Raw genomic sequence first — 72,089 nt, forward strand, 5'->3', positions numbered from 1 at the left:
CCATGCAGATATGCCAGGAATCCCGAAAGACATTGCCACACATAAGTTGAACCTCGACCCACTCTACCCCCAGTGCGGCAAGTAAGAAGGAAATTCAACACCGCAATCAATGAGGCCGTCAGTGATGAGGTGGACAAGCTACTCGCCAATGGTTCCATCCAGGAGTCAAAATACCCCCAATGGGTTGCCAATGTGGTCATGGTAAAAAAGAAAAACGGGAAGTGGCGGATGTGCGTGGATTTCATAGACCTGAATAAGGCATGCCTAAAAGACTCCTTTTCGTTGCCTCACATTGATCAACTCATCGATGCAACATCGGGGCACAAATTGTTAAGCTTCTTGGACGCCTACTCAGGTTACAACCAAATCCTCATGGAGGAGGAGGACCAGGAAAAGACTACTTTCATCACCCATCAGGGAACACACTATTACAAAGTCATGCCATTCGGGTTGAAAAACACAGGGGCAACATATCAAAGGTGTGGTCACCAAGATGTTCAAGGATCAACTCGGCAAAACAATGGAAGTTTACATCGACAACATGTTGGTCAAATAAAAAAAAAAAAGACCACATCGACCACCTGAAAGAGGCCTTCAGTATATTAAGGCAGTACGACATGAAATTGAACCCCAAAAAATGTGCCTTCGGTGTAACCTCGGGCAAATTTCTCGGCTTCCTGGTGTCACAAAGAGGCATGAAGTCAACCCCGATCAAATCAAAGCCATTGAAGGGATACCTGAAGAATTAACCAGTAAGAAACAGGTGCAAAAACTGACCGGTCGCATAGCCGCACTGTCGAGGTTCATCTCACGATCATTCGACAGGTGCCACAAATTCTTCAACGTGTTGAAGAAAGACAACGGGCTATAGTGGAATTCAGAATGCATCGATGCCTTAAGAGAACTAAAGGCATACTTTTCTTCTCCCCCACTACTCGTCAAAGCAAAACCTGGCCAACGCCTCCTAATAATATACTTGGCCGTATCAGAGGTCGCGGTAAGTGCAGTGTTGGTCTGTAAAAACAAAGCCGTGCAATCTCCAATTTACTACATTAGCAAAACCATGGTTGACGCCGAAATGAGGTACCCCCACCTCGAAAAATTGGCCTTGGCATTGGTTATAGCTTCACAAAAGCTTAGACCCTATTTTCAATGCCATGCCATATTGGTAGTGACGACCTTCCCCTTGCGGAGCATCCTAGATAAACCCGAATTGTCGGGAAGACTAGCCAAGCAGGTCATAGAATTGAGCAAGCATGATATAACATATCAGCTGCGAACAACGATAAAATCGCAGGTACTCGCTGACTTTGTCATCGATTTCAGTGCCAAAATAATGTCTGAGGTCGAGCAGGAAGCTTCTCGTACCCCTCTCGGTCTACACGACCTATGGGTCCTATACATCGATGGCGCATCCAACGCGTCAGGATCTGGACTGGGACTCGTACTCAAGGTCCTAACATGCAAAGTTATCCGTCAATCCATACGGTGCCCCGGTATGACTAACAATGAGGCCGTAATTGTAGGACTAAAGCTAGCTCTCAAATTCGGAGCACGATAAGTCGTCCTTAGATGCGACTCACAACTTGTCGTCAACCACGTCACAGGGACTTTCCAAATCAAAGAGAAGAGGCTACAAAAGTACTAGGCAGAAATTCATAAACTGCTGCCAGAATTCGATGAATGTCAACTCGACCAGATACCTCAAGCACAAAACATCGAGGCAGATAGCCTCGTCAAATTAGCAGCGACCACCAATAACATTACTAAGGAAAACATGGTCACCCTCCTCCACTCTTCAATAGACCAACTTAAGGTACACTCTGTAAGTTTGACTTGGGACTGGCGCAACCACATTATAATGTACTTGCAAGAGGGAGTACTCACATCGTACAAAAAGGAAGTCAAAAAGCTTTGAATGCAGGCAGCCAGGTACAATATCATCAACCACGACCTGTACAAAAGAACATTTGGGGGTTCTTTGGTGAAATGTCTAGGGCCGAACCAAACAAGGCGCGTCCTCGAGGAGGTACACGAGGGCCACTGCGGTGCCCATACTGGAAACCGAGCCCTCTTCAGATGCCTCATTAGGGTAGGTTACTATTGGCCCACAATGAAGAAGGAAGTCGCCGACTACGTCAAGAAGTGTGAGCAATGTCAAAAATACGCCCCTATGATACACCAAGCAGGCGAGATCCTCCACTTAGTTACATCGCTATGGCCTTTTATCAAATGGGGAATGAATATTGTCGGACCCCTCCCAGCAGGGCGAGGTAACATACGATTCCTTTTAGTTTAAACTGACTATTTTTCCAAGTGGGTGGAAGCAGGTGCATTCGCCCAAATACGCGAGCAGGAAGTTATCACATTCATATGGAGAAACATCATATGCCGCTTCGGCATCCCCAAAGAAATCAACTGCGACAACGGACCACAATTCACCGGAAAAAAGACTACTGAATTCTTCGAAAACTGGCATATCAAGCGAATACTCTCCACGCCATATCACCCTGCCGGAAATGGCCTGGCCGAATCCTCCAACAAAATAATACTGAATATCTTGATGAAAAAACTCGAGGACTCCAAGGGATTATGGCCGGAGTTACTACCAGAAGTACTGTGGGCATACCACACCACGCCAAAAACAAGCACCGGGGAGACACCATATTCGTTAGTCTACGGGACTGACGCCATTATACCAGTCGAGGTCGGAGAGCCTAGTTTGAGATACTCCAATGAAAGCGGACCAAGCAATGACGAGAACAGGAAACAAGCCCTTGACGAAGAAGAAGAGAAAAGAGACATGGCTTACATAAGAATGGTAGCCCAAAAACAACAAGCAGAATGGTACTACAACAAAAAAGCTAGAATACGACCACTCAAAATCGGAGACTGTGTACTCAAGGCCAAAACACATGCAAGCAAAGATTCAAGAGAAGGCAAGCTAGGAACCAATTGGGACGGGCCATACAAAATCACGGCACCAACAAACAAAGGATCATTCCAACTAGAAACAATGGAGGGAAAACTACTACAAAACAATTGGAACGTCGCCCACCTCAAATACTTCAACTTCTGAAAACAGACGCCCCTCAAGTCGTACTCTTTTTCCCTCTCCCGGGTTTTGTCCCAATTGGGTTTTCTCGGGGAGGTTTTTAATGAGGCGACGAAGGGGAAGTCTCGAAGTTCAAGTACATTTTATCGCCCAACCTGCTGACTACTTCTACAGGACGAACGATGAAAGGACTGGATACAAGAACTTCTCCAATATATGTATGAAAGGAACGGAAAAATGTAATATTCTCCAATGAATGAAATAAAGCAACATCTTCACGCTCCAAATCTTTTTTACATTTTACATTCGACATCGCTTGAATTATTTCACATTCGACATCTCTCGAATTATTTCACATTCGACATCGCTCGAATTATTTCACGTTCGACCTCGCTCGAAGTATATCACATTCGACCTCGCTCGAAATCTCCAATGTTCGACCACGTTGAACATTGCTATCATCAAAAAACTAGGGGCCTCCCCACATAGCAAAACAAAAAAAGAACACAAATCAAGAGATACATAGCAAAAAGGGAGCTGTTCCATTACAACTGTCATATTACAATACTTTTTACAAAGGGTCCAAAGGCTCCCTCACAAAAATAGCAAGACAAAACAAAATAAGTACAACGGCTTTATGCCGCATCACCCCCCATCGGCATACTCGTCGTCATACCAAGAATCAAAGGCGAGCCTGTCCACATCATCATCAACATCATCCCCGCCAGGCGTACCAGGGGCATAACCACAAGCTTCACGGGCCACACGTGCTTTAACACGGACACCCTCGAGTTCTGCTTCAGAAACTTTCCTGTTGGCCTTTAGGGACTTATACATATCAAGCTGAGACTCGGCATGAACCCACATCTCATACAACTCCCGTGGCACAACAGGGTTGGTAGGAGTATGTGATGTAGATAGTTGTGACTGTCGTCGCACTTCCTCAGCTTTTGAAGCAAAAACTTGCCCGTTCTATCCGGACAACTCCGCCTCCATATCCTGAATCCATTCTTCTAACCTCGCCACCTTGAGTGCCGATGTCTCCACCTCATTATCCCGCTCAGACCTACAAACACGGAGGGCATAATCTAAGGCTGTTGTTTCAGACATGAAGGCCATTCTACCTTTATCGGCACTGTCACACCTCCTTTTTCTAACCCCGCGAAGGGCGTAGGGAGTTTTTCCAATTAAAGGACAATCAAAACGGGATTTATTTATTTATTTCAGAGTCTCCACTTGGGAGATTTAGGGTGTCCCAAGTCACCAATTTTAATCCCGGATCGAGGAAAAGAATGACTCCATATTACAATCTGCGTACCAAAAATCCGGATAAGGAATTCTGTTAACCCGGGAGAAGGTGTTAGGCATTCCCGAGTTCCGTGGTTCTAGCACGGTCGCTCAACTGTCATATTCGGCTTATTTATCTGATTTTAAATACAATTATGAACCAATGTGCAAATTTAACTTTTTACCACTTTATTATTATTATTTTTAAAAAAAATTGTGAACATCGTTTAAAACATGTCTTTGGATTACGTCACATGAAATGCACCCGCAATCCGGAACACATTTTTATTCAATGTTTTAGGATTTAGATTTGGGTCGCATGAAATGCGCATCCGAGTTTAAGAAGGTAAAATTAATTAAATCGCGCCTAAAGAGTCTAGCGTATCATTATTTTGGGTAGGGCCGTGAAATTTGCTAAAACGGCTCCTCCCTAATTCTAAGCGATTAAATGTACATTTATTGAGGGCCCCGCAATCTATACATTTCATTAAGCGAGGCTCATCTCATTTATTTGGACAAATCTTAAAACGACTACATTTTTCTATAAAAATGAGTCTCTAAAATAAAGAAAGAAAATCCTAATTTATTACTAGCTTTTATTATTTTAAGAAGACATGACATGCTAATTGCTTGATTAATACAAATATTGATGAAAAAGGAATTTCACTCCTAATTTCGAAATTATAAATAAAATAAAAAATTCAACAACTAATATTCAAAATAAACAAATATAGCTAGATTAAAACTCAGCATTGTTATTTTTTTTTTTAAAAAAAATTATTGAGATTAATTATTCACAATCATTTGAAACTAGATTTAACCATAATTACTAAAGCTTATTAGAAAGTTTATTAGACTTAAACGTTCTCTTAATCTTGCTTAAGCTCAAGTCATGCCTTAATGCCTAATTTACGATGTTTAATTTAAATTCGTGTCTTAGCTAAATTTAGCTACTTGTTCATGATCAACCTATAATCTTGAAGCCTTCATAACTAGTGAATTAACCTATTTTGCCGAACTGATTTATTACAGACTAACTTATGATATTATTTTCTTATTCCAGTTATTATTTAGTAATTCATGAAATAGCTTAAATACAATCAACAAAAGGAACAAAGAAATAAAAACGAAATTAAAACTTCAAATTTTCATTCTTCATATGTATTCACGCTTCATATTTCGGATTACAATAAACAGCTTTTCAGTTGTGTACCTGATATTGGAAGCAAAAGAAAATGAATATGAGAATCAGCAACAGCAGTAAAATCAGTACAACACAGCAACAATAGCCCAGCAACAGACCGGTGGAGTAGTAATCCAAAAAAAACAAAAGCTTCCAGCTTTTATGAAACAACAATTAATTCTGATTTCAAACAACAAAAGAAAACAGAATATTTTTTTAGTTTTTTTTTATATTTGAAAGCTTAAATATTTTTCGGAATTTCTATCTCTTAAATGTTCAGCCTTTTTCTCTCTCTTATTTTCAGATTTGTTTCTCTCTCCCGTTTTTTTTCTTGTCTCTCTGTGTATTTTTTCTAGTCTCCCCTTTTCATTTGTCTTCAAGACTTCCCATATATATAATCCCATCCCATAAATCTTTTAATCAATTAAATCAATACTTTTTCTCTACCCAACCCATTATCTTTCCACTCATCCCCATTACATTAAATAAACATATCACACCACCCCATTATATTTTGTCCCCCATGCTTCATTTAAAATAATGCAAGATTCCCCTTTAAATTAAATCTTGTCCCCCCTTTATATTAAATAATCATATCACAACCCACCCCATTTCATTTTGTCCCCCATGCTTCAAATAAACAATTACAAAATGTACAATTCCTAAACTACCCCTTCCGACCTTACTGAAATTACCAAACTACCCCTGAACGTATTACAAATTTACCAAACTACCCATCAGCTATAACACATCAATTAATCAAACTTAACCAAAATATAGACAATATGATCAATTTCTAACAATGTTCAAACAACAATATGAACACGGATGAACATCATAACAACAATATCACATGAACATGATTTTAACAACATTTCAACAACAAATCACATGAACACAAATTGAACAACCAAGAACAACTAAAATTTGATTGAACAATATTTTAGCAACAAACAATCCTATTTTCGGATTCAACAACAACAACAAACAAAGTATGAAGATTTCTAAATTCAATCATATTGAACTTAAAATCAACTCTAACAACATTACAACAAACAATTCTTATATTAAACTTTAAACAAGATTATGAGAACAATTCAAGCAATAATCATAAATGGTAAACAAGAAATCAAACTATACAAAATTCGGATTCAAGATCATCCAAACAAAGTATGAACATGAATGAATCTATTTTAAGACAACAAACATGACGGATTAAACGATTAAAACAATATATTCCTTTAATACAACTAAATTCTTTAAACAAATAACAAGATCGACGAAGAAACAATTATGAACTTAAACTTGAACTTAACAATATTAACAATTTCTAACAATACATAAACACATGAAACAAATTGAAGAAATAGTTGATTAAATTTCAATTTGAATCTAACAAACATCAAACTAACAAATACTTACTTAAACAATAATACAAACATGAAATAAACATGAAAACAACTAATTAAACTTCTATTTTGAAATCTGAAAATTAATTTTAACAAAGCACATGAACATGAACAAACTAGAAAAATAATTTCAACGATGAACAACGAACAAAACAAGAATTGAATTCTTTAATGATTTTGGATCCGGAAAATATCAAACAAAAATATGGACAAAAATAAAACTCAAAAACAACTAACCGGAGATGAATCAACGACGAACTTTGATTGTATACAAATCTGTCCAAGCCTCGACTCAATGAAAACCCCTCGACATTTGACAAACAAAGAAGACGAAGCAACAACAAAACACTAGAAGCAAAGAAGAACGATGAAGTGAAGCAGCAGATGCCGGCAGCAGCAGCTCGGAGGAAGCTGCATCGCGACGGAGATCCTATAGCCGGACGCAGCTGCTGCTACAGTGACGATGGAGAAGCAGGTAATAGGGAACTACTGCGACGAGTAGCAGCAACAGTTTGTCGAGGGAGGGATAAGAAACAACGTAAAGCATAGGGGAGCAACAACAGCTGGTCGTCGAACAATGGCAAGCCAAATTAGTTGTTCGACGTTGATGGAATGCAATGGCAGCCATGGCTGCCTGAGTTGACGAGGCAGAAGCTGTGACGGGCAGTCGCGGGGAGCTTGGTGTTGAAGATGATGGGCGTGAGGCAGCAGCTCGGAGACAGAAGCATTCGACGTAGCGTTGGCAACCATGGATGTCAAGTAAGTTTTGAGCTTGACGAAGGAGATGAAGACGCAGCTGGGTCATCCATGGTCGGAGCAGGTAAAGCTTGAACAACTGGTCTATTAGGACGTGCTAATGGAGGGTAAAGGGCAGCCATGGGAGGGGTCTTTCTTGAGGAAGAAGAAGAAGAAAGATAGAAAGGGGGGCGGGTTGGTTAGCTCTTTAGGGTTTTCCCTTCTTTCTTTCTTTTTTTGTTTTGTTTTTGTTTTGTAAAATGTAAGACAAAAGGGGTTTGGGTCTTTTGGGTTATGGACTGGGTCGACCCAGTTCGAAATGGACTGGGTCGTAGGGAAGATTGGGCCATTTTTTGGGCCTATGGCTTGAAGTTGAAGAAGAGGCCTAATTCCGACTTTCTTTATATTTTCGCTCTCTTTTCTTCTTTTATTTTTTCTAAAACTAAATTATAAAAATACTTAAACTATTATTAAGAACTAAATTAAGTTATAAAAGCGCAAATTAACTCCCAATAACAATTAACGCACAATTAAGTATTAATTAAGCATAAAATTGTATATTTGGACATTAAATGCTAAAAATGCAAACGATGCCTATTTTTGTAATTTTTAATTTTTGTAAAACAATTTTAATTACTAACAATTGTAGAATTAAATCCTATATGCAAAATGCGACATATTTTTGTATTTTTTATTAATTTATCAAATAAACACGCACAGACAAATACAAATAATTATTCAAAATATCACAAAATATCACAAAATTGCACACCAAAGAAAAATCATTTTATTTTTGAATTTTTTTGGGAGTAATTCTCATATAGGGCAAAAATCACGTGCTTACAGCTGCCCCTCTTTGCCCGAAGACACGAAGGGTTTTCGTGCAAAGATAAAGCGAGCGATTTTTGCCCATCCGAGTACTCCGTTGAAGCATTTTTTGAAAAAGATTTGACCGAACCTTTGCTTCAAAGGTTTCCTACATATCCTGGGCTAAACAGGAATCAGGTCAATGTAGTTCGGGAAGTTTTTGGTAGCTGGGACTACCGTGAGACTGCGATGTTACTGCTGTTGCATGCTGTTATCACTGCTTACCGATCTCCTTGTTACACCGTGCTTAAAAGAAAACAAGAAGCTAGGCTAGACTAAAATTTGTTCTTGTTGCCTTGCTTTCTTGTCGGCTTGTGTTTCCTCTGGTGCTTTTCTTCCGATGCTTTTCTTCCTTTTGACACATGGACTTGAGTTTATGCTGGGACCTCTTGTTGCAACCTTCTGCTTCCCGGTGCTGGGGATTTTATTGTTTACTGCTGGGGATTCCTGTTGTAACCTTCCGCCTTCTGGTGGGGTTACTGATTCCAAACTCTGTAATACAAGACTAAAAAGTTGCTTCAATGCAAAATTATGAAATGTATGCCCGCATTATACTGGTGGACGACCTAGAACTGAAATGTATTCCCGCATTTTACTGGTGGGCGACCTAGAACAGAAAAGTATTCCCGCATTTTACTGGTGGGCGACCTAGAACAGAAAGTATTCCCCCATTTTACTGGTGGGCGACCTAGAACTGAAATGTATTCCCGCATTATACTGGTGGGCGACCTAGAACTTAAAAGTATTCCCGCATTCTACTGGTGGGCGACCTAGAACTGAAATGTATTCCCGCATTTTACTGGTGGGCGACCTAGAACTTAAAAGTATTCCCGCATTCTACTGGTGGGCGACCTAGAACTGAAATGTATTCCCGCATTTTACTGGTGGGCGACCTAGAACAGAAAGTATTCCCGCATTTTACTGGTGGGCGACCTAGAACAGAAAGTATTCCCCGCATTTTACTGGTGGGCGACCTAGAACTGAAATGTATTCCCGCATTATACTGGTGGGCGACCTAGAACTTAAAAGTATTCCCGCATTCTACTGGTGGGCGACCTAGAACTGAAATGTATTCCCGCATTTTACTGGTGGGCGACCTAGAACTTAAAAGTATTCCCGCATTCTACTGGTGGACGACCTAGAACTGAAATGTATTCCCGCATTTTACTGGTGGGCGACATAGAACAGAAAGTATTCCCGCATTTTACTGGTGGGCGACCTAGAACTGAAATGTATTCCCGCATTTTACTGGTGGGCGACCTAGAACAGAAAGTATTCCCGCATTTTAATGGTGGGCAACCTAGAACTGAAATGTATTCCCGCATTTTACTGGTGGGCGACCTAGAACATGAAATGTATTCCCGCATTTTACTGGTGGGCGACCTAGAACTTAAAAGTATTCCCGCATTTTACTGGTGGGCGACCTAGAACATAAATGTATTCCCGCATTTTACTGGTGGGCGACCTAGAACTGAAATGTATTCCCGCATTTTACTGGTGGGCGACCTAGAACTGAAAAGTATTCCCGCATTTTACTGGTGGGCGACCTAGAACATGAAATGTATTCCCGCATTTTACTGGTGGGCGACCTAGAACAGAAAGTATTCCCGCATTTTACTGGTGGGCGACCTAGAACTGAAATGTATTCCCGCATTCTACTGGTGGGCGACCTAGAACTGAAATGTATTCCCGCATTCTACTGGTGGGCGACCTAGAACTGAAATGTATTCCCGCATTCTACTGGTGGGCGACCTAGAACTGAAATGTATTCCCGCATTTTACTGGTGGGCGACCTAGAACTGAAAGTAAAAGGACAGAAATGTATGCCTCTATTATATGGGCGGGCTCCCAACTTCAATGCTAACTTAGGAGGAAATGCGTCTCCTATGGGTAAACTAAACTTAGGAGGAAATGCGTCTCCTATGGGTAAAAGTAAATTTAGGAGGAAATACGTCTCCTATGGGTAAACTAAACTTAGGAGGAAATGCGTCTCCTATGGGTAAACTAAACTTAGGAGGAAATGCGTCTCCTATGGGTAAAACTAAACTTAGGAGGAAATGCGTCTCCTGTGGGTAAAACTAAACTTAGGAGGAAATGCGTCTCCTGTGGGTAAAAGTAAACTTAGGAGGAAATGCGTCTCCTATGGGTAAAACTAAACTTAGGAGGAAATGCGTCTCCTATGGGTGAAACTAACTTAGGAAGTGCGTCTCCTATTGGCAGAACTAGACTTAGGAAGTGCGTCTCCTATTGGCAAAGGCGTGGAATGTATTCCCTTGTTATACAGGTGGGCGCCTAAAATATGCAATGGACAGACAAGAAAAGTATTCCTTTCGTTATTCAGGTGGGCGCCTGGCTTCAACAACAACTTTGAAAATAAAATCCTATTCGAGGGCGGATGAACCCAAAATATCCTATTCGAGGGCGGATGAACCCAAAATATCCTGTTCGAGGGCGGATGAACCCAAAATATCCTGTTCGAGGGCGGATGAACCCAAAATATCCTATTCGAGGGCGGATGAACCCAAAATATCCTATTCGAGGGCGGATGAACCCAAAATATCCTATTCGAGGGCGGATGAACCCAAAATATCCTATTCGAGGGCGGATGAACCCAAAATATCATATTCGAGGGCGGATGAACCCAAAATATCCTATTCGAGGGCGGATGAACCCAAAATATCCTATCCGAGGGCGGATGAACCCAAAATATCCTATTTGAGGGCGGATGAACCCAAAATATCCTATTCGAGGGCGGATGAACCCAAAATATCCTATTCGAGGGCGGATGAACCCACAATATCCTATTCGAGGGCGGATGAACCCAAAATATCCTATTCGAGGGCGGATGAACCCAAAATATCCTATTCGAGGGCGGATGAACCCAAAATATCCTGTTCGAGGGCGGATGAACCCAAAATATCCTGTTCGAGGGCGGATGAACCCAAAATATCCTATTCGAGGGCGGATGAACCCAAAATATCCTATTCGAGGGCGGATGAACCCAAAATATCCTATTCGAGGGCGGATGAACCCAAAATATCCTATTCGAGGGCGGATGAACCCAAAATATCCTATTCGAGGGCGGATGAACCCACAATATCCTATTCGAGGGCGGATGAACCCAAAATATCCTATTCGAGGGCGGATGAACCCAAAATATCCTATTCGAGGGCGGATGAACCCAAAATATCCTATTCGAGGGCGGATGAACCCAAAATATCCTATTCGAGGGCGGATGAACCCAAAATATCCTATTCGAGGGCGGATGAACCCACAATATCCTATTCGAGGGCGGATGAACCCAAAATATCCTATTCGAGGGCGGATGAACCCAAAATATCCTATTCGAGGGCGGATGAACCCAAAATATCCTTAAGACTTGAAAATGTCTTACCTCGAATACTTGCTGGGGATAACACTGTTGGGGAATTATTTACTTACCTGTTGGGGGGTAAAATGTTATCAGCTGGGGATAACGCTGTCGAGGCTAACACTGTTGGGGGATTCTGATTCTTTCAGAACTAGTGCTTCACTGAGCTCAAGTTTCATCCCTTTGCTGGGGAACAACTTCCTCCATAGAACTTATTATGTTGGGGGCAACACTGGTTCTAAGACCACTTCCCTTGAGACTGGCGTTATCTTTATTCTTTCCCGCATGGGTACCTGACTTCCAGAAAATTTTCTAAGCGGAAGGAAAATTTTCTGCCCCAGTTTGATAATATCCCTTGCGGCATGCATTTCTGGCATCAATGCCATTTCCTTTACCTGTTTCAAATCAAACAAAATTTGTTAGTTTAAAACATGGTGGTTGGTTGTGATACCCCTACTGGGATGGCTTTTCCCTTTCTCCTTCCTTGCTCTGCGTTCCACAGCTTGTTGGGGATGATATTATGTGCTGGGGATAATCCCTTCCTGCTGGGGATATCCGTCTTCTTTTGTGACATAGCTCGGAAGCTGGCATTTCCCCGACCTTTTAGTCCTAGTATGAATTTCCCAAATCATGCTCATTGCTCTCCTTGATTTGCCCACGGGCTTTGGCCTTGAGGTTTATAACTTTGGTTTTGGCAAGGATATCCCTTTTGACACTCGTCAATCCTTTTGTCAATTACCTTTTGCTGGGGATATTTTCTTGACACTGGCCTCGCATTTGTTCCTCGCTGACTATACCATTTGGATGCACTAGTCAGATCTCATTTTGTATAATTGGGAAGCTGATGACATATTTTGAAGTCAATTCACACTTGTTATGACCAGACAGACTCTATTGGGGAGTTTTTCTATGAAAGGAGAAAGATAAAAGAAACAAAATAAAAGACAAAGGAAATGATGACTCTTTTACAAAAGAAACTATAAATAAAAACCTATCAAACGCAGACAACGACTCTAATGGTCATGACATGCACATGTGGCCTATCCTCTGCCGTCAATCGTCTTTCAAGACCTTCAATTGGCAATTCTCCATCTGATTCCTAATCTTATTCGACTTGTAGTGCCCGAAGGGTTTTCACTATCAAGCCTCTCTCATTTTGGTTTTTCTCTCAGCTTTCATCGCCTTATGGTGTCCGTGAAGATTTTCACCGATAAGACTCTCTCATTTGTATCACTTTCCCGCTGGGGATTTGGAGTGTTGCCGGTATGACTCTCTCTGCTGGAGATTAGAGTCCTTTCTGTTGTGGAAAAGAGTGTTATGTTCGCCGGTAAGACTCTCATTTGTCTGACTTGGCATCTTTTGCAGACTGATCAGAAGGTCTTTCTTTGGACCGTAATGTGGGTTTTTTGGATAGGCTTAGAAAGAAAGGGTATTAAAGGCTCAAAACAAAATAAATTGGAGGTTTAAAATTACAACATTCGGAACCAATTTTGCTTACCACAAGCGCAACCCTTGCTCCAGTTTCTTGCTTGGGGATTATTTATTAAATTTTTTTTTATTTTTATTTATTACACCATGCATACCATGCACATTATGCACACTATGCACCCTATGACCGAGCTGTGAAGCGCCTACGTATCCTCTTTGAGGAATCAGGTCAAACGTAGTTCCCAATTCCTCTTTTTTCATTTGACTTTCTTTTGTGTTTTTTTTTTTACCATTTTTCTTTTCTTTTCTTTTTCGTTTTGTTGTTTTCTTTTCTTCTTTTTTTTTTTCATGTTTTCATGTCATGCTCGCATTTTCTAGTCGTTTTTTACTGATTCCGAACAAGGGGTATGAAAGAAAAATAAGTAAGGCTCAAAAGGGGTAACGAAGGATAAAGTGTTTAGGTAGCAGAACAAAATGCCTTCGTCATTCCAGTCTTCAAAACATGCCAAATGCAAACAACACAACAAACAATAGATTTATAGTCTCTTCCGACGGTGCTGGGCTTGACAATTATGTTAAACATATGTTTGTTCATTTGTCACTTCTAAAGCACCGTTGGGCGACACTCTCATTCTCTTTTATTATGAACGACCCTCATGCCAATTTAGGCGAATCTTTATTTAACGGTTTTCTTTGTGTTTGCCCCAGTTCCACATGACTCGGGCTCCAAATAATCTCAAACCGTTCTTATTTCCTTTAAATGCTTTGATCACCTTCTCAGGGTTTTATGATTAACTTTTAAGACTAGGCCCAAACTGGGTGCGCATGTCATGTCCCTAGAATCGGCATTGAACAAAAATGATAAAAGGACTAAACAAAAAGATGACTGGAAATAATAAAAGACCGGATTTTGTATTAGACTACCGGTGAAATGGTTTAAATAACAAAACAAACAAAACAATCCAGAACAAAATCCTAAAACAAACTGGACAAGACAACATCCGACTTATAACCCTAATAATCCGAACATCAGAAATGACAACAAAATGAGCCACCACAAGCTTCTCTCTTGCTGACCAAGGAACGAAACGTCCTCCCACTTTATCAAGACTGGCATCTTAGCCACTGAGCTTTGCATCGATACTGCCAAGACCATTATCAACTTCAATATCATCAACATCCGTCGGCAAGTTCGCAAAGGGGCTCGAGTGCACCATGTCACTGTTATTAATCACAACCCGCCCTTCTTGGATCATTTTCTCTACTTCCCTTCTCCAACTATGACAGCTCTCAATGTTGTGCCCTATGACATTGGAGTGGTAGGCGCATCGCGCTGCCGGATCAAAGCTCCTTGCAAGTGGATTTGGAGTACATGCGGGGAGTGGCTCAATCGAGCCAGCATGCTTTAGCCTTTCAAACAGACTTGCATAAGATAACCCGATAGGGGTGAGAGCCTTTCCTCGTTTCAGCAACCTCTTCATTCTTGCATGTTGACAGGGCCGGAAACCTGATCCAGATGGCTTTTGGTAGGCTTGTATGGGTGGGTAAGCATTTCGTGGAGTCGGGTACCTGGGAAGTGAGGTATGGCTTTTGAGGTCACGGGGAAAGAAGTGGTGTTGGGGAGCGGAGAAACATTGAAGAGTGATGGAGCTACTCGGATAGCTGGGAAAGCTGCCATAAATGGGTTGGGATGGAGAGTATGGAGAATCTTCCATTATGGTGTTGGGTGCTTGGGAAATGACCGAGTTCAAGAGGCTTGGCGGTGGAGGGGGTGGTGCTTTTCCCGTTATCCATGCCTGATACATGTCTGCCACATGCTGTCTCAGCATTTTCACTTCTTCTACCAACCTGTTGTTCTGTTCGACCAATTGTTGTCGGTCATCAGTACCGATCCACTCGGTTCTGCGGTTCTGAGCCATTGTCCTTTGATTTTGCTTTGCAGGGAGGAGTTACCACAACCAACCACTTTCTATATATGGACACATCAAAGGGAAGCCATCACGTTAGTGTTAGGGCATTGGACAGACAATCATGTATCAGAGATACAATGTACCTAAGCAGTTAGACAATTGTGCCCCCCTGAAAATCTTCCACACTCTCTTTTATTTATTTATTATTATATTTATATTTTTTTTATTTTGGTGGTGGTCGAATCTTATGGAGATTGCCTACGTATCATGACCCCGCATGAATCAGACCGAGCGTAGTTCGGACCCAATAAAAGATAAACAATGCTAAACATTTTTTTTTCAATTTTCATGTTAAAACAAACTGAGTTTCAAAGGTTTGAAGATGACCTACAAGCTGGAAAATCAAACAACCCACATATTCTAATTAAAAGATTTACAAACGGCCAGTTTCTTTCCCCGTTTGACAAATGCAACCAAACGGTTATTTTTTGCAAATGTGGCCCCTTCCAAATTTCACATGAATTTGAGGCCGGGGAGGATTATTTTATGACACTTTACACACTTGTCCATTCTTTTACGAAAATAACCTTTCAACAACTGACAGATACTCTAAGGCTATTTCGGCAAGAACGGTTTAAGACGCGGCCGAAGTTGGCTCGGCTTATTTTGACTAAAAAATCCAAACGGTATTCACCTGACCGCTGACTCTTTTTTTTTTCTTTTCAAATTATACTAAAACCCTGATGTTGCAAACACGGCCCTTCAGCGACTCGGGGACGAAGATTTATAGTGCTGTGTGGGTCAACTAGACCAAAATCCTAAACATGACCCAAAAAGGTGGTTGTTTATGCAAAGTCAGCCTTCCGGCGTCCCTCTTGGGAACATTCGGCTATTTTTGACAAAATAGCATCACCCGACTTATTTATGACTCTTTTTATCATTTTTCGAATTAGAAAAGTCAATATTGCCAACACGGCCTTTCAACGCCTCGGGGACGAAGATTTTTAAGGCTGTGTGGGTCAACTGGACAAAATCTTAAAAATGACCCGAAGGTGGCTGTTTATGCAAAGTCAGCCTTCCGGCGTCCCGTTCGGGAACATTCGGCTATGTCTTCATAAAACAGCGTCACCCGACTTCTCTATGACAAAATTAAAATTTTGACATGTTTTTTTTTGGCTATTTTAGCAAAAGGGGAGGTTGGACACCACCCGACTTATTCATGACAAGATTAAATTTTTTGATTTTTGGCTATTTTAGCAAAAGGTGGGGTTGGACCCAATGAGGGTTGCCTACGTATCTCACATCCGGTGAGAATCAAACCCGCGTAGTTCGAGCCTCGTGAATAAGTAAATGAACTAATATTTTTTTTATTGGAACTGTGAAAGAACTGCTCAAAGGAAGTATATATATTTTTTTGATTGATTTCTTTTTGAAAGAAAAACTTGTAAAAATTCCTTTTCTTTTGATTTGAACTTTGAGAATTTCAAAAGTAAAAGGAAGTTTTTTTTTCGAATTTCCATTTGTTTTTTTTTATTTTCTAAAGAAAAAAATATTTTTGGAATTTTACTTTTGATAAAAGAAATGCTTCTAAAAAATATTTTTTGAATTTTGAATTTTCTTTTCAATTTTGAAAGAAGAATCCAAAATATTTTCGGAATTTTTTTTTAAAAGAATTTTTTTTTATTTTTTGTTTTATCAACAATGGAAAATAAAGAAATTTATATTATTTTTTGCAAGACATATCTTTTGGAATTTTATTTTGAATTTTCTTGGCAAGACAAATATTCTTTGCAACAAATAAAGATATATATATCTTTTGGAAATAAAAAAAACTTTTCGGATTTATATATATATATATATATATATATATATATATATATATATTTGCGACAAATAATGAAAGACTTTTTTTTTTTTTTGCATTTTCATAAGCAAATAAATAATAAAAAAACCATTTTAAAAATAAGACTATTTTTTATTTTCATTTTCATGGCAAGACAAACTATATATTTTTTTCTTTTTTTTTTTTTTTTTTTGAAAAACAAAAACATAACAACGACCTTTTTTTTCTTAGCTTTTAATAAAACAAACTAAAAAGACATTTTTTTTCATTTTCTTAAAATTTCGGCAGAGTTTTGACAGTATTTGGGCATTTGTTTTCTTTTCAAAAATAAACAATCAATTCCCTAACCGCTATTTCGTTTTTTTTCAATTTCAAAATATTATTCCTGATATTCACAAGTCAGTCAGCACACAAGTCCGAATCAAATAAATGCGCAAGTAGTAGCAAGTAAGATGCATCAGGATGGTCATTTTCATTTTTGGTACACCTGTCCTAGACAGACCCAACCCCTGTGTTGGGCCTCCAAAGTCAAATGCACGTGATGCAAACAAACGCTCCTACTAGGGATCCGGCATGTGGCTTTGTTATACTAGGTTCAGAACCTGGGTGTTTGTTCTAGACCTGGCTTACCCGAGCGGACAGCTCGAGCCGAGGAGGAGGCGGCAATCCGGGAATACAGAAGCTTCACCGGCTTTGCGACTTATCCAAACCTCGTTCTAAATTGGGACTTGACACTATACAGAAAAGAAGTCGTACGAAGTACACCCTTCTTCATGATTCAGAAGACTCAGAGAGAAGATGGGTTTCGGCACAATTTATATACAGTTCACATAATATCAAAGCGGTAAAAGCATCATTTAGCACATTAGGCTCAAACACATGTAAAAATCAGATAAAGCCAAATATAACAATTTATCTAAGCTCGAATTTCTAACCCTGAACCAGTGGTTCTGGGTCATATGTCCCCAGTGGAGTCGCCAGAGCTGTCACACCTCCTTTTTCCAACCCCGCGAAGGGCGTAGGGAGTTTTTCCAATTAAAGGACAATCAAAACGGGATTTATTTATTTATTTCAGAGTCGCCACTTGGGAGATTTAGGGTGTCCCAAGTCACCAATTTTAATCCCGGATCGAGGAAAAGAATGACTCCATATTACAATCTGCGTACCAGAAATCCGGATAAGGAATTCTGTTAACCCGGGAGAAGGTGTTAGGCATTCCCGAGTTCCGTGGTTCTAGCACGGTCGCTCAACTGTCATATTCGGCTTATTTATCTGATTTTAAATACAATTATGAACCAATGTGCAAATTTAACTTTTTACCACTTTATTATTATTATTTTTTTTAAAAAAAAATTGTGAACATCGTTTAAAACATGTCTTTGGATTACGTCACATGAAATGCACCCGCAATCCGGAACACATTTTTATTCAATGTTTTAGGATTTAGATTTGGGTCGCATGAAATGCGCATCCGAGTTTAAGAAGGTAAAATTAATTAAATCGCGCCTAAAGAGTCTAGCGTATCATTATTTTGGGTAGGGCCGTGAAATTTGCTAAAACGGCTCCTCCCTAATTCTAAGCGATTAAATGTACATTTATTGAGGGCCCCGCAATCTATACATTTCATTAAGCGAGGCTCATCTCATTTATTTGGACAAATCTTAAAACGACTACATTTTTCTATAAAAATGAGTCTCTAAAATAAAGAAAGAAAATCCTAATTTATTACTAGCTTTTATTATTTTAAGAAGACATGACATGCTAATTGCTTGATTAATACAAATATTGATGAAAAAGGAATTTCACTCCTAATTTCGAAATTATAAATAAAATAAAAAATTCAACAACTAATATTCAAAATAAACAAATATAGCTAGATTAAAACTCAGCATTGTTATTTTTTTTTTTAAAAAAAATTATTGAGATTAATTATTCACAATCATTTGAAACTAGATTTAACCATAATTACTAAAGCTTATTAGAAAGTTTATTAGACTTAAACGTTCTCTTAATCTTGCTTAAGCTCAAGTCATGCCTTAATGCCTAATTTACGATGTTTAATTTAAATTCGTGTCTTAGCTAAATTTAGCTACTTGTTCATGATCAACCTATAATCTTGAAGCCTTCATAACTAGTGAATTAACCTATTTTGCCGAACTGATTTATTACAGACTAACTTATGATATTATTTTCTTATTCCAGTTATTATTTAGTAATTCATGAAATAGCTTAAATACAATCAACAAAAGGAACAAAGAAATAAAAACGAAATTAAAACTTCAAATTTTCATTCTTCATATGTATTCACGCTTCATATTTCGGATTACAATAAACAGCTTTTCAGTTGTGTACCTGATATTGGAAGCAAAAGAAAATGAATATGAGAATCAGCAACAGCAGTAAAATCAGTACAACACAGCAACAATAGCCCAGCAACAGTAACAACCCAGTAACAGACCGGTGGAGTAGTAATCCAAAAAAAAAAAGCTTCCAGCTTTTATGAAACAACAATTAATTCTGATTTCAAACAACAAAAGAAAACAGAATATTTTTTTAGTTTTTTTTTTATATTTGAAAGCTTAAATATTTTTCGTAATTTCTATCTCTTAAATGTTTAGCCCTTTTCTCTCTCTTATTTTCAGATTTGTTTCTCTCTCCCGTTTTTTTTCTTGTCTCTCTGTGTATTTTTTCTAGTCTCCCCCTTTCATTTTTCAGACCTCTCTATATATAATCCCCACCCTTTAATCAATTAAAATCAATCCCTTTCTCTACCAAACACATTATCTTCCCACTCATCCCCATTACATTAAATAAATATATCACACCACCCCATTATATTTTGTCCCCCATGCTTCAAATAAAATAATGCAAGATTCCCCTTTAAATTAAATCTTGTCCCCCCTTTATATTAAATAATCATATCACAACCCACCCCATTTCATTTTGTCCCCCATGCTTCAAATAAACAATTACAAAATGTACAATTCCTAAACTACCCCTTCCGACCTTACTGAAATTACCAAACTACCCCTGAACGTATTACAAATTTACCAAACTACCCATCAGCTATAACACATCAATTAATCAAACTTAACCAAAATATAGACAATATGATCAATTTCTAACAATGTTCAAACAACAATATGAACACGGATGAACATCATAACAACAATATCACATGAACATGATTTTAACAACATTTCAACAACAAATCACATGAACACAAATTGAACAACCAAGAACAACTAAAATTTGATTGAACAATATTTTAGCAACAAACAATCCTATTTTCGGATTCAACAACAACAACAAACAAAGTATGAAGATTTCTAAATTCAATCATATTGAACTTAAAATCAACTCTAACAACATTACAACAAACAATTCTTATATTAAACTTTAAACAAGATTATGAGAACAATTCAAGCAATAATCATAAATGGTAAACAAGAAATCAAACTATACAAAATTCGGATTCAAGATCATCCAAACAAAGTATGAACATGAATGAATCTATTTTAAGACAACAAACATGACGGATTAAACGATTAAAACAATATATTCCTTTAATACAACTAAATTCTTTAAACAAATAACAAGATCGACGAAGAAACAATTATGAACTTAAACTTGAACTTAACAATATTAACAATTTCTAACAATACATAAACACATGAAACAAATTGAAGAAATAGTTGATTAAATTTCAATTTGAATCTAACAAACATCAAACTAACAAATACTTACTTAAACAATAATACAAACATGAAATAAACATGAAAACAACTAATTAAACTTCTATTTTGAAATCTGAAAATTAATTTTAACAAAGCACATGAACATGAACAAACTAGAAAAATAATTTCAACGATGAACAACGAACAAAACAAGAATTGAATTCTTTAACGATTTTGGATCCGGAAAATATCAAACAAAAATATGGACAAAAATAAAACTCAAAAACAACTAACCGGAGATGAATCAACGACGAACTTTGATTGTATACAAATCTGTCCAAGCCTCGACTCAATGAAAACCCCTCGACATTTGACAAACAAAGAAGACGAAGCAACAACAAAACACTAGAAGCAAAGAAGAACGATGAAGTGAAGCAGCAGATGCCGGCAGCAGCAGCTCGGAGGAAGCTGCATCGCGACGGAGATCCTATGGCCGGACGCAGCTGCTGCTACAGTGACGATGGAGAAGCAGGTAATAGGGAACTACTGCGACGAGTAGCAGCAACAGTTTGTCGAGGGAGGGATAAGAAACAACGTAAAGCATAGGGGAGCAACAACAGCTGGTCGTCGAACAATGGCAAGCCAAATTAGTTGTTCGACGTTGATGGAATGCAATGGCAGCCATGGCTGCCTGAGTTGACGAGGCAGAAGCTGTGACGGGTAGTCGCGGGGAGCTTGGTGTTGAAGATGATGGGCGTGAGGCAGCAGCTCGGAGACAGAAGCATTCGACGTAGCGTTGGCAACCATGGATGTCAAGTAAGTTTTGAGCTTAACAAAGGAGATGAAGACGCAGCTGGGTCATCCATGGTCGGAGCAGGTAAATCTTGAACAACTGGTCTATTAGGACGTGCTAATGGAGGGTAAAGGGCAGCCATGGGAGGGGTCTTTCTTGAGGAATAAGAAGAAGAAAGATAGAAAGGGGGGCGGGTTGGTTAGCTCTTTAGGGTTTTCCCTTCTTTCTTTCTTTTTTTGTTTTGTTTTTGTTTTGTAAAATGTAAGACAAAAGGGGTTTGGGTCTTTTGGGTTATGGACTGGGTCGACCCAGTTCGAAATGGACTGGGTCGTAGGGAAGATTGGGCCATTTTTTGGGCCTATGGCTTGAAGTTGAAGAAGAGGCCTAATTCCGACTTTCTTTATATTTTCGCTCTCTTTTCTTCTTTTATTTTTTCTAAAACTAAATTATAAAAATACTTAAACTATTATTAAGAACTAAATTAAGTTATAAAAGCGCAAATTAACTTCCAATAACAATTAACGCACAATTAAGTATTAATTAAGCATAAAATTGTATATTTGGACATTAAATGCTAAAAATGCAAACGATGCCTATTTTTGTAATTTTTAATTTTTGTAAAACAATTTTAATTACTAACAATTGTAGAATTAAATCCTATATGCAAAATGCGACATATTTTTGTATTTTTTATTAATTTATCAAATAAACACGCACAGACAAATACAAATAATTATTCAAAATATCACAAAATATCACAAAATTGCACACCAAAGAAAAATCATTTTATTTTTGAATTTTTTTGGGGAGTAATTCTCATATAGGGCAAAAATCACGTGCTTACAGGCACGAGTCAATTCCTCGACCTTAATGCTCAACTCGCCCCTTAGATCGACAATCTCTGCTTCCCTCCACCCAAGCTCAGTAGTTAAGGAGGCCACCCGTGCTTGAAGGTCAGCATTATCAGCCATCACCCCTTTGCTCACCTCGAGCTTATCCTCCTTGGCCTTGAGAGCCGCCTCAAGCTCGCTGCACCAACCGATGGCTTTCATTAGCTCATCATCCCGCTCCTTTAGCTCCTCAACTTTCCTTATCAACTCTTCCTCCTTCTGTTTAAGCCCGTCATGAAACAGCTGAAACTCGCTATCTTGGTTAAAGACGTCAGCCAGTGTTCGGTGCTTGGTACGGTACTCTTTGTACTTAGAGGTCACCTTCTTAAAAATGGCCGTCCTCCGCTCCTCCCGCCGGTCACACTCAATCCCCATGATAAGAATCTGACATGCAAAAGAAAAATGTTAGAATGAGCAGATTACGCATGCGAAACAAATCCTAACATTAAAAAGCACTTACTCGCAAAGCCATGCCAGAAATACTCAGCGATAGCTTCGCATCGCTCATCGCTTGCAGCGCCGTGTTCTCAGAAGCCGCGCACAAGGGAGAAAAGGACGGCACCGCCCGTTTAGAGTTGTCCAAAAGGTCATAACCCGCGGGAATGCTTACGTGACGGTTAAGACCATCCGTCCTCACCTCCACGCGAGTATTCCTCTCCAAGAAGGCCTGTACCTCTTCAGGATCGATGTCCGAGCTAGATCCATCGTCCCCCCTAGGTACCACCATATCCTTCTCCGCTGCTGACGACGCATCACCTTCTGCGGTCCTTACAAGCTCCTCGTCATCATGCACCCCGGCCCCAGAGGGCCTCCCCTTCGCAACAGTATCCGTCGTAAACATGGCCCTTATATCTGATGTAAGTGCAAATGCTGCTTCCAAAATAATGAGTTTCTCCGGTTCGATATCAGTAACGACAACCTTCCCGAGCTCTATCTTTTGCCTTTTTCTTGATGGCAACTCCTCTTCATTAGACGACTCATCTACAAGATGATAGATAGGTCGGGAAGAGACCCCATCCCGCATAACAATCTGAGGGTCGGAATCTCTCATCGACGAAGTTTGAGTACGACCTCTATGAATGGATTCGGCCAAAGCAAACTGCATCCCAGCCGATGCGATAGCTTCGCGAAACGCCGGCATCAGAGCCTTCTTCTTAGAAATTTGCCGACTTAGCGCCAAAGGAGGTCGCATCAACAGGCAATGGTAAACAACAGAAAGATGAAGCAAAAACACTTACCAAACGGAACCTTAGGTCCAAAACGCTTGTGGAAAGCCGCCCAATCACGAATCCCTACCATATGAGGCAACACGCGAGTCACCCAATCTTCAATGTCAAAGACAGGAGAGGGTGCACGCCTTTCAACTGAAAAAAACAAACCATGAGTGAGCTAAAAATGAAAGGACGACAGAAGACAACAAGTGCACAATAGAAGACACTTAAGATTATGATTCCACTGCTTAGGAAACCCAGTCGGGTCCACCACCAAGTGCTCGGTCTTGATAAAGAAATATTTGGGCCAGAACTTCCGATTCGTTCTATCATCCATTCTGACTACCAACCCACTCGTCCCACGATGTCGTAGGTGTATCATGGTACCTTTATAGAAACTCGGTGCAAATAAGTGCAGTAGATGACGAATACTAACCTCACAACCAGCCAACTCCACGTACTTTGTCAGCATCAAGAAAGCTTTATACAAGTAAGGAGAGAGCTACGATGGGCAAATGTTGTAAAACCAGCAAAATTCCTCTGCTAGAGGAAGAAGAGGAAAAGTATAACCGATCAAGAATGGGTAGACATAGAAGGCGCAATACCCGGGTCGATGGACCTCCACGATGTCGCCACCGGCCGGAATTATCTCGACATGGGGAGAGATTCGATACTTGGACCGAAGGTTGGCTATATGAGACGGTCCAGTCTCGGAGAGCACATGAGTGGGAGCAGGAGTAATTTTGATTTTCACCGATTAGTGACGTAAATATTCTTAAATCCTAATTAGAAAAAGTTAAAAAGTATTGCATGATGAATCAAGCCTATTTGACCAAGCTTCTTCTTAGTCCAGAAGTGCTTTTTCTTTTTTTAAAAAAGTACTTTTTTCTAAACCTGAGGTCTTTGGCCAAGTTTTTTTTGGAAAAAATGCTTTTGGAAAGAAACAGAAGCATTTTTGAGAAGAAAAAAAAAGTAGATTCTCCCCAAAAGCAAAAACAGAAGCAGTCTTTTCTTCTTACCAAAAATACCCTTAGCAAAATATAGTATATTCCAAAATAACCTTACTTATTCTAAAACTAATACTTAGGATATTAATCTATAAATGTTTTTCTTATTTTTCGGATAGCTTTCTAATATATAGTGACTTCTGGGGTAAATATTTATATTTGTTGAATAAATTTTTGATATATTTAAATCAACTTAAAAGAATTAATATACAATTATAACATCATGCATGTACGTGTAAATGTCGTGTCATGCATAGGTATAGGTGTAAAGAACATCATCAAGCCTCTGAGGGCAATCCATCATATCATCTCGTTCACTGTGAGCAAAATCATCAACATATACCAACTGATCAGGTGGTGCTGCGTATATAACGTCGTAACCTTTTCCCATTTCCCATGTACATATACATACATATATACGCGTATATAACATCGTCTGGTCATGGATCAATGTACATATATAAATGAATGCAATGCATGAGAAGTACGTCAATAAAATCCTTCATATATAAACAAATTGAACATGAAAAAATTAATAATTATTTTAAAATCTCTTCACAGTTTTAAGGGAGAAGTAGTTCAAGATATATATAAGTAATAAACATCTCTCGTGTAAATTTTATATTTAAGATTAAAAAGTAAAAGTAAGATCCTTTATATTATTCCTATGAGAGTTTGTAGTACGTAAACTTTATGTTTACATGTTGACCAATGATTGTCCGGTGACTATACCATAATCTGTTCAAAGTTGACATTTGATTAACATTAATATACTAAAATTATATTTTTCGTGTTATAAGATCATTTTGCCTTTGATTAATATTATGAAGTAAACTTTATCAACTTACGTATTTTCTGAGACCCATGAACAGACGAAAGAATAATAGGATACATGGAGAATCAAGAACATAGGCACCTCTAATACTTCTATGAATAGAGTCATTTATGGAAGTTGTGCATTTTCTCGTTTCGTTTATGTCGTATGGATCATGCCAAAAGAAAGAAGGATTTAACCTTAACATACCTAGAGTAGGGAAAAAATCCGTATAATATTCTTGAAAAGATTGCACCGTACTCTTTTAGAACCGCAAAATTTTACGTTGCTACGGCTCTAACAATTCTCGTTAGAATTGTTTGGTTGCAAGAATCTTGTTGAAAGCTCGCTGAATGGAGTTTGAACGTCTGGTTTGAAACTGTTTTGAATATGAATTTAGGAAGAAACCAAACCTATAATATCTTACATTTACTTACACGTAAGTATCTTATAATTACTTTAGATGGCCACTAAGCCAATATGACTAAGAGTCATAGGCTTTAATAGTGGCTTGCTGCCACGTGGGGGTGGGGTGAAAATTATTAATCTTTATTCACTTATTAGGTAATTAGGTAATGTCCCGTTACCTGGTAATTAACCAATTACCCGCATAATTAAGAATTGTCTCACATTACTTAAAATTTTACTCATGTTTAATATACTTTATATATCATACTATCACAATCATATGGTACCTTGTATGGCACTAGTCCATAAATATCGGGTATTATAGCTCGGACCGTATTTTATCCCAAATCGACAACCTTCAACGAAACTCACTTTCTTTAATTCGTGTACCCTTTTATCCTTCATGGTACTTACTTATCGCTTGTTATAAATAGCATAAATATGTTGACCTCAAGATAATCTACCCCAAGTCTATGTCAATTAACTGAAGACGAAACTTTAATGTACGAGAAACGTGAGATATAACATCTTTCCCCCCTTAGAAACATTCGTCCTCGAATGTTTAACTCCTCGGGATCTATATAACTTTGGCAGAGTCGCCTTTGTAACAACACTACTACCAACTCTTCCTGTAGAAATTCAATAATTCAACACAACATATAACCACAATCATCAATAACGACAATGACCTCACATGACCAATGACAATAACTAACACAAGAATCCATACACGTAACTTAAGGTTATGACGTCTTAGTCAGACCCTTCTCTGAAGGAAATAAGTAGGGATATCTAGACTTCATGTCTTCCTCAGCCTCCCAGGTCATTTATTCCACATTGTTTTTTCTCCAAAGTACTTTCACCGAAGCTACATCTTTAGTTCTCAATCTCCGAACTTGTCTGTCTAATATAGCAATGGGAGTTTCTTCATATGATAGCTGCTCTGTGACTTGAACGTCGTCAACTAACACAACTTTGGAAGGATCTCCGATACATTTACGGAGCATGGACACGTGAAAGACTGTATGTATAGACTCCAAGTCCGAAGGCAAGCCTAACTCATATGCTACCTGGCCTACCTTGTGTATGATCCTATATGGTCCAATGTACTGAGGGCTAAGTTTTCCATTTTTCCGAACCTCATAACGCCTTTCATCGGTGATACCTTTAGGAATACCCAATCGTCAATCTGAAATTCCAAGTCTTACTATCGATTATCCGCATAAGACTTCTGATGGCTTTGAGCTGCTAACAACCTTTCCTGTATACGCTTAATTTTCTTGATTGCCTGTTGTACCAATTCTGGCCCTACTAACGTAGTTTCCCAAACATCGAACTACCCTATAGGCGACCTACAATTCCGTTCGTAAAGAGCTTCGTATGGAGCCATCTGAATACTAGAATGGTAGCTATTATTATATGCGAACTCAATAAGCGGAAGATGATCATCCCAGCTACCCTTGAAGTCCATCACACAAGCTTGTAACATATCCTTAAGTGTCTGAATAGTACGCTCAGTCTGTCCGTCTGTCTGGGGATGAAATGTTGTACTAAGACTTACCTGAGTCCCCAATCCTTTTTGGAAGGACCTCCAGAAGTTAGCTGTAAATTGAGCTCCTCTATTCGAGATAATAGATACAAGGACATCATGCAGTCATACTATCTCCTTAATATAAAGCCTTGCATAATATTTTGTGGAATATGTAGTCCTAACGGGCAGAAAATGAACTGACTTTGTAAGTATCAACAATCACCCATATTGAATCGAACTTATGCTGGGTACGAGGTAAGCCTACGATGAAATTCATATTGATTAGTTCCCATTTCCAAGTCAGAATCTCCATAGCCTGCAATAATCCACCAGGTTTTTGATGCTCAATCTTAACATGCTGGCAGTTAGGACACTGAGCAACAAACTCCGCTATATCCTTTTCCATTCCTTCCCACTAATATACTTCCATGATATCATGATACATCTTTGTCGCTCCTAGATGGATAGAATAATGAGAATAATGAGTTTCTCCCATAACCTGCCGATGCAGCCCTGCAACATTAGGGACACATAATCATCCTCGATACGTGAGGACCCTATCTTCTGTAATTTCAAATGGTGCCTTCTCCTTCTGAGGGGTGGTATCCTTATAATGAACTAACATAGGATCCTCGTACTGGCTTTCCTTTACTTCAGTTACTAAAGAGGATGTTGTTGTATCTTGAATAGTAATTCCAATATCACTTGAGTCCAGTAACCGAACCCCAAGACTAGCTAGCTGATGAACCTCATGGGCTATTCCCCTCTTTTCTAGCTGTAAATATGACAGGCTACCCATAGATCTATGGTTGAGGGCATCAGCTACTACGTTCGCCTTCCCCGGATGGTATAAAATATCGAAGTCATAGTCTTTAAGTAGCTCCAACCATCTCATTTGACGTAAATTCAATTCCTTTTGCTTGAAGATATATTGGAGGCTCTTATGACCCGTATAGATATCAACATGAATGCCATACAAGTAGTGCCTCCACATCTTTAGTGCATGAACCACCGCGGCTAACTCTAAATCATGGGTTGGGTAGTTCTTCTCGTGCTTTCTTAGTTGTCTAGAAACATAAGCTATAACCTTACCATGCTGCATCAGAACACAACCCAATCCAATGCTTGAAGCGTCACAATAGATAACATAACCATCGGTCCCTTCTGGGAGCGTTAGAACCGGTGCTGAAGTTAATCTGTCCTTTAATGCCTGGAAACTCCGTTCACAAGCATCAATCCATTGAAACTTTGCTCCCATCTGTGTCAACTTTGTTAAATATACTTAAACGGAAGAAAATCCCTCTACAAATCTCTTGTAATAGCCTGCCAAACCGAGAACGCTACGAACCTCCGTCGGTGTTGTGGGTCTAGGCCAAGTCTTTATTGCCTCAATCTTTTGTGTATCCACCCGGATGCCTTCACCCGAAATGATATGCCCAAGGAAACCTACAGAGTTCTACCAGAATTCATATTTAGAGAATTTTGCATGCAGTTTTCCTTTTTGTAGAACTCTGAGCACAGTACGCAAATGATCTGCATGCTAAGCCTCTGAACGAGAATACACCAATATATCGTCGATAAATATAATTACGAACAGATCTAAAAAGGGCCTAAACACACGGTTCATCAAATCCATGAATACTGCTGGGGCATTGGTCAAACCGAACGACATAACACGAAACTCAAATTGCCCATATCTGGTCCTGAATGCTGTCTTCGGAATATCTTCCTCCTTAACCCTTACTTGATGGTACCCGGACCTCAAGTCTATCTTTGAAAAACACTTGGCACCTTGCAACTGATCAAATAAATCATTAATCCTCGAGAGCGGGTACTTATTCTTGATCATCACCTTATTCAGCTGTCTATAATCAATATACATCCGTAAGGAACCATCTTTCTTCCTCACAAATAACACAGGTGCTCCCCACGGTGATATACTAGGCTGATAAAGCCTTTTTCAAGCAAGTCCTTTAGTTGTTCCTTCAACTCTTTCAGCTATACAGGGCCATTCTATAGGGAGGAATAGATATTAGACGAGTATCTGGTAGTAGGTCAATAGCAAACTCAATTTCTCGCTCTGGCGGAAGACCCAGAAGCTCATCGGGAAAAACATCGGAAACTCATTAACCACAGGGATGGACTGAATGGTTGGTGACTCTACTTCCATATCCTGAACCCGAACTAAGTGATAAATATAGCCCTTTCTGATCATCTTCCTTGCATTGAGATAGGAAATAAATCTACCTCTCGGCGACATTGTATTACCTTTCCACTCCAAAATAGGCTCCCCTGGAAATTGAAATCGGACTATCTTTGATCTACAATCAACGTTGGCATGACAAGAAGCCAACCAATCCGGACCCATTATAATATCAAATTCTACCATATCTTGATTAGGTCCGCTACGTTAGATCGACTATGAACTACTATTATACAACCCCTATATACTCGCTTAGCTATCACTGAGTCCCCAACAAGTGTAGACACCTCAAAAGGTTTAACCAATTCAGGTTTTATTCCAAACTTACTAGAAACCAATGGAGTAACATATGATAAGGTGGAACCTAGGTCAATCAGTGCATATACATCATATGAGGAAACTGATAATATACCTGTAACAACATCAAGTGATGATTCATGATCATGTCGTCCTGCCAACGCATAAATGCGGTTCATAGGACCACTCGAGCTAGATGTTCCGCCTCTGCAACTACCACAACGCATTGGTGTTTGTGAACCTTGCCTAGGGGGCGTACTGATGATGACGAACCAACTATAAATCCCGCTGGCTGAGCTATGCTTGCCTCACCTCTCGTCGGACAATCCCTCATAATATGGAAAGGAGAACCACAAGTATAACAAACACCTAACCCCATACGGCACTGCCCAACATGTTGTTTACCATACTGAGCATATCATGGTAAGGGAGGCCTCATTTGACTTGACTCACCCCTATACTTAGAACTTGAGGCCCTGGAATTCTAACCAGGCCCTGAATATGTAGAATGATCAAATCTCTTATCGCCAAACTGAGGGGGTGCGCTAGCCTATGGCTGGGCTAGATACCTCGGGTATTGTTGCCTCTGACCACCTCGAAACTCACCAGAAGGACCCGAAGACCTCGCTATCTTATTCTGGGCCATATCATGCTCACGATCGACCCTCTGTTTTTGTTTACGCTCCTCTACACCCTGAGCGTATGCCTGAATATGAGAAATATCCATGTCTGGCTGAAGTGAGACCGACATACAATCGTTAAGCAAGTGCGGATCTAACCCCATAACAAACTGGTGAACCCGATCCTCCATCTTAGATAATATAGTGGGAGCATACCTAACCAACGAATCAAATTGAAGACTGTACTCCCAAACACTCATGTTACCCTGCCAAGGGTCAAGAACCTATCAACTCTGGCCCGCCTAAGCTCTGGTGGAAGATAATGACGAAGAAAAGCTTCTGTAAACTCCTGCCATACTGCTGGAGGGGCATTCTCACCTTTGGACAACTCCCAAGACTAGTACCAATTAACTGCAACATCTTGAAGTCTATAGGAAGCTAACTCAACTAAATTAGTCATAGTGGACTTTATTACCCTCAAAGTCCTCTGCATTCTATCGATAAATACCTGAGGGTCTTCGTTTGGATTTGCCCCATAAATACCGGAGGGTCCAAATTAATGAAATCACGAACCCTCACACTGACGGGCCTATCTACATGACCAATACCTACTTCCTGACGCCGAGCCTGCACGGCTGCTAATTGAGTTAATAGCTGAATAACATCTCTCATCTCTTGACCCGGTGCATCTGGCTGAGGGGTTGAACGTACAGGGGCAGGCGCTGGAGCTGGTGCCCTTCGGGGCTCTTCTAGAGAGGGCGGGGTATGTGAAGTCTGAGATGGAATCTCACTATGAGACTCTCCCCGAGACCTGGTAACTCGTGGCGCTCGACTAGTAGTCTCACCAGCCACAGACTTTCCTTTCTGGGCGGCTGTAGTCTTCGGAGGCATCGCTGAAAACGTAATATATTTTAGGAACATGAATTCTTATACCGCACGATCTAAGATAAAAAGAGAGGATAACATCCTATATGTCATGTAGCCTCCTGTCTATAAGTGTGGTTCACAACACACCCATAAGCAAGACTCTACTAGACACGGTCTGTAGACAACCTAGGACAGAACTACTCTGATACCACATACGACCCAAACCGATGAGCCGCGATGGGTGTCCGAGTCCTACCTGTCGAACACCCTTAAGCATGCGTTTAAGATATAAACATGAATAACATATGCGAGGGAAATCTGTCCAAAAGACACATGTACATATACATGCGGAAATACAGTGGGGCGAGCCAACAAGGCTACTATAGACAACTATATACCCAAAACTGGAAGCCGACAAGGCCACATGCTATCCAACTATACATAACTATCTACAGACCTCTAATAGAAATACAACTGTACAAAGACGGGACTGAGCCACATCATACCCATATATATATATATATATATACAAGCATATCGTACCAAAATCAAAAGCAGCTCCGGATCAAGTGGAGCACGCCAACTCTTGTTGATCAAGGATCCTAAGAAGGGGGACCGTCGACTTGCCTACCTGCACCTGCGGGCATAAAACACGGGCCCCGGGAAAATAGGACATCAGTAAGAATAATGTATTGAGTATGTTAAGCATGAAAATCAGTACATAAGAGACATAAATGAAACATGGAATAAGGAATTCCGCCTGTAAGTTTACTTAACTTTGCAAATCCTGAAACAATTATAACATCATGCACGTGTGTATAAATGTTGTGTCATGGATAGGTATAGGTCTACATAACATCATCAAGCCTCTGAGGCCAACCCATCATAGCATCTCGGCTACTATAGGCAAAATAATCAACATATACCAACTGATCAGGTGGTGATGCGCATATAACACCGTAACCTTTTTTCCATTTCCCATATATATATATACATTCATACATACATACGCGTATATAACGTCGTCTGGTCATAGGTCAATGTACATGTATAAATAAATGCAATACATGAGAAGTACGTCAATAAAATCCTTCATATATAAATAAATTGAACATGAAAACATTAATAATTATTTTAAGATCTCTTCAAAGTTTTTAAGGGAGAAGTAGTTCAAAGATATATATAAGTAATAAACATCTCTCGTGTAAATTTTATATTTAAGATTAAAAAGTAAAAGTAAGATCCTTTATATTATTCGTATGAGAGTTTGTAGTACGTAAACTTTATGTTTACATGTTGACCAGTGATTGTCCGATGACTATACCATAATCTGTTCAAAGTTGACATTTGATTAACATTAATATACTAAAATTATATTTTTTGTGTTACAAGACCATTTTGCCTTTAATTAATATCATGAAGTAAACTTTATCAACTTACGTATTTTCTGAGACCCATGAACAGACGAAAGAATAATAGGACACATGGAGAATCAAGAACATAGGCCCCTCTAATACTTCTATGGATAGAGTCATTTATGAAAGTTGTACATTTTTTCGTTTCGTTCATGTCGTATGGATCATGCCAAAAGAAAGAAGGATTTAGCCTTAACATACTTGGAGTAGGGGAAAAATCCGTATAATATTTTTGAAAAAGATTGCACCGTACTCTTTTAGAACTGCAAAATTTTACGTTGCTACGGTTCTAACAATTCTCGTTGAAATTGTTTGGTTGCAAGAATCTTGTTGAAAGCTTGCTGGATGGAGTTTGAACGTCTGGTTTGAAACTGTTTTGAACACGAATTTAGGAAGAAACCAAACTTTGTAATGTCTTATGAAACCAAACCTATAATATCTTGCACTTACTTACACGTAAGTATCTTATAATTACTTTAGATGGCCACTAAGCCAATATGACTAAAGAGTCATAGGCTTTAGTAGTGGCTTGCTGCTACGTGGGGTACGGGTGGAAATTATTAATCGTTATCTACGTATTAGGTAATTAGGTAATGTTCTATTATCCGGTAATTAACCAATTACCCGCATAATTAAGAATTGTCTCACATTACTTAAAATTCTACTCATTTTTAATATACTTTATACATCATACTATCACAGTCATATGGTACCTTGTATGGTATTAGTCCATAAATATCGGGTATTATAGCTCGGACCGTATTTTATCCCAAATCGACAACTTTCAACGAAACTCATTCTCTTCAATTCGTGTACCCTTTTATCCTTCATGGCACTTACTTATCGCTTGTTATAAATAGCATAAATATGCTAACCTCAAGATAATCTCATCCCCAAGTCTATGTCAACTAACTGAAGACGAAACTTTAACGTACGAGAAACACGAGATGTAACAATTTTTTAGGGTTTCTTGGGAATATCCCATATAAATAGTAAGAGATAGAGAACAAAAACGGACTTCACTTTCTGAGAAAAAGACATTGTAAAAGGTTGACTCAAGAGAATATACAAAAAATTGTCTTGTTCATTGATTGTATTCATGTGCATATTACTCAATCTTGATCCACAAGATCCAAATATTCCATAACCATCTCCACTTTTCGTATTTCCACGTTGTTGTCAAGGGAAGGAACCATCCAAATCATACAATAATTGGGTAGTGGATTCCTTCTTATTACATTTATTGCCATCTCTTACATTCATTACATATTTATGTTATCATATTATTACATTCATTGAATATAAACGTGCTCTTTAGCACCATCAAACGTGGTGCACTACATCAATTTCTCAACACATTTGATCTAGAATTTATTATCCTTGAATAAGATTCACCTTATATCTCATCATTAATTTAGTTTAACTAAAAGATTCAACATTTTTTTGGTCGAACAGTACATAGTATTAGTTCATACCAGAAAATGACTGAGGAGTATGTTTGCATGCCTGGTGACCAGTTCTATAGAAAGAGAACAGTGTTGAATTCTCACTAGGGGTGGCAAATGGGCGGGTTGGGTTGAATTTGGGCGGGTCAAGATGAGTTAGGTCAATAAATGGGTCATTGCCCAACCCAGCCCAAAGAGTACTTGGGCTAAGATGGGTTGGGTTAAGATAGGCTAAACAATGGGTCATAACCCAACCCGCCCAATTTGACTCATGGTTTAGAACCATGCTCATCTTGCATAAAAAAAGCCTTTTACCTTAAAATGTGTAAGTCGAAAAAAAAATTGGGGGTGGGGATGGGGGTGGAGGTGGAGCGGGTGGGTGATGTATTTTATAGAAAAACGAAAAAAAAATAGAAAATAGAAAATTAAAAATAGAAAAAAACGTAATTTTTTTTTTGAAATACAAAAAAAAAGTAAATTTTTTTTTTTGATGGGAGGGGAGCGGGGGGGTGGGGCAGGAAAAAAACAGAAAATTGAAAATACCAAAAAAAAGTAAAAACATTTTTTTAGGGGAGGGGGGTTTTGTGGGGGTGGGTGGTGCAGAAAAAATAACAGAAAATTGAAAATACAAAAAAAAAGTAAAAATTTTTTTAGGGCAGGAGGGTTTTGCGGGGGTGGGTGGTGAAGAAAAAAATAGAAAATTGTAAAAATACATAATGGGTCAGAATGGACTATAAAATATAATGGGTTAAATTGGTCTAAGCCCAAATTGACCCATGAGCTAAATTATTTGTAACCCAACTCATTAATCTCTGGGCGGAATAGGTGGGTTTGAGCTCAAATTGTCACCCCTAATTCTCACGTAAAGCTCGTCTCACTCCGATATTACAAAAACTACTTAGTTTTCTAGCACTAAAAGTTCTGTATATCTCTATCGAGACCGAAAGACTCCTAATAAATATTGGACCTCTAGTACACCTTGTAATGATGGATGTCAAAACTTAATACAGATCTTTTCCTGTCAGTATCTCCTATTTTCCCCTAAGTTTACAATTAGCCTAAACATGTTTTCCAACCATATCAATCCCCAAAAAGGGTATCTGAATATGTCTGAGGCCAGGAGTTTGATCCAGCACTCATCCTAAAACTTTATTCTTGTCATCTCTTTTGTTACTATATATTCCAATTTTATCACATGTCCATATTGTTCTCTTTTGTGTTACAAGATACAAATTCCAGGATTAGACACTACACAAATAGACTGATTAGCATCTTCAACCATACCACTTTGAAGATAGCTTGATTGTTCTTCTTCTGCTAACACTGACTTGCTCTGCTCTGTTGTTTTTAGAGTTCTACCTTCCGAAAATAACAGATGCAACTTACATCGACATTGACAACATGATATTTCATGAACAAGGGAAGGAGGACAATACACGTCATTGACACTTGGTAAGGCAATTAATATAACTCGTCCTAAAATAACTACTACCTAAGACAGCATACAAGAAAGCAGAGGAAAGGAGACCACCAATCAACCAAGTCTTGAACACAATCCTTTCAGAAATCAGAAAATACTAAGGCAATGGCCTGATTAGAAACTTAAAATGCTCAATCGAGTGTTACGCAACTCAATGTCATAAATAACAGAGTTGGATCAATATAAGCTCCATTAAGTAATTAGTAGTATTTACAAGTCCAGAAAGTTATACTAGCACCAAAAAGTGTAGGCTTGCATTTGCAAGAAAAGAGATGAATTAACTTCATGTGGTATTATGTATACTAGTATATAAAACATCTAGAATCTGCAATTTATCATCTCTATACAAATTTTCCTAATTTATACAGATAGATGTATCATATGCATATCTATGAGCTAAAATTTTGTGTTAATAAAATAATGGATCAAAGCAGACTTCAGATAGCTGCATTTTCCTAATCTGCATTTCTCAATTTGTGGTGTCATCCTGGCGCGGAGGTCATGCTAATGTTCTCTGTATCATTCTAATTTTAATGGATGCCCCCGAAGGGATATCTGGAGCAACAGCAGAGTGCAAAAATTATATACACTGCACCTCTCCACTATTCAAATACTTCTAGGAAGCTATTGAAGGTGCTCACTCTCACGCACCTCCTTCAATTGCATATTCAGTTTATCTGTATGACCATTTTGAAGATTATATTCTGTCAGTATCCTTTGTATAAAACCATCCGACATAACTCCAGCTTCTAGCATGTGGTTATATAAGGATACGGCATCCACTAATCTTCCAACCTTGCAGTAACCATGAATCAAAATCCCATATGTTACAACATCAGGTAATATATGAGTGCTTAACATAGAAGTAAACACTAGAGATGCATCTTCAATCATCCCCCTTTTGCAAAGACCATCAATCAGAATGCTATAACTCACAATATTTGGAGACACATTATTCCTGAGCATCTCTTCGAGAAGGTCAAAGGCAGTTTCCATGCAAGAGGATTTATAGTAGCCATCAATCAAACAGCTGTACGTGACCACATTAGGAGATGGACCTTTCTCCAGCATTTCGGAGAATAGTGACATTGCATCATCCATTCTACCTTCTTTGCAGAATGCATCAATCAAAATGGTCATGGTGATAGTGTTGTACCCACTTGGTTCGTGTTTCATCTCTTCATAAAGTTGAATGGCATTATTCAACATCTTCATGGAGCAGTAACCGCAGATCATAGTGTTGTATGTCACAATATCAGGCGGTGGCCCGCACTCTAAGACCTCGTTGAACAGTACCCGAGCATTTTTTAACTGACTTTCCTTGAAAAATGCATTTATGAGAACATTGTACAAGGCTATATCAAGATTTATACAGGTCCTTGTCATCAGCTCAAAAACCTGCAGTCCAGCAGTTAGATTGTTCCATTTGCAAAGCCCATCGATGAGAATGCAATATGTAATGACATCAGGAAGAAAACCCTTCTTGAGCATCTGGAAGAAAAATGCAAGGGCTTCATCACATCTCCCTTGCTCACAGATGCCTTTGATAACTACTGTATGAGTAACTACATCGGGTAATATATTCCAAGCACCCATTTGCATGTATACGTTTACCATGTTATTAACTTGTCTCAATCTGCAAAATCCGTCAATTAATGTGTTAAAAATATAAATATTTGGACTTATACCACTTTTAACAGCTTGGTAAAAGAATCTCATGGCACCACACATCCAGCCCTGTTTGCAAAGACCATTTATAATCACATTGTAAACCACAACATCAGGAATGTTTCCCTTCATAAGCATCTCCTTGTACAAAACAAACCCATCTTTCAGCTTCCCGGCCTTGCAGAAACCATCTATAAGACTGCTGTACATCAATAGAGATGGTTCAGTACCATGTTTCACCATTTGACAAAACATACCAAGAGCCTCAAGAAGCCGATCCTTTTGACATAAGCCATTCACAAGGATGCCATACGTAACTGTAGTTGGCAGGACTCCTTCCTTTAACATTCTCTTGAAAGTCTGAACACCTTTTGCTACTTCTCCATTTTGGATATATGCATCTATTATAGAACTTAAAATAACTGCATCTAACTTAATGCCTTTATCTAAAGCTGCTGAAAGTAGCTGACCTCCCTCCCCTAACTTCCCGGCCTTAAACAGACTGTCAATCAGAATACTATAAACAATTAGATCAGGATCTATACCCCTTGCTATCATAAGAACATAAAGCCTGAATGCCTCTTCTAATCTTCCCTCCTTACAGTAACCGTTTATTAATGTGCTAAACGTCACAACACTTGGCATTGGACCTTCCTCTAACATCAATAAGAAGAATTTATACATATCATCTGTACACTTACTCTCGTAAAGACTCTTCAAAATCTTATTACATGCAACAATATCCAATGAAAACCCTCTCTTAACCAGTTCCTTATGGAAGTCTAAACTCAGTCGAACCTCACCAATCTTTACAAAACCATTCATCACGAAACTATACACGTCAACGCCATGTGTCTGCTCTTTACTAAATCGACTTCTCATGATTCCATAAACATCCAAAACAATATTAACACACCTCGAATCGACCAAACAACGTAGAAACCTCAACATTGCATACTGTGACAATGGAACACCCATTTCACACATTTGAAAAAACAACTCAACGGACACATCAATCTCCTCAATCCTACAATAATTCTCAAGAAAAAAGCTATAAACAGTACTCCTATTCGAACCGTAATTCCTAAACCCCTTCTCAAACACCGCAACACAATCAAAATACCCATACTTTTCAACCATTTTACCAAAAACCCATCTTGCAGGATCAAACATACGCTTAAAGAGAAGCAAATGAGCAAGGCAAGCATAAGATTCAAGTGCGTGATTAAGCCCAATAACATTTTCAGACCACTCAAAGAACCTAATTGCCGAAAAGGGTTTTGAGCTAAGATTATAAAGAATTGGTTCAACATGAGTTGGTTGTAAATTGGACAGTGTACGAGGTTCAGGCAATTGAAAATTATCATCTTGGTGAAATGCTGAAGTAATTTGATTGATTAGGGGATTTGATTGAGAATATGTGCGATAAAAATAGAGACTTGAAATGGGTTTGAGAAGAAAAGGAGGTACCTTTGATGAAATTGCCATGAGACTGAGTAAACTGTTGAATTTTTGCCATTTATTGGAGCTGAGATTTTTTCCCTTGGGAAGATATCTGAGCATTTAGAGAGGGGTTTTCAACTTCAAGTTCTTGTTACTGGGACATGGTGGGTTTTACTGGGGTTTTGGTAGGTTTCCCTTTTTTCGTTTTTCCTTCTTTTTTAGGGGAGTTTTGGTGTTTAAGTTTAGAGCCTCCAGTTGTCACTAATTTGCACTTCGGCCCCCTCAATGTCATGAATCATGATATTTTCTATTTTTCAATTAATTATTAGTGGAGCACATCTACGATTTTCTTGATAATCTGCATGGAGTATAAGCATTTCGAAAATTTACATCAGCTAGGTTACTTTTTTTTTTTGTTTTGATGAATTATAGGGCTAGAAGCGAATTTTATTTTATGAGTGAAATTATATTAACTTAAGTGATAAATTAAAGTAAGAATATATATTAATTAATTATGACTTGGTGACAGTAGTGTATATTAAGACACATGGTAAATATACAACAATTCTACTAGTACAAGATTTTACGAGGGATGAATTTCAATAAAAGTTTGAACATTCGTGTATATACCTCAATAGAAGAGGAAACAAGGGCAACAAATGAGTTTTTGAATAGGTGTAACCAAACAAAGGCAAAGCACTAGGTTGCGCATCCATGGTTTTCCTGATTTATTTTTAACTCAAGTATTTTGGTTTTGAACGTACAAATGAACACAATCATGATTAAGCAACAAATATTTGAGAAGCCGCACACTGGAGAAACTATCTCTCATCTTCATTAATTTTACTACTACATACACAGTAGTACTTTTTCGGCAGGTTTAATGACAACCAAAAATGTAGCACGAGAGTCCCAGTTTTGGCATTAAAGTTCACTCTCTGCCTCTTGCATGAGAATAAAGAAGATAACAATATTGTGTCAAAATATTCTGCCAGAATCAAACAGCTAAACATTTTCATAGTAGAAATGAGAAAGAGAAATACATTAAATGACGTTACAACAGTATTAAACCCTCCTCCATCACCACCCAACTCTTGTAAAAATAACCTAAAAGGAGGAAGAAAGGGAAAAAAACTATGAAACAAACTAGTCACTAAGCAGAAATTGAAGGGTATAACAAATGCCAAGCATGGCTTTAATATCAAACTCAGTGCAATTCATTCCAGCCATAGCTGCAAATCCAAAGTTACTGGAATGGTCGCACTGTCACTGCTAGCAAGTTATACAACAAAGAATATCCAGGATGATGAGAATAATGCTGCATGTTCAGGTATGCCCTCTTAGCTAAGAGCCACCAGCCCTGATAAAACACGTGCATCAGTTAAAAGGTAATAACTCCGAAAAATCATTTCAGCGAATAAGCAGATTGCTAATTCCAAAAAAAAAAAAAAAAAAAGAAGGGGGGGAAGCAAATAAGGAGATTGCCAATGCAGGTATCATTTTGATCACACAACCGCATAATACGCGTACATCTTTGTTTTGATAGGTAAAATTGTGAAACTAATTATGTTCCCTGGCCAATGTATCCATGTGTCATATCACAATTCAGATGCAACTCCATTTCTGCGTCTAACCAACACATCAAATAATCATTACTTCAAAATTCTCAATTTTCATTTTCTTAGTATTGCAGACCATCTTTAATAATTGATCAGAACAAGAGCATACAAGTGAATAATGTAAAGTGTAAACCAACAAAAGAGTTACTCCTTTATCCGAGCTTACCAGTACTGCCTGCCTCTTTTATCACCCCATATTAGGTTGTTGCTATCCTGGAACCAGATGCAAATCTTCGCAACATATATTCCATTTACCTTTACTGAAAAGGTGGCGATAGAATTTCAAGATCATCAAAAAAATCAAACTTCCCTCCTTATTTTCTGGGGATAAATTTTCCCCCTCTTTTTGGTGTTAGCCACAATGTGTGTCACCAGGCAAATAAGGAGCACTACATATTAAGAGTAACGAACATCAAACTATGAAAAGATGGGTATAAGATGCTTCAAGTTGCAGCACGCTGAATTTCTCGATGCTTCCTTTAGCAGGATTCTTGAGTTACTTCAAAAACTTAACGAAATGAATCCTGCTGCCCCATATACCTTTACTTAAAGAGGACCTCAGGAACTTAGTTTTCACTATATCAGAATAAGTACATCCATGTTCCCCTGTGCAACTACATGCCCCTACATCAACCCAAAAGTACACAATCAACCACACATAATAGAGGTTAAAGTTCTGTAGGTGCACTGCTTAGGGACAACAGCCAATTTGCTACGTCATAACTGAATGTTGCAGGCAGCAAATGCTGGTGCACTATGTGGTCAGTCTACCTCTTTCCAGAATCAATCCCAACCCAAAAGTACACAATCAACCACACGTAATAGAGGTTAAAGTTCTGTAGGTGCACTGCTTAGGGACAACAGCCAATTTGCTACGTCATAACTGAATGTTGCATGCAGCAAATGCTGGTGCACTATGTGGTCAGTCTACCTCTTTCCAGAATCAATCCCATATAACAGAGTAGCCCCCTTTACTTCCAAATCCATTCATCTTTTCTTTCTAGAAAGTCCAAAATCATTAGATATCAATTCACATAAAACCATTTAAAACGAAGTTTAATTCCAAAAAGAAATTTGGGGGATAAAATGGTCAATCTCACTCAGATCAAACAACAGCTCTAATGGCCAGTCAAATGGCTAACAATGTTAATGAGATCAATGGAGTCTTTGCTGAAACTAGAATCAACAGGATTTCAATTCACTTTTAATGGAAGAAAATTTTGAGTTCCCTAGATCAAAAAGAAAAAACATTATGTTTGCTTCATCAGGGTCAGGGGTTGGACTAAGGGATTGAGCAACTAAAAGTCAGTTGTTACACGGAATATCTGTCATTTTTGGAGGATATGGTAAGTTACCTTTTTTTCCTTTTTGTTTTGGTGCGCGTGTGTGTGTTTTTTTTTTTGGGGGGAGGGAGGATAAGAAGAACATTAACAGAAACTTTCTGAACTAACATCAACCCTTCTTTAATATTTTTCTCCCTTTTTTGACTTTTTCTACTTCCTTTTCTATTTTTTGGTTTTCCCCATTCTCCCAGACACAGTTGCTTCTAAAATAAAAATTCAAGGCATACTGCACAACATCATCTTCTTGATCCTTGCATGAGTCCAAGAATATTTTCTACCTTCAACATCAGATTCAATTAAAACATCTGCTAATTTACAGAAGCATTAGATCCTGTTTAAAAACAATTTATAGAGGCAGTGGATGTTTTTTTACATCTCCATAGGACTTTTTCAGCAACAAACAATATCCATTAAAGTATCCATCTAATAGACATATAACACATAAAGTCTGCATTACAAGTCTAATCAACCCCTAGCTGATGAACTTGAAGAAACACATTGTACAATTTTTCGCAATGTAACTGAGTATCTTGCAAAAGGCATAGAATTTTTTCTTTTAGTCATTCTTAGATTGAAAAAGAACAAGCAAAAGATCAGCCTAGCTGCATATACAAATAGTAGGCTGTCCAACTTTTTTTTAATCAGGAAAAGTAGCTCTCCACTTACAAGTATCGCCATCAGTTAAGATGCATAAAAATACCAATTTTCTCTCTTTCCTTCAGTATATATTTAATCCACTTTCTCAAGTCAATAGGAAAACACCAGCTGGCTGATTTTCATCACAAACTTTACATGTTGATATTTCTTTACCATCTAGTTCAAATCTAATACTTGGTAAATGGTAATGGAATAATTACTTTTTTCTAATAATTACCTTATTTTGGCGATAGTAAAGTATTCCTTTTTCAGATTTTTCTTAGTCTACTATTCCTTGGAAAAATACAATAGAGTAGATCACTGCACAGAGTTTGCAGTATTAGCTCTTTTTCTTCTTCTTTTCTCCTCACGTTTTATTTGCTAATTCTAATATGCACCGCATTTATAAGCTTCTAATTATAATGATGAGCAACATACAAAAATCTTCCCCCATAAGCTACCTTTTTTTATGTTCTTGGCCTATTTAAACTTCTAAATCTTGCCAAACTGTGGTTTCTTAATCAATCTGCTACATATCACCAGAAAATGCCTCAAACACACTCTATCCTATAGTGCATGTTACTGCGAGGAACAGACATTGCCCATCAAGCAAATTGTTAAAGCTAGTTACTTGTATAAGTAAATATAAGTACTCCTTATAACTTTTTTTTAAAAAAAAAAGGTAAACACAAAGAATCCTAACAAGAGCCGTACTCAATCCAATCATTTCATTGATGTAACCTAACTCAAATATAATGACAATCAGCTCTTAGGAGTTGACTGTAAGGTAGCTATGATCAAATTCAGTGACTCCACTCATAAGCTATCAAGAAGATGGAACATAAGACAGAAAATAGGGGAGGTACCTGTTGCACCAGTTAATATATTTCATCATCAGGGATTTCTGGGTTCAAAAATTTCTTAGGATCTTTGCTGATTTCCTGATAATTCAATGTAGACTTAACCCTTTCAGGAACTGGTTCAAGTGGAATGATGCTATCTCTATCAATAACACCATCAATTAGCCCATATTCTACAGCTTCAATAGGAGACATGTAACGATCTCTATCAATATCTTTCTGAACTTGTTCATATGATCGTCCAGTGCAATTGGAAATGATTTTGGTGACATTGTCCTTATTATGCATTATTTCTCGGGCTTGAATTTCCACATCTATTGCTTGACCGCTTGCCCCTCCAAGTGGTTGATGTATCATAATTCGAGCATTAGGCATTGCAAAGCGCTTTCCTTTGGTACCACCACCAAGGATTATTGAAGCTGTGGAAGCTGCAATGCCAAGTGCAACTGTGGATACATCGGCCCTCACCAACTTCACAACGTCAAAGATAGCCATTGTTGCGCTGGTAAACAAACATAGGCACATCAGAAGAGAGGAAAGGTGAAAATATTTCTACGGAAGATTCAACATCTTTTACAAACAAAACACAATGAACGTGTGGAAACAAACTAAGCTAAAGATGTGACAGCGGGAAAAAGTGAAATTTGCAAATTGAAAAACCAAATTTTGATGCATGGGCTTAAAGCATTTATCACACGTTCAAAAACAGCTTTTAGCATTGATGATTCAGAAAGTTGGACCTGAATCTGAAATATAGCGAGTGGAGAACTAATTGTTTGTATGCAGTAACAAATAAACTCTTAGTTATCAACTAAAATGAACAGTCAAACTCAAAAGAGGACAAAAATAAATTTCACATAATGGGGGAGCACAGAGGCTATTACACTCATGGTTTGAAGATAAGGGCAACAAGAACAAAAAAGGAGGCCCTACATCATTTGCGTTTTTTTGGGGGGATGACCGAGAACTCAGTCTGGGGCCAACCCTTAGGACAACCGCAGCCCTTGAAACTCCGGGATAATGGCCCATCCCTCCACCCTTCCCCACTTAAATACCAGGCTCAGTTCGCATGGTGCAGGGCTCGACATGTGACCTAAGTCACACATCCCTCAACTTTTGCCACTTGAACTAAGCCCTGGAGGCCACTACATCATTGGTTTTTGACAAAATCAAAGTAAAAAAGCAGGGAAAGAGTGCAAACTGCCCATTGGATACAACAGATCTCTCTAACAACTGACAAAACATATGCAAATGAAAAGGAGTAATAATGCACGCTGAGCTCAACAGTCCTGACGAAAATTTCACTAGAGACCAAAGAGTAGATCATATAGACGCTATAATTAATTTCTCTATTAATCCGCTGCTTGTTAAAATAAGAAAGGCTATTATCTTTTCTCCCTTAATCAAGGGCAGGCTCTCTAGAGCAACATAAAGACATCACACCGACACACCCCCTTAGTGCTCTTTCAATGAACTCAAGCATCTTGTGAATTATAACCCATGGTATCTAGTCATCCAACTCGGCAAATAAATAATTTTGTTGGCTCCAAAATAATATCAGGTAGTTGAGATTAAGGCTTCGTCGTGTTTGTACACTTATGTTACGTCTGAATGTTGCTAGGGTTTAATTTTAGTTTGTGTAGAGATTTGTAGGTAAAGGATAACAGTGAGATTCAAGAACATCTAGTTTTAGAGAATACCTAATTTAACTTGAAAGACAAATTAATTGAGTTGAAATAAAATGGGCGTAAATAGAGTGAAATGGATACAGAGGATTCATATAGCCGACCTCAACTAGTTTGAATATTGAGGCATAATAATTGCCGTCGTTCAAATTCTGGAATCATTTCTTTTTTCTCTTCCTAATGTGATTCTCATACACTTGAAGATGGAAAACACATACAACATACGGGTTCAATCTTGTAAACCTATATCCGAACTGATTCCAATATTATAAAGGCTGGAAACACCTCTACCTCGAGGTTAAAAGAAAGTGCATTATCACATCGAACTGAAATTTATGCAGTACATTAGCTCTCCCAATTTAAGTGTGATACCTACATATTTCTTTCATCCTTGACAACACCCATTATCATCCCGTATAATTCTGGTATGAACCACTCGGTCCACTCCTATTCACCAAATAAATTCCTTCAGATCGTTTTATTTTGATAAAGTCCTCAACACATTTTAAAGTCTCCAGACTAAGTTAAACCAGATAACATGAAGTTTTGCTTCTCTTCAATTCTTATTCAAATTTTCAACTCTTAATCTAATCCCAGCTCCAGATGGGACGGCTTTAAGATGTAATAGAATTGACATGAAGCAGAAACAGTAAATGATTTCTGATCCTTTCCCCCACAAGCTAGAAAAGTGTTATGAAAGTATACATCAAGCTCATTCCTGTCATATACCCCTCTTTTTTTCCGAGACACCAGAAGCTGAAAAAAGTTATTTGTTTTAACTATTCTGAAAATGTTGATTCACTGGTACCACCAGCCAAGTTATGTAGATGATTCTATAAAAAGAAAGTTCAACCATGAACTGTTGCTACGACTGCCTTAGATTCAACAAAACCCAGTGTACTTTTCTCGGATCAATGTCTTCGAGTCAACAGCTTTAGGCCATAAGTGTATATCACCTCTTTTGCAATTCAAAATTCACAATCTAAGAAATGACATTGACTACTAGTACAAATCTACACCTCAGCCTCGAACTAGTTGGGCTCGACTATACCGATCATCCATTGGACTCGTTTTCCAAATAAATTCTAACATCAAAATTCCTATCTTTAGCCAATCAATTTTCCTTTTTCATTGGTAACAAATAATGTTCAAAAAGCAAATTTAAATAAAGAAACATTAGCCATGATAATAATTAAAATAGTAAAAAGAAGAATATATCGTCTTACAGGACAAAGGTGTCACAATCTAACTAAAAGTAAAAATCTAATCTTTAGCTACCAATTTTTTTTTTCTTCGTTGGTAGCAAATAATGTTCAAGAAAGAAATTCAAACAAAGAAACAATAGCTATGTTAAGAATTAAAAATAACCTATTATGGGGCAAATACTGATAAGTAAAGAGATACCTGAGGGAGCCACCAGGGGAATTAATAAAGAGCCTAATATCTTTAGAGGAATCCATAGCATCCAACAACAAAAGCTGGCTAATAATAGCATCAGCAATAAAGTCATCAATTTGACTACCCAAGAAAACAATCCTCTCCCTAAACAAAAGCCCCATTGCGTCGGCTTCAGCGCCGCGCATGGCCGTATCCGGCGTTTGTGGGGACGACGCAAGTAACAACGACAACTTATCATCCTCACCGGTTTCGAAATTCGGGTTTAGAATTAGGGAATCTGAGGGGGGGGGTTTTGAAGCGGGTTGTTGGTGAGAAGAAGTAAGTGAGGATTTGAGAGATGATAAGGGGTTTTTCCGAGATGGGTGAGGGCAAAAAGTGGGCGGGAGCTTAGGAATAGAGCTTCCATGTCGGAGATTGAGGGAGGAACAGTGAGGAGATAGGGAAGTAGAGAGAGTGAGAGAGTCCATGGCTATGGCTAAAGGAGGAAGAGAATTGTTTGGGGTAAGGGGATGAGGAAAGGGGAGATGCTTTTCACCGTGTGACTATGCACAGAAAAAAGAGACTTATTGTTTTGGGTCGGATAAGGCCCATCCTTAAATTGCAATTTGGTGGTTTTCGGCGAATTTACATTCTATATTACAGACCAAATTCAAGTCAAATAAGTTATACTTTGGTTTATTTTTGGAATTTTTTTATTCGTATACACTATTTGAAATTTTATTATAAAAATATTTATATTTTTTTATTTACCGACCTAAACATATTTTAGTTATAAAATATATACAATGCACCTTAAAAGGCTCTTAATGTGCCTTCAATCAAGGGATTTAATTATACTCTTTTTCTTTTTTTTCTCTCATCTCTCCCCTCTTCTCTCCAAACAGAGTTTAAGTGTGATAGAAATTGTCAGATTTTTATCACAATTTAATTGGTGATGTTTGGGTTTGTTACGTACGAATAAAACGAGGAAAGATGTGTGGTTCTTTAATAATGCTTCTTTTTCTTTTTTCTTTCTGGTTAATTGCTACTCAATTTGGAAGAATTGGCTTTTGGATTGTTTGTTGTGTGCAAGTTTCTAATATAGGGCTAAGAAAGATGTGTTGTACAGCATAACCTGCTCAAAAGTTGTACAAAAAACAATATGCACTTATATTGTTCCACGTATAAAGAAAATAATGAGCATTTATATGGTCCGTATAAAGACTTAAAGCAGAAATCCGTTTTCCCATAGTCTAATGGTCCTCTACAATTACAATATTATACAACTTAACTATAATTTTCATACAAATTTTATACAATATATCTTCTATATATTTTATATCTGATTTATACATAGTAAAAATAAATTTCATACAACTAATTATATATTATACAACTTATCTATAGTTTATCTACAACTTTCATACATTATTTCTACCTAGTTGTAACGACCCGACTGGTCGTTTTGAGCAATTGCGTCCGGTTTGGCAGTTTGAGGTCACGAACAGCTTCATATTATGTGTTTAGACTTGCGTGCATGGTTGAATTCAGTTTCCGGATAATTCGAAGTCGAATTAGAAGAAGGATTATAGTTTTGGAAGCTTTAGCGATGAGAATTTGACCGGAATTTGACTTTTGAGTAAACGGCTCTGGAATGAGTTTTGGATGATGTCAACAGTTTCGTATGGTGATTTTAGACTTAGGCGCGCGTTTGGATTCGGATTTGGAGGTCTGTAGGGTAATTTGAGGCATTTCGGCGAAAGTTGGAAAAGTTGAAGTTTGAAAAATGGAGAAGTTTGACCCATAGTTGACTTTTGTGATATCGGGATCGGAATGCGATTCCGAGAGTTGGAACAACTCCGTTATGTCATTTGCGACTTGTCTTCAAAATTTGGCATCATTCTGGGTTGGTTTGATTGATTTCGGCAAGAGTTTTCGAAGTTGGAAGATTTGAAAGTTCATAGTTCGATTCATGGCGCGATATGCATTTTCGGCGTTTTTAATATGATTTGAGACCCCGAGCGAGTCCGTGTTAGATTATAAAACTTATTCGTGTGTTTAGACGGGGTCCAGAGGGTCTCGGGTGTGTTCCGGATGGGCTACTGGTCAATTTCTCCTATATTTGAAATGATGTTTTCTGCTTTCTGGTGTTCTTCTTCGCGATCGTGAACAGCCTTTCGCGTTCGCGAAGTGTTATTGTTGGCTACCTCAAGATCCTTCTTCGCATTCGCTTTCAACATCCCCGGTTCGCGAAAGTCTGTCTTTTCCCTCATCGCATTCGCGTTCCTTACACGTGTTCACGTAGTTATGCCTTTTCACTCTTCGCGTTCGCGTACTAATTCACGTGTTCGCGAAGAGCAGTTGTTGGGCCATCAAACTTTTCTTCTTCGCGAACGTGTTGTCGCTTTCGCGAAGCACATCTGGGCAGCCCTCCTCTTTCCTTCTTCGCGAACGCGAATATCCTTCTGCATTGGCGATGCTTTAGCATCTGGGCAGAATAAATAGTACTCTATTCCGAGGGTTTGCCATTTTCACTATTTTTGGAGTCCTAAAGCTCGATTTTGGGCGATTCTTTCGTGGGTTTTTCAAGAAAACGATTAGGTAAATGTTCTTCACCTAGAATTGATTATATTCCATAATTTTATCTTTATTTTTATCATTTAAATTGTATTTTAGGTTGAGAAAAATGTTGGTTTTTGAAGAAAATTTTTGAAATGAAAAATCATGATTTGAGGAACGAAATGGTATCGGAATTTGATAATTTTGTATGGTTGAACACATATTAGAATGGGTGTCCGGATTTTATAAAATTTGTCGGGTTCCGAGGTGAGGGCCCGGGGGTCGACTTTTGGACCGATTTTTAGAATTTGATAAAGATTGAGGCTTTATGATCCGGAATAGTTTCTTATGTGTTCTATTTGTGCTTTGAAGTTATTTTGGTTAGATTTGAGCCGTCCGGAGGTCATTCCACCCGAGAAGTTCATTTTAGAGTACCGGTCTGTCTTCTTTGAGGTAAGTGTCTTGCCTAACCTTGTGTGGAGGACTTTCCCTTAGGATTTGAGTCCTCTATGCTAATTGTAGTCCATGCACGCTAGGTAACGAGTGTGTGCTCGGTCTTATTTGTGGAAAATTTGTCTTTTAGGGTTCTTAGGTCCTTATGTTCACTAAGTGGGAAGTTGTTCTGATATGATTGGGTTTTCTATTTGCTAGTTTCCCCTCTACATGCTCTATACGATATTTTTAGCACTTCTTTACCTCTTACTTGTTATTAGACCCTTATTTGCCTTAATTGAAGTGATTGCCCTCCTTATTGTTTTGTTATTTCTTAATTGTGAGTTCCTCTATGACTCCATGCATATATGTTACATGTTTAAATTGTTGTGGTTGTCTGTGTAGTTATCACGTGCCTTATATGTCTTGTTGTTTTTGTAAAGGTTGTTGTATTCCTTTAATTTTTACGTGATTCTCTTGTTGTCGTGTACTCATACTCTTGTTGGTAGAAATTCTTGTAATTGAGTCTTTGATTTGTTGTTGCTGATTTAAATTATGTACGGTGGGATCGGGTTGCACGCTACAACAGGAGGAATAAGGGTGATATATTGAGGAGGTATACGGGTAAATTGATATTGTACGTTGGGATCAGGTTGCACGCCGCAACAGGAGGAATAAGGGTGATATATTGAAGAGGAATAGGGGTGAATTAATATTATATGGTGGGATCGGGTTGCGCCCCGCAACATATTATGTTTATTATTATGATATTGATATTGTACGGTGGGATTGGGCTGCACGCCGCAACAAGAGGAATAAGGGTGATATATTGAGGAGGAATAAAGGTGAATTGATATTATATGATGAGATCGGGTTGCGCGCTGCAACATATCTTATATTTTGGTATCCCCTGTTTTACTGTATTGACTTTAGTTCCTTCGTGCGAGACCTTTGATAATTTGTATTTCTTGTTTTCATTGAGCTTTGAGGATCGAGTTATTGTCATTGACTTACTAACTTGCCGTTATTTCCTGAGTTCTTTTTTTTTCCTAATACTGTTATTCTGGTGAATTAATTTTCAAAGTAAAATTTACTACGTTAAGTCATTTCCTCCTGCCCTGCTGAGTGGTTAGTAATATAGTGATTTAAAATAAAGAAATTAATATCATGCTACCTTTTATGACTTTTAAATTAGAACTCGCCGTATATATTCAATATTAAAAATTCTAATAATTTTTATAGTTTATTTCAATTGGTTTCTCAACTAAATTTCCTTAACCCGTCTAAGGTTGTGTTTTACTTAAAAAGGAATTGCTATTAAGTTTTAATCTAATAAATCCTATATTAAAGGCAATAGCTTATTCGATGTTGTATTTTTTTATTTTTTATTTTAAAATGGTATTTTCTTCACTCAAATGATTTCTAAAAATAGCTTCATCTTTTCTCGCTGGTTTCCTATTGGGTCTAGAAACTGTAAGGCTACTTTATGTACATAAATGGAACTTCTTGAATATTTTAAATTTGTGTTTGTTACGGATATTATGTACTGAGTAGCACGCGAATTCTGTCGTGCAAAGTGAAGTGGAAATATGTGGGCACCAGGTTTTATATGTGTTAAAGGGTTGGAAGTTATGAATTTTTATATGAGGTTACGAGTATCGGGATGGTTGGAATTTGTGTATTAGAAACGGTGCGATTGGTTGAGTTAATATCGCTTTCCCTTATTTGATCACATTTTATTTGTCTGTATCCCAACTGTGTTGGTATGTAATTACCTGGTTATTTTCGTTACCATCTGTATTTTCTCCTTATCGTCTCTATTGTTCTAATTTGATTCTCCCTGCTATTGGTATTACTTTGTTATCTTTATCATGTTAGTTTATTATCATATCCTGTTCAATTTATTAGACTAGTAGGTGTCTTGACTGTTCCACGTCACTATTCCACCGAGGTTAGTCTTGATACTTACTGGGCACCGCTGTGGTATGCTCATACTACACTTCTGTATATTTTTGTATAGATCCAAGTATTTGATCGTTAGTAGCTGTGCAGATCGTCGCTGTGGAGACTCAAGTAAACCTGTTGCTACGTTCGCAAGCCTCGGAGTCACCTTCTGTTGTATTTATTTCCATTGTTTCCTTTTGTTCTGGAACAGTGATGTATTCAATATGTATAGCCACACCTAGAAAGGCTTATGACTTGTACTACCGGTTTTGAGAATTATAAATTGTTCAGAGATATCTAATTCGAAGTTAGTGAATATTATTGTTATTTCTGTTAATGTTAGGCTTACCTAGTTTTAGAGACTAGGTGCCATCACGACTCCTTCGTAGGGATTTTGGGTTGTGGCACCAGTTATATACAACTACAATATCATACCACTTAAATATAATTTTTATACAATATGTCTTTTGTATATTTTGTATCTGATTTATACATAGTAAAAATAAATTTCATACAACTAATTATATATTATACAACTTATCTACAATTTTCATACATTATTTCTACTTAGTTATATATAACTACAAAATCATACAACTTAAATATAATTTTTATACAATATTGTTCAACTTTCATACAATAGTTAAATAAAAAATATATAAAAACAACAAAGTATAATTTTTCTACAATTTTTTACAAAATTACTACAATTTCGTAGGTATAATGTATATCATGTCTTCTTCTTCTTCTTCTTCTTCTTCTTCTTCTTCTTCTTCTTCTTCTTCTTCTTCTTCTTCTTCTTCTTCTTCTTCTTTCAATTTGAAATTTAGCCAAAATCAAGTCTAATCTTCACCAAAACACCCTCAAAATTGAGATATAAAATCCAAATCATATTCCCAATTATTTGCAATAACACCCAATCCAAACAAATAATAATTTTTGAAAACTCAAATTCGAATTCAAAGCTTCAAAGCTTTTTAATGGCTGTCAATGGTTGAATTGCTGCTCTTTTTTCCTTTGCTTTACATTACCGGAATTAGGGATTGAGAGATAGAGAGAGACGTAGAGAGAATTCCCAATTGCTTGCAACAACATCCAATTCAAATAAATAATTTTTTTTGAAAACCCAAATTCGAATTCAAAGCTTCAAAGCTTTTTAATGGCTGTCAATGGTAGAATTGCTGCTCTCTTTTTCTTTGCTCTACATTACTAAAACTAAGGATTGAGAGATAGAGAGAGACGTAGAGAGAGAGAGAGAGAGAGAGAGAGAGAGATAGAGAGAGAGAGCATGAGGGAGAGAGAATAAGGATGAGAAATAATTGATTCATAATATAAAGGGATACTCATTTTGTTCCTAAAGTATATATAATTGGTAAATTTGTATATATGATATAATTAAATTGAAACTTGAGTAGGGAGGGTAATAAAGTTTCCAATAGTATATAGATATCTAAAAATTTCTTTATTTTTTAGAGCCTGTTTTTTGGAAAAAGTTCTTTTGTAAAATAGCAGTTTTGGCCAATTCATTTGAATAGTGCTTTTTGCAAGCTTTTTCTGTTTGGCCAATCTTTCTGAAAATTACTTTTAAGTATCAAAGTGCGAAAAAGGACATTAAAGGTTCAATTTGCAATTAGTATTAGTTAAGTAAATTTAATTTAAATATTTAGTATAAAAAATTAATTAAAATATAAAGCATAGAGTAAAATATAATATTAAAAAAATCTAATCAATATAAAATATAATTATTCCAAAGTAATAACATTGAGTATCTAGTATTACTTATTGTTTACATGATAATTTAAATATATTAAAATATATTATTCAATATAAAAAAATCTACTCTTAGGAATAGGAGATCCTAGGAGAAAGGGACAACAAATATAATTGAAATAAAAAAGATATGGTAGAAATAAAAAATAAAAAGGAAAATAAAAATATTAAATTAATGAAGAATAATTTAGAAAATATAAATTTATTGTAAGGTCATTTTTGTCTTGAATAAATTAATTTTTTGCTTCTGCTTCTGGTTTCTCCCTTAAAGCAAAAAAATTACTTTTGCTGCTGCTCAAAAGTACTTTTTCATCTCAGCCAAATACCTCAAGTTTGACACACACACACAAAAAAAAACACTTTGGCCTCCCAGAATCTTGGCCAAACATACTCTTTGTCACGACACAATTTCTCCTATAGGTCGTGATGGCGCCCAACGTTACCGCTAGGCAAGCCAACAGTAAACTAACCATGTGATTGTTTCTTTTAACAATTTAGAAATAGTTAATTTTTAATTATTGAATATATAAGAAGTGAGAAATTTAATAAAATGAGAAATAAATAATTTTTAAGAGCAAAATAAGGTGAAGTAAATAATCAAAAATCATCAAGTGTCTACTAGCATAATTTCCAAGACCTAGTGTCATAAGTGTATGAGCTACTAGTAGAATATACAAGAATACTAAACTACTGTCTGAAATAAAATAGACAGAAAGTAAATGCAAAAGAAAGACTTTGGGTGCTGCAGAACGGGCTCGGAAGGCAGCTCACCACAAAGTCTCGGAGTATCAGGAGTTCGCGTCGGGATGATAACCAGATGCACCTGCCTCAAATCCTGCACGGTTAGCGCAAAAGTATAGTGTGATTACATAAACAATATGTACCTAGTAAGTATCTAGTCTAATCTCGGAGAAGTAGTGACGAGGGGTCGACTTCGACACTTACTATGGGCTAACAATAAAATACCGAAATTCTAAATAAGCATGGGCTATGTAAACGATAATGAAAACTGAATACAAGGAATAAATAAACAATTCTTTCACTGTTAATAAACCCCAAGTCAATTTCCATCATTTAACAATTGTAACCTCTCAAGCCAATAAAACGATATCAAGTATAATTGGGCTCCAAGTATTATTACGCACGAGCCGAGGTCGTACCGATCCAAAATACATATACATGTACTATGTGCATTGCCGAGGGTCGAACGACACGAACCATAGATGCATCTATTAATTTGCCGAGGCGAACGACCCGCTCCCATGAGAGTAGTGAAATTTACCTCGCTCGCGAAAATGCTTACATCATGTTTTGTTGGCACCGTTATTTGATTATACATATTAATTGTCTTAAATAGAGCTGAAATTGAGGATTCTAAGATTTAAAGTTTCCAGTTTAGACTTCTTATTTTTGGCAAGAATTGAAGACTTTTAAGACAACTTTGAGAATTTTAGGCAAGAGATTCACCTCGTTCTCAAGTTCACTTCCGATCCACAAATATGCTTTAAATCCTCAACTCGGTGCCAAACGTCTCAAAACTAGTAAAACATTATATAAATTAATCAATACAAATGTTCAAAAGTTCATAATTTAACTATTAGAGTAATTACCCAACCTAAATTGGAAGATTCCTAAAATTCACCCCCGGGCCCACGTGCCTGGATTCCGAAAATTTTCGAAGAAAGTTATTACTCATAACCTCACGAACTCAAATATATAATTTTCACTCAATTCCATGACCATTTTTCGTGGTTAAATCCCATTTTTATCAAAACCTTGGTTTTTCATCTAAACCCATGATTTTCACAAATTTTACATGTTAAAATCTACCCAAAATCTATGTTTTAAACTAATATTGTATAGAAATTACTTACCTCAAAGTTCTAGGTGAAAACCCCTCTCAAGAAGCTCCAAAATTGCCCAAAAAGTGAGAGAAATGGGTTAGAAATGACTTATGTCCCGTAATACATGAAGCTTTTTGCCTCCAGGACTTCCACATCTGCGATCACTGGGCTTCATTTGCGGTACCGCTTCTGCAGAATTTCCCAAGCCCAGCGCTGGCCGCATCTGCGGACAGGATCCCGTTTTTGCGGTCCCGCTTCTGTGGCTCTTCATCATAGAAGCGAGGTCACTCCTGCGCATGCCTCTCCGCTTCTGCGGACCACTGACCAATACTCCAAAGCCGGTTCTACAGCCAAAATCATGCATCTACGGGCTCGCACCTGCGACCAAAAGCTCACAGGTGCGGCCACACCAGAATTGGTGCAACAACAGCCCCTTTGAGTCCTAACTCAATCCGCGCATCGTTCGAATGGCATCCGGGGCCCACGGGGCTTCTCTAAACATACCAACAAGTTTGAAATCATAAAACGAACTCGCTCCCACCCTCAAAATGTGGAAAACAACATCAAAACTAAGAATCACAACCCAAAACCAATAGGATCAACTTATGAGCTTTAAATATTTCCAACTTACTCAGAACATGCCGAAACATACTTAAACTACTGGGAATCACACTAAATTTTGCATGCAAGTCTTAAATTACCATACAGAACTATTCTCAAGCTCGAAATTTCAAACGGACCTTGATAACATCGAAATCTACTCCAAATCAAATTTAAAGAACTTTAAAACCTTAAAAGGTGCCAATTATCAGTATTAAGTGCCGAAATATTCCTGTCATCCAAAACCGGTCCGAACATATGCCCAAGTCCAAAATCATCATACGAACCTATTGGAACCGTCAAATCTCGGTTCCGAGGCCGTTTACTCAAAATGTTGACCAAAGTCAAACTTAGCCTCTTAAAGCCAAACTAGGAACCATGTGTTCCGATTTCAACCAGAACCCTTCCAAATCCCGAAATAATCATCCCCGCAAGTCATAAAACGGTAAAAGCACATATGTGGAGTCTTATTTAGGTAAATAGTGTCACGACCCAATTCTCCCTCCGTGAGATGTCGTGACGGCACCTAGTCTCTATGACTAGGTAAGCCTAACATTTGCAGAAACAATGAAAATGGAAGCATAAGTCTTAACAACTAGCAACATCAGTAATTAAATGACTGATAGAAATGCCGCTTGGCATATACAATAACAACCTCTCGAAATATACGCAAAATTTTTCCAAGACCCGGAATATCATAAGTCACAAACTTCTAAGATTTTTGTCTAACTGTTTCTATATATCAATGACTAGAAGAAATAAAGGAAGAACAACATAAAAGGGATAGAGGGGGACTCCGAGGTCTGCAGACGCGGGCAAATGTACCTTGAAGTCTCCAGAGTAGCAGCAAATACACACTAATAGTGGGGCTGGTGGGAAGTACCTGGATATGCACACGAAAATATGTGCAGAAGAGTAGCATGAGTACACCATAATGGTACCCAGTAAGTGCCAAGCCTAACCTCAATCGAGTAGTGACGAGGTCAGGTCGGGGCCCACTGGTGTATATAAAATAATTAAGGCAAAGAAATAGTATAATGTAATAAAGACTCGAATTTAACAAAAGGAAATCTAGAGAAGTAACAGTACAACACACAAGGATAAATAACGGGGATCTCCCGAGATACCGTCTCGTAGTCTCAAAAGTAAATGTACAAGGAGAACTCCCAAGGTACCACCTCGTAGTCTCAAAAGTAAAGGTACAGGGGGATCTTCCGGAATACCATTCCGTAGTCTCAAAGTAAATATGCAGAGGGATCTCCCGGGATACCGTCCTGTAGTCCCAAAGTAAGTATATAGTTCAAACAATGGAAATAACAGTTGCAACATAAAATCCTACAGTTTAGACTAAGTATAAGTCAAGGAAAAAGGCAGGGAATCCATTAAGTATGCTGCACAGAGTTCAGATAAGCATTTAAGACACGTAGACATGCTATTCTAGTCTAAACAGGATAACTACATATGCTAGTATAACTCAATTACGGTGAAACAGGTTATTACTCAGTGAAAATCAGGTTTTACAACAAATAGCCTGTGTACGCACTCGTCACCTCACGTACACGACGCTCACATATCATAACAGTACCAAATCTTAAGGGGAGTTCCCCCATAAGGTTAGGCAAGCCACTTACCTCTAACTAAGCTCAATCAATTGGTAACAATGCTTTTTTTACGAATATCAGATTCCGAATGGCCCAAATCTAACCAAAATTAATTACATACCGTAAATATAACAATAAGAAACTAATCTAATTAATGAAATCAAATCTTAAGCAAGAAATTAGAAAATCGCCCCCAAAAGTCGACTCGGGCCCACGTCTCGGAATCGGGTAAAACTTACAAAATATGAACTCGTATTCACTCACGAGTTCACTCTTATCAAAATTATCCAAATCCGATGTCAAAACCCAAAATCTTAGTTGAAGAACTTCTCCCATTTTTTCCAAATTTTCACCGCAAATCCGAAATTAAAGGATAGAATTAATGATAGATTAGTGGGATATAACCAAAATCAAGTGTAGAATCATTACCCAATCGATACCTCTGAAAATCTCTCAAAATCTCGTCCAAATCCAAGCTCTCTATCTCAAGTTTTGATAAAAATGGCCAAACCCTCGATTTTGAATTGTTATATTTTGCCCTGCATTCCTTCTTCGCGAACGCGGAAGAACCCTCGCGTTCGCGAAGCACAACTTACTCCAGCTCAGAAATCCTTCATCACAAATGCGATGTCCTTTTCGCGAACACGAAGGCCACTCAACTCGACCCTACGCGATCGCGGGAACAATATCGCAGACGCGTAGGCAAAAAGGGCCCGGGGACCCAGTTGACCAATACCTCTACGCGAACCCGGGGCCTACACCACAAATGTGTAGACCAAGTACCTTAGTGCTCGCGAACACGAAGCACAAAATCTCACCTGCCTCTAGTTCCTCTTCGCGAACATGAGACTCCCCTCACGAACGTGAAGAAGGAAACCAGAACTAGAGAACACCAGAAATCTGCATCTCACCTAAGACCAAAATGATCTGTTAACCGCCCGAAATCAAACCGAGGCCCCTAGGACCTCAACCAAACATACCTACAAGTCCTAAAACACCATATAAACTTAGTCGAGCCCTCAAAACATATCAAACAATAACAAAAACATGAATCACCCTTCAATCCAAACTTAATGAACTTGAAACTTTCAAATTTCTACAACCGATGCCGAAACCTATCAAACCACGTCCGATTGACCTCAAATTTTGCACACAAGTTATATTCAATATTATGGACTTACTCCAACTTTCGGAATCGAAATTTGACCCCGATATAAAAAAGTATACTTCCGGTCAAAATCTCCAAAAATTTCGACTTTCGCCATTTCAAGCCTAATTCAGCTACAGCCCCTCCAATTCACAATCCGGACACGCTCCTAATTCCAAAATCACCCAACGGAGCTAACAGAGCCAACAAAACTCCATTCCAGAGTCGTCTTCATATAGTTCCAACTACAATAAAAAATCCTAAAACTTAAGCTTCCGTTTTAGGGACTAAGTGTCTCAAATCACTCTGAAACCACAACAAACCCTCCCGGCAAGTCACATAAGCAAAAAAAGATAGGGGGAAGTAGTAAATAGGGGATCGAGGCTAATATACTCAAAACAACTGGCTGGGTCGCTACATCCTCCCCTCTTAAAACAATTGTTCGTCCTCGAACGAGTATAGAGACAAACCTGAAGTGTTGAAAAGATGAGGATAATGGCTGCGCATATCATGCTCGGTCTCCCAAGTTGACTTCTTGACTGGCTAACTCTTCTACTGAACCTTCACTGAAGCAATGTTCTTTGACCTCAGCTTTCAAACCTGCCTGTCCAAAATAGCTGCCGGCTCCTCAACATATGACAAATCTTTGTCCAACTGGATTGAGCTGAAATCCAACATAAGAGACGGATCACTGTGATACTTCTAGAGAATAGAAACATCAAACACCAGATGGACTCCTACTAGACTAGGAGGCAAGGCAAGCTCATAAACAACCTCCCCAACACGCCGCAACACCTCGAACGGGCCAATAAACCTTGAGCTCATCTTGTCTTCTTCGCAAACCTCATAACACCCTTCATGGGTGACACCTGGAGCAAGACCCTCTCTCCAACCATGAATGCAACATCGCAAACCTTTCGATCCACATAACTCTTCTGTCAGGATTGGGCTGTGCAAAGTCTATCCTAAATCACTTTAACCTTCTCCAAAGCATCGTGAACCAAGTGTATACCCAATATCCTAGCCTCACCCGGCTTAAACTAACCCATTGAAGACCAACACCTCATACCATACAGAGCCTCATACGGTGCCATCTGATTGCTCGACTGATAACTGTTATTGTAGGCAAACTCTACAAGTGGCAAGAACTGATCCCAAGAACCTCCAAACTCCATCACACATGGACGAAGCATATCCTCTAGTATCTGAATAGTGTGCTCGACTGTCCGTCCATCTGAGGGTGAAATGTTGTGCTCAACTCGACCCGAGTACCTAACTCATGTTGTACGACCTATAGAACCGTGATGTAAACTGCATACCCCGGTCAGAGATGATAGATACCAACACGCCATGAAGTCTGACAATCTCACGGATATACACTCGAGCCAACTGCTCGGAATAATAAGTAGTCATCACAGGAATGAAATGAGCTAAATTGGTCAGCCTATCCACAGTCACCCAAACTCTATCAAACTTCCGCTGAGTCCGTGGGAGTACAACAATGAAATCCATAGTGATCCACTCCTATTTCCACTCCAGAATCTCTAACTTCTGAAGCAATCCACCTAGTCGTTGATTCTCATACTTCACCTGTTAGCACTTTAGACACCGAGCTACATATTCCACTATGTCCTTTTCATTCTCCTCTACCAATAATGCTGCCTCAAGTCCTATACATCTTTGAGGGACCCAGATGAATGAAGTACCGTGAACTGTGAGCCTCTTGGAGAATCAATTCACGCAACCCATCTACATCGGGCACACATAGCCTGCCATGCATCCTCAATGTACCATCATCTCTAATAGTGACCTCCTTAGCATTACTGTGCTAAATCGTGTCCTTAAAGACAAGCAGATGGGGGTCATCATACTGACGCTCCCTGATATGATCATAAAGAGAAGCCTGAGAGACCACACAATCCAACACTCGACTCAGATCATAATATCCAATCTAACAAACTGGTTGGCCAAGGACTGAATATCCAATGCTAATGGCCTCTCTATTGCTGGTAGATATGCTAAGCTCCCCAAACTCTTCGCCCGGTGACTCAAGGCATCGGCCACCACATTGGCCTTCCCAAAATGGTATAGAATAATGATATCATAATCCTTAAACAGCTCTAACCACCTTTGCTGATGCAAGTTGAGATTCTTCTGCTTGAACAAATGCTGCAAACTCCGGTGATCAGTGTAGATCTCAGAAGGGACACCGTATAAATAGTGTCGCCAAATCTTCAAGGCTTGAACAATAGCTGCTAACTCAAGGTCATGGACATGATAGTTCTGTTCATGCACCTTCAGCTATCTGGACGCATAGGTAATCACCCTACGGTCCTGCATCAACACCGCACCGAGACCAACTCGCGATGCATCACAATATACAGTATAAGACCACAAACCTAAATGTAATACCAATATTGGGGCTGTAGTCAAAGCTATCTTGAGCTTCTGAAAGCTCTTCTCACACTCCTCTGTCCACCTGAACGGAGCACCCTTTTGGGTTAGCCTAGTCATAGGTGTTGTAATAGACGAGAAACCCTCTACAAATCAACAGTAATACCCCGCCAACCCAAGAAAACTCCGGATCACCATCGCTGAGGATGGTCTGGGCCAACTCTACACTGCTTCCACCTTCTTCGGTTCCACCTTGATCCCATCACTCGATACTACATGACCCAAGAATGCGACTAAGTCTAGCTAAAACTCACACTTCAAATTTTTTACATATAGCTTATTTTCTCTCAAGGTCTGGAGCACAGTCCTCAGGTGCTGCTTATGATCCTCCCGAGTCCAGGAGTACACCAGAATGTCGTCAATGAATATGATGATGAAGGAGTCAAGATAGGGCCGGAACACACTGTGCATCAAGTGCATAAATGCTGCTGGGGCGTTGGTCATCCCAAATGACACCACAAGGAACTCGTAGTGACCATACCGAGTCCTGAAAGTAGTCTTCAGGATATCTAGCTCCAGAATCTTCAATTGATGATAGCCCTAATGCAAGTCAATCTTAGAAAACACCATGGCACCCTGTAGCTGATCAAATAGGTCATTAATACGAGGCAATGGATACCTGTTCTTCACTGTAACTTTGTTCAACTGGCGATAATCAATGCACATATGCATAGAACCATCTTTTTTATTCACAAACAAGACCGGAGCACCCCAAGGGGATACATTGGGCCGAATGAAGCCCTTATCAAGCAATTTTTGTAACTGCTCCTTCAACTCAAGAGGAGCTATACGATAAGGAGGAATAGAGATGGGCTAAGTGCCCAGTAACAAATTAATACCGAAATCAATATCCCTATCAGGCAGCATGCCCGGAAGATCAGTTGGAAATACATCTGGAAAATCTCTCATTACTGGAACTGACTCGACTATATGGGTATCAGTACTGACATCTCTCACATAAGCTAGATACGCGTCACACCCCTTCTCAACCATTTTTTAAGCTTTAAGAAATGAAATAACTTTGTTGGGAGTGTAATCTAAGGTACCTCTCCACTCTAACCGCGGTAATCCTGGCATAGCCAGTGTCACAGTCTTAGCGTGACGATCAAGAATAGCATAAATGGGGAGACAACCGGTCCATGCCCAAGATAATATCAAGATCTACCATACTGAGCAATAATAAATCGACTCTGCTTTCAAAACCACTAATAACAACCAAACACGACCGATACACATGGTCAACAACAATAAAATCTCCCACGGGTCTAGACACATAAACAAGAGAACTCATAGAATCATGAGATACATCCAAATACAGGGCAAAATAAGAGGACACATAGGAATAAGTAGAGCCTAGATCAAATAAGACCGACGCATCTCTATGACAGACCAGAACAATACCTGTAATAATAGAGTCAGAAACACCTGCCTCTATATGAGCAGAAAGGGAAAATATCTGGCATGGCCTCCCCCTCTAGGGCGATCTCTACCTTTCCGACCTCCACCTCGAGTTGGCTGAGTAGGTGGAGCGATAGCTGGTGCTGTAATCATAGCCTGAGGACTCTATAGAGCCTGCGGTGCCTGAAAAGTCTGTGGAGGTACACCAAGCCTGAGGAAATCTCTCACCATATGGCGAGTGTCGCCACACTCAAAACAAGCTCTCGGAGGGCGTGGCTGCTGCGACTGGCTCGGCCAAGGTCTGCTGGACTAACCGCTGGAAGCACCCCATGTAGGAGGTACACTAGACACTAGCGGTGCACAATAAGGCTCTTGGGGCCTAGGAGTAGACGAAATACCACTGGCTACTGGAAGTGCTGAATGAACAAGGCGACTAACATAGCCCCTACCATGACGAACTGCAGCTGGGGCACAAGTACCACTATAGGTGCCAGACTCTCGAGACCTCTTGGCCTCTCTCTCCTCTCTCTCCCGAGCAAGCATACCCTCCAACCTCCTAGCAATACTCATAACCTGCTGATAAGAAATATCTGTCTCTAACTCCCGGGACATGCTAAGCTTGATAATGGGGTGGAGTCCCTTAATAAACCGACAAACCCTCTCTCGAACTGTGGCAACCAACGCTGGTGCATGTCGGGCCAAATCACTGAAGTGAACTGCATACTCTGACATAGTCATATCACCCTGGCGCAACTGCTCAACTTTCCTGCACCATGCGTCTCTGAGACTCTGAGGAACATTCTCCCTCAAGAACATGTCCGGGAACTGAGTCCATGTAAGTGAAGCTGCCTCAATTGGACTACCCAACTCATAAGCATGCCACCACTGATAGGCTGCTCCTCTAAGCTAGAATGTAGTAAAAGAAACCCCACTCGACTCCGCTAAACCCATAGTACGAAGTATACAATAACACTCCTCCAGAAAGCCCTGGGCATCATCTATCGCCAATCCACTAAAAGTAGGAGGGTGGTACTTTTTGTACCTCTCAATCTTGAGCTCCTCCTCCTCAGAAGCTGCTGCCCTACCCTCGGGCCGAATTGGAGCTGTCGGCTGCATCAATATGATCTCTAGAACCTGGTCGACCTGAACCCGCTGCTCTAGGGTATGGGCGGCAGGAATCTGTGCTTCTCCCCCGGCCTGAGATGTGGCATGAGCAAGTTGAATCAATCCAGCCTGAGCCAAGGTGCTGAAAATGATTAGGAACTCTACAAGGGTCTCCTGAAGAGCTGGTGTAGTAACAAGCATCTCATGTGCCTACGCTCTGACTGGAGCTACTGGTGTCTCCTCTATAGCAGCTCGTACGGGTACTATAGCTTCACCACATGGACGTGCTCGGCCTCTACCCCGACCATCGCCTCTCGCGGCTCTAGTAGGGGTGCAGGTGCCTCGTCATCAGATCCGCCTGTATGTGTTCTCATCATCTATGAGAGAATATAAGACAGAAGTTTAGAATTTCAAAGTCAACAATTTCGCACGATAAGGAATCAAAAGAAGTGAAATTTTCCTAACAGTTCCATAGCCTCTGAAGATAAGTACAGATATCTCTGTACCGATCCGTGGGACTCTACTAAACCTGCTTGTGACTCACGACACCTATGAACCCCTGGCTCTGATATATACTTGTCACGACCCAGTTCCCTCTCTGTGAGATGTTGTGATAGCACCTGTCTCTACGACTAGGTAAGACTAACATTTGCGGAAACAATGAAAATGGAAGCATAAATCGTAACACTAATAACAACAGGTAATTAAATGACTGATAGAAATACCACTCGGTATATACAACAACCAACTCTCGAAATATACACAGAATTTTCCCAAACCCGGAACATCATAAGTCACAAGCTTCTAAGATTTTTGTCTAATTGTTTCTATACATCAATGACAAAGAAATAAAGGAAGAACACCATAAAAGGGATAGATGGGGACTCCAGGTCTGCGGACACGGAAAAATCTACCTTGAAGTCTCCGGAGCAGCATCGAATATGCGACTAATAGCGGGGCTGGTGGGAGGTACCTAGATCTGCACACGAAAACATGTGAAGAAGAGTAGTATGAGTACACCACAATGGTACCCCATAAGTGCCAAGCCTAACCTCGGTCAAGTAGTGATGAGGTCAGGTCGAGGCCCACTGGTGTATATAAAATAATTAAGTCAAAGAAATAGTATAATGTAATAAAGACTGGAATTTAACAAAAGGAAATCCACAGAGAAGTAACAGTACAACACACAAGGATAAATAGTGGGGATCTCCAGAGATACCGTTTTGTAGTCCCAAAAGTAAATGTACAGGCAGAACTCCCGAGGTACCGCCTCGTAGTCTCAAAAGTAAAGGTGCAGGGGGATCTTCCTAGATACCGTCTCGTAGTCCCAAAGTAAATATGCAGGGGGATATCCTAGGACACCGTCCCGTAGTCCCAAAGTAAAAACGCAGTTCAAACAATGAAAATAACAGTTACAACACGAAATCCTACAATTTAGACTAAGTACAAGTCAAGGAAAAAAGTAGGAAATCCACTAAGCATGCTGCATAGAGTTTATATAAGCATTTAAGATACGTAGACATGCTATTCTAGTCTAAACAGGATAACTACCTATGCTAGTATAACTCAATTAAGGTGAAACAGGTTATTACTCAGTGAAAATTAGGTTTTACAACAAATAGCTCATGTATGCACTCGTCACCTCACATACACGGTGCTCACATATCATAATAGTACATAATCCTAAGGGGAGTTCCTCCACAAAAGATTAGGCAAGCCACTTACCTCGAACCAAGCTCAATCAATCGATAACAATGCTTTTTCCATGAATATCCAACTCCGAATGGCCCAAATCTGGCCAAAATCAATTACATACCGTAAATATAACAATAAGAAACTAATCTAATTAATGAAATCAAAACTTAAGCAAGAAATTAGAAAATCGCCCCAAAAAGTTGACCCGGGCCCACGTCTCGGAATCGGGTAAAAGTTAAAAAATATGAACACCCACTCACTCACGAATTCACTCGTACCAAAATTATCTAAAATCCCAATCAAAATCCAAAATCTTAGTTGAAGAACTTCTCCCATTTTTTCCCAAAATTTCACCCCAAATCCGAAATTAAAGGATAAAATTAATGATAGATTAGTGGGATATAACAAAAATCAAGTGTAGAATCATTACCCAATCGATGCCTCTGAAAATTCCTCAAAATCTCATCCAAATCCGAGCTCTCTATCTCAAGTTGTGATAAAAAGGCCAAACCCTCGATTTTGAATTGTTACATTCTGCCATGCATTCCTTCTTCGCGAATGCGAAAGAAACCTCGCGTTCACGAAGCACAACTTACTCCAACCTAGAAATCCTTCATTGCGAACGTGATGTCCTTGTCACGAACACGAAGGCCACTCAACTCGACCCTACGCGAATGCGGGACCAATATCGCGAATGCATAGGCAAAAAGGGCCTGGGACCCTCTTGACCAATACCTCTACGCGAACGCGGGACCTACATCGCGAATGTGTAGAACAAGTACCTTAGTGCTTCGTGAATGAGGAACCTCCATCAGGAACGCAAAGTACAATATCTCATCCGCCTCCAGTTCCTCTTCACGAACGCGAGACTCCCCTCGCGATCGCGAAGAAGGAAACCAGAATTGGAGAACACCAGAAATCTACAATCTCACCTAAGTCCAAAATGATCTACTAACCACCTGAAACAACCCGAGGCCCTCGTAACCTCAACCAAACATACCTACAAGTCCTACAATACCATACGAACTTAGTTGAGCCCTCAAAACACATCAAACAACAACAAAAACACGAATCACCCTCCAATCCAAACTTAATGAACTTGAAACTTTATATTTCTATAACTGATGCCGAAACCTATCAAACCACGTTCGATTGACCTCAAATGTTTCACACAAGTCATATTCAACATTACAGACCTATTCTAACTTACGGAATCGAAATCCGATCCCGATATCAAAAAGTCCACTTCCGATCAAAATCTCCAAAAATTCGACTTCCGCTATTTCAAGCTTAATTCAGCTACAAACCTCCAATTCATAATCCGGACACACTCTTACATCCAAAATCACCCAATGGAGATCTCGGAGTCGACAAAACTCCATTCCGAAGTTGTCGTCACACAATTCCAACTATAGTCAAAAATCCTAAGACTTAAGCTTCCGTTTTAGGGACTAAATGTCCCAAATCACTCCGAAACCACAACAAAACCTCCAGGCATGTCACATAAGCAGAAAAAGATACGAGGAAATCAGTAAATAGGGGATCTGGGCTAATACACTCAAAACGACCGGCCGGATCATTGCAAACGGGGATCTAGAAAGCAAAACGACCGGTCGGGTCGTTACACTCTTAGAGTTTCATTTCGAATTAACTGATTTTATTATTTTGGATTTTCATTTCAGCTAACAAATTGGATTTCTTTTTTAAAAATGGACCTCTAAAAGATATTCATGTCAAATTATATTAATAATTTTAATCTCCCTTTCCCAATGTAATCATATAAAAATTTGGTATTTATACATACGAAATTCACCATCATTCCAAACAAGTTTTGTTCTAAAACAAACAAAAGTTGTAGGTAATACCAAAGATTGTAAGTATTTCCTCATTTATTTGTTGAAGAAAAAGAATTCTCTAATTAGCAATAAGATAATTAACGAATCATTTAGTCAAAATGAATTTAAAAATTGGACAATTTCTAATATCACTCCAAACTTCAATTGATTAAAAGAAGAAAAATAAAAGGCGAGAGATTAATGGAAAAAACGGGAACAAATAGATAGTGAAGGGTATCAAAAACCATGAGGATGAAGTGAACTAACTCTTAGTTCTTGCAACAAATTCTTTTTGTATTAGTTAACGAAGTATTTTACGGTCTTCAAAGCATGAATCATCTAACTTTAAGAAAATGGTGTTATCTTGTGATTGGATAACTCGTAAACAAATTATTTGATTTATAAGGTAAAATTTTAATTGATTTTAGAACTCTAAATATTTACTTCTTATCTAATTTAATAAGGAGAAATTTAAAAACTAAAATTCTAGTTGATTTTAAAGACGTATATAGGAAATTAGCTTAAATTATAACCTTATCCAATGTGAAATATATTTTCAAGAGGTTGTTAAGAGGCTTCGTACTTTTAATATAGTATATAAATTTTAAAAATATGGATCTAACGACATATCTTACCATCCACCTTATAACTTGTTTGGCGAAACTTCTTGTAGGAAATAGAGTTCATCCATAAGGGTACTCTTAAAACCCACTAGGGCAAAGCACAGTAATTTTAGTAATTACTATAACCCTAGTATTCCCTATATAAGTACACTTATTGTATAGAATAAAAAAAGACGCTATGCAGTATTTTCCTACGCCTAGTCTTCTCCTAAAGTCAGACTAGGGTTTAGACTGTGGAATAGGGGTTGCTCCACACACCGTGACAATCACCACCGACCAGTGAATCCAACCGCAGTTCGTTTCAGATTTTCGCTTTCGCTTCACGAAGAACAAGTAAGTTCTCGTTTTACGATTACGTGCTATCTAATTGTTTAGACTTATCGTATTCCTTCATTGGTATCAGAGCCATATGTTGGTTTTCTAGTCCGAAAAATAAATTAGAATAGTTCTATTACTCTATGTAAATATAAAACTATGTGTATATATTTTTTTAATGAATAATCTGCTGTGCAATTGGAACTAGTTAATAAGTTTATGTCACGACCCCAAATACCTGGTCGTGATGACACCTATCACAATACTAGGCAAGCCAACCCAAACATTAATCACATCCACTTTTCTTTTATAAAACCATTTTCTATCACGGTTTAAAACTCAATTTTTCATAAGAAATGTATAAAACAACTAAAAATGTGCGGAAATCAATAAAACAGTAAACCAACACAGCCCAAATATCTGGTGTCAAGAGTCTAGAGCCTCTAAATATACAACCGACTGTCTAATACATTATAAATCTAAAATGTAGAAAAGAACAAGATAGGGAGGAAGAAAGAAGGGCTGTGGACGCCATGCAACTACCTTGTAATCTCCGGCGAACTCTGATAATGCTGAGGACCCTCACTCTACCGCTCGGGCACCTGGATCTGCACACAAGGTGCAGGGAGTAACATGAGTACGCCAAATCAGTAAGTAACTAAAGTAAATAAGGTCTGAAAGCAATGACGAGCAGTTAAAATCATATAAAGGAGCAAACAACAGAATGACAGATCAAACTCCACAGTTTAAAAACTAGTCTCATCATAAAATCTTCAGTTTCAATTGGAATACTTGAAATCACTTACTTAGCAATTTTTCAACAGAGGCTTATTTTAAAAGAAGAGTGAAATAAGTAAAAATATCATAAATGGGCCCCTCGGGCAAGGTATCACTCATAATATAGCCTCTTGGGCAGCCTCTCAGTCACTCGTGACTCAGCTCTCATCACTCAGTACTCACTCTCAGCACTCTGGCTGAATAATATCTCATAATAGTAATAATCATAGTAAACGCTGTGGCGTACAACCCGATCCATAGTTTATAGTCGACTACGCTCACTAGGGTTGTATAGACTCCGGAGGGGCTCCTACATCCCAAGCGTCATATCGCTGCGGCGCTCAGCCCGATCCAATATATATATCGCTATAGCGTGCAACCCGATCCATATAAGTATCGATGCGGCGTGCAACCCGATCCATAATATATATATATATATATATCCTTACCATTAGGTCATCAACCTCTTTCAGTCATTAACCTCACAGCCGCTCGGGCATAATAGTAGGAATCAGGGAACTCAGTCCGAACAGTTCTCTCATTTTAAGAAGTACAGTGATAAAACAAGTTTTAAATAATAAACAGGTAAAACATGACTGAGGATATGCTTTCAAACAAATAGAGTGAGGAAAACAGTAAAAATGCCCCTAAGGGTCTCAACAGGTCGGCACAAGGCCCCAAACATGGCATACAGCCCATAATACAGTGTACATGTCTAAAATACGGAATAGTATAAGATTTTATATCAAATACGTGGCATAATAGTCACTACGGGACGGAGTAAGTCACAATCCCTACCGGTGCATGCCCACACGCTCATCACCTAGAATGTGCGTCACCTCATTTATCAAAACAATTCGAAATACCGAGGTTTGTACCCTCAGTTCCTGATTTATAATGGTTACTTACCTCAAACCGGGTGCATTTCTACTCCGTGATGCCTTTGCCTCTCGCCTCGGCCTCAATTCACGCCGAATCTACCCAAAATTAGAATCATAACATTAGAATATGCTAAAGAATCGAAGCCCAAGCAAAAATAATAAAATTATACCAAAACTCTCGAAATTGGCCAAACCCGACCACCGGGCCCACATCTCGAAACTCGATAAAAATCATATCAACGGAATCCTTATCCTCCCATGAGTTCATACATACAAAGAACACTGAAATCGGAGTCAAAATGGCCCCTCAAATTCCCATTTTAAGGTCTCTTAATCTCAAGCCCTAATTCCCAATTTTTAGCCCTTAATTCCGTTAATTACAGCTCTAATCCGTGAAATAATACCATAGGAACGAGTTTTAGGTCCAAAATCATTAACGCAATGAAATCCCCTTGAAATATTTCTTCAAATCGCCCAAAAAGCTCCAAAAACTGACTTAGAAATGGTGGAATAGCTCAAAAATCGCGAAGGAAATAATTTATACTTTCTGGCCCAAGCTTTTCGCACCTGCGGTCCAGATCTCGCACCTGCGCAACCGCTTCTGCGGTACCAAGCGTTGCATCTGCGGTTTCCACTTACTCGACCAATTTCCGCATCTGCGGTTAAAATATCATTTCTGCGGTACCGCATTTGCGGTCAACGAACCGCTTCTGTGGTTTTCACTTAATAGTCCAAAATCGCACCTGCGACCAAATAACCGCACCTGTACCATCGCAGGTGCGCTCAACACACCGCATCTATGGCTCTTGCCCTTCACATCCTTGACCACTTTTGCGGCCCTTTCCTCGCATCTGCGGCATCGCACCTGCGGTCCCCAATCCGCAGGTGCAGAAACAACAGAAGCAGAATATTCTGCAGCTTCACCAAAAATTTCAACTCTCCGACAACCATCCGAAAACACCCCGAGGCCCTCAGGACCTCAACCAAAAGCACAAACATATCATATACCACCACTCAAACTTGTACCAATCTTCAGAATACCTCAAACAACCTCGAATCAACCAAAACACATCGGATTCAAGCCTAAGTTTCCAAAATCTTCCGAATTGTGCTTTTGATCAAAAAGTACACCAAACCATATCCGAATGACCTGAAATTTTGCACACACATTCCAAATGACACAATAGAACTACTGCAACTCTCAAAATTCTATTCCGACCCCTATATCAAAATTTCACCTATCAACCAGAAAATGCCAAAAATCCAATTTCGCCAATTCACGCCTAAATCTACTCCGGGCCTCCAAAACACTTTCTGATCACGCTCCTAAGTCCTAAATCACCTTCCAAAGCTATCTGAACCATCAGAACTCACATCCGATCCCTCTAACACATAAGTCAACATCCGGTTGACTTTTCCAACTTAAGCTTCCTCAAAAGAGACTAAGTGTCTCAAACCTTATCAAAACCTCTCCTAACCCGAATCGATCAACTTGATGACATGAAATACAACTGAACAAAGTAATAAGAAGCAGAAATGGGGGAAATGGAGCGGTAACTCACGAGACAACTGGCCAAGTCATCACATCCTCCCCCTCTTAAACAAGCGTTCGTCCTCGAACGAGTCAAGAAACATACCTGAAGCCTCAAATAGGTGAGGATATCTGCTCAGCATCTCCCGCTCGGTCTCCCAGGTAGCCTCCTCTACGGGCCGACCTCTCCACTACACTTTCACTGAAGCTATATCCTTTGACCTCAACTTTCGAATCTGACGCTCCAAAATAGCCACTGGCTCCACATCATAAGTCAAATCATCATCTAACTGAACCGTGCTAAAATCCAAAACATTAGAAGGATCCCCAATATACTTTCGGAGCATAGAAACATGAAATACCGGATGCACACTCGACAAACTGGGTGGCAAATCAAGCTCATAAGCCACCTCTCCAATCCTCCGAAGTACCTGAAAAGGCCCAATGAACCGAGGACTCAATTTTCCTTTCTTCCGAAATCTCATAACACCATTCATGGGTGAAACCTTCGATAGAACCTTCTCGCTAACCATGTAGGACATATCCCGTACCTTCCTGTCAGCATAACTCTTCTGTCTCGACTGCACTGTATGAAGCCTCTCCTGAATCACCTTCTCCTTATCTAAAGCATCCTGTACCAGGTCTGTCCCAATAGCCTAGCCTCACCCGGCTCAAACCAACCAACTGGAGATCTACACCGCCTCCCATACAAAGCCTCATATAGAGCCATCTGAATACTCGACTGGTAGCTGTTGTTATAAGCAAACTCTCCAAGCGGTAGAAACTGATCCCATGACCCTCCGAAATCAATGACACAAGCACGCAACATGTCCTCCAATATCTGAATAGTGCGCTCGGACTGTTTGTCCGTCTACGGGTGAAAAGTTGTACTCAACTCAACCTGAGTACCCAACTCTTACTGCACAGACCTCCAAAACTGTGAAGTAAACTGAGTGCCCCTCTTTGAAATGATGGAAACTGGGACACTATGCAAACGAACAACTTCTCGGATATAAATCTCTGCTAACCGCTCTAAAGAATAGGTAGTACACACAGGAATGAAGTGCGCGGACTTGGCCAGCCAATCCACAATCACCCAAATAGCCTCAAACTTCTTCAAAGTCCGTGGGAGCCCAACTACAAAGTCCATGGTGATCCACTCCTACTTCCACTCTGGAATATCTATCCGCTGAAACAGGCCAC

At 38.9% G+C, this 72,089-nt stretch overlaps 2 protein-coding genes and 1 non-coding gene across 4 annotated transcripts; all 3 read right to left on the reverse strand.

Moving 5' to 3' along the window:
• Positions 1-35,885: 35,885 nt before the first annotated feature.
• On the reverse strand, positions 35,886-39,127 carry LOC104244220 (putative pentatricopeptide repeat-containing protein At1g31840). Its single transcript, XM_009799597.2, has one exon. The coding sequence runs from the start codon at positions 38,974-38,976 to the stop codon at positions 36,370-36,372; it is 2,607 nt and encodes an 868-aa protein (XP_009797899.1). The 5' UTR covers positions 38,977-39,127; the 3' UTR covers positions 35,886-36,369.
• Positions 36,197-36,298, reverse strand: LOC138876589 (U6 spliceosomal RNA). Its single transcript, XR_011401935.1, has one exon. It is a non-coding gene; the product is annotated as a U6 spliceosomal RNA (small nuclear RNA).
• Positions 39,128-39,829: 702 nt separating the features above from the next.
• On the reverse strand, positions 39,830-46,962 carry LOC104244219 (ATP-dependent Clp protease proteolytic subunit 4, chloroplastic). Of its 2 annotated transcripts, XR_011401413.1 has the most exons (4): positions 46,404-46,962; positions 43,321-43,816; positions 40,642-40,735; positions 39,830-40,216 (listed from the first exon to the last, which is right to left on the reverse strand). XR_011401413.1 is itself a non-coding variant. In XM_009799596.2 (3 exons), the coding sequence occupies exons 1-2, from the start codon at positions 46,862-46,864 to the stop codon at positions 43,333-43,335; spliced, it is 945 nt and encodes a 314-aa protein (XP_009797898.1). In that variant the 5' UTR covers positions 46,865-46,962; the 3' UTR covers positions 39,830-40,216; positions 43,321-43,332. The 2 variants fall into 2 exon arrangements, 1 of the variants encoding a protein (XP_009797898.1); XM_009799596.2 differs by lacking the exon at positions 40,642-40,735.
• Positions 46,963-72,089: the final 25,127 nt, after the last annotated feature.

The sequence above is a fragment of the Nicotiana sylvestris genome, chromosome 8, assembly GCF_000393655.2.
Source record: "Nicotiana sylvestris chromosome 8, ASM39365v2, whole genome shotgun sequence".
NCBI classification, from domain to species: Eukaryota; Viridiplantae; Streptophyta; class Magnoliopsida; order Solanales; family Solanaceae; genus Nicotiana; species Nicotiana sylvestris.

Coding starts and splice junctions, on each gene's coding strand:
- LOC104244220 (XM_009799597.2), bottom strand. CDS start 38,976: ATGCTCAGATATCTTCCCAAGGGAAAAAATCTCAGCTCCAATAAATGG.
- LOC104244219 (XM_009799596.2), bottom strand. CDS start 46,864: ATGGACTCTCTCACTCTCTCTACTTCCCTATCTCCTCACTGTTCCTCC. Junction 43,817..46,403: donor TCCCCTGGTGGCTCCCTCAG/GTATCTCTTTAC, acceptor TTTGTTTACCAG/CGCAACAATGGCTATCTTTG.